General features: G+C 35.7%; 2 protein-coding genes and 3 long non-coding RNA genes across 13 annotated transcripts; 2 read left to right on the plus strand and 3 right to left on the minus strand.

Moving 5' to 3' along the window:
- Positions 1–4503: 4503 nt before the first annotated feature.
- Positions 4504–6044, plus strand: LOC122636049. 2 transcript variants are annotated; one of them, XR_006328850.1, is made up of 3 exons: positions 4504–4587; positions 5039–5404; positions 5617–6044. It is a non-coding gene; the product is annotated as an uncharacterized LOC122636049 (long non-coding RNA). The 2 variants fall into 2 exon arrangements; XR_006328851.1 differs by having other exon boundaries at positions 4514–4582.
- A 9737-nt stretch (positions 6045–15781) lies between these two features.
- Positions 15782–32761, minus strand: LOC122636004. 3 transcript variants are annotated; one of them, XM_043826789.1, is made up of 8 exons: positions 32589–32761; positions 28312–28575; positions 27022–27922; positions 26720–26871; positions 25857–26106; positions 23845–24066; positions 23296–23491; positions 15782–21814 (listed from the first exon to the last, which is right to left on the minus strand). In XM_043826789.1, exons 2-8 carry the CDS (start codon positions 28546–28548, stop codon positions 21805–21807), a joined length of 1968 nt encoding a protein of 655 aa, XP_043682724.1. In that variant the 5' UTR covers positions 28549–28575; positions 32589–32761; the 3' UTR covers positions 15782–21804. The 3 variants fall into 3 exon arrangements, with proteins under 3 accessions (XP_043682724.1, XP_043682723.1, XP_043682722.1); XM_043826788.1 differs by lacking the exon at positions 32589–32761 and adding an exon at positions 32311–32582 and having other exon boundaries at positions 28312–28569; XM_043826787.1 differs by lacking the exon at positions 32589–32761 and adding an exon at positions 32311–32582.
- Positions 32762–34301: 1540 nt separating this feature from the next.
- LOC122636042 lies at positions 34302–37476 on the minus strand. The gene is made up of 4 exons (XR_006328848.1): positions 37270–37476; positions 36906–37166; positions 36745–36832; positions 34302–36625 (listed from the first exon to the last, which is right to left on the minus strand). It is a non-coding gene; the product is annotated as an uncharacterized LOC122636042 (long non-coding RNA).
- A 99-nt stretch (positions 37477–37575) lies between these two features.
- LOC122636039 lies at positions 37576–44431 on the plus strand. Of its 5 annotated transcripts, none has more exons than XR_006328845.1 (4): positions 37576–37685; positions 38085–38345; positions 39650–40121; positions 43461–44431. It is a non-coding gene; the product is annotated as an uncharacterized LOC122636039 (long non-coding RNA). The 5 variants fall into 5 exon arrangements; XR_006328844.1 differs by lacking the exon at positions 43461–44431 and adding an exon at positions 40208–43132; XR_006328842.1 differs by lacking the exon at positions 43461–44431 and having other exon boundaries at positions 39650–43132.
- Positions 44432–49339: 4908 nt separating this feature from the next.
- LOC122636000 (4-coumarate--CoA ligase 1-like) lies at positions 49340–59472 on the minus strand. 2 transcript variants are annotated; one of them, XM_043826777.1, is made up of 7 exons: positions 59372–59472; positions 51938–52075; positions 51656–51863; positions 51183–51516; positions 50811–51105; positions 49711–50257; positions 49340–49493 (listed from the first exon to the last, which is right to left on the minus strand). In XM_043826777.1, the coding sequence occupies exons 2-7, from the start codon at positions 52052–52054 to the stop codon at positions 49375–49377; spliced, it is 1620 nt and encodes a 539-aa protein (XP_043682712.1). In that variant the 5' UTR covers positions 52055–52075; positions 59372–59472; the 3' UTR covers positions 49340–49374. The 2 variants fall into 2 exon arrangements, with proteins under 2 accessions (XP_043682712.1, XP_043682711.1); XM_043826776.1 differs by lacking the exon at positions 59372–59472 and adding an exon at positions 52979–53129.
- Positions 59473–63063: the final 3591 nt, after the last annotated feature.

Consider the following 63063-nt stretch of genomic DNA (forward strand, 5'->3'; position numbering starts at 1 on the left):
TGAAGAGTGGGGTAGGAGGAATGATATACTTAAACCTCGACATCGAGTCCTCGTGCTTTACGTCCATCGACTGCGCGCGTGCTCGTGCTTCCAACGACGAAGCACCTTACGTTTATCCACGCTAATGGAGAGTCATCTGTTAAACGATCTCAACTTACTCAAAGAACGAAGACTATATACTGAGATTCTGAAAGAATTAAATACTTCGATTATCTGTTTAACTTTTTAACTTTTTATTCATTTATACTTTTTTTCTTTTTCTCTCTCAATTTCTCTTGATAAAAACTTAGACAAAGAGATCGTTAAAAAATTATATATATATATATATATATATATATATATATATATATACGTATATGTATGATGATTCTATACATTTATTCTTCGTTTCTTTATCATCATTTTCCCTCTTTCTGTTTCGATATCGTCGCTTTAACCACTTGCACTTTGGAATGACGTGTTATGCACGTAGATAGTTTACTGTCGTAAATATGTAAACGATGTGCATATCACGTCTCCTGAAAGTCATATATATATATATAAAGGAGGTGCAAAGTGTCTGTCATGGAAAAAGAATTGCGAACTGAAATTACATGGGAGTGTAAAAAATGTCTTGCTGCTTTGAACATTCTAAATTGTTTTTGAAATTTATTATTGCTTAAAGAATTATAGATTTTATTAATAAAACGTTTTATACATTTTCACAAGCTCTTTTTTTTAATACATTATTATCTAATACATTATTTAATACATTATTATACATACATTAATCATATCTATATTTATTCAAATTTATTTACATACATTGTTTGCACGCAATCGGCCTAAATATTTTATGAAAATGATTTCGATTACCGCAGTTCGCTGTAAATTTATTTCGACGTGATTTTCATGCGCGCCCTTTAACAAATAGACGGCGCAAGTGGTTAACTGATGTTTTATTTTTTTTTTACTTGTCCCTTTTATACTTTTGAAATATGTCGTGTGAAAAGATCGAGATCGAGGCGATGATTTCTAAAGATACTACGAACGACCTACCTTTTATTCACCCTCCGCGAAACCGCATTCTCGATTGTTTTTTTCTGTCTGTCTCTCTTTCTCCTTTTCTCTTTCTCATATACATGCACACACTTTATCCCTTGGGGACGTTGCTTATTAAATGAGGACGAAAGGGAACAGGAGGATAAATTCGAATACCTCGAGTACAACGGGATGCAAAGAATCCGTAATGTACAACGAAGGGAGATCTGTAACGTCGAAGAACGAGAATGCGAGGCATTTATTATCTCGTGACAACTGTTCGCCGTCCTCCTACTCTAACACGTTCTTCGAATATGTGAATTCGCTCGAGAAAAGAATACAGCAGAATTTTTCGTAAACTGCAATAAATAAAACTTGATTTATCTCGATGGTAAGTAATATCTATGTATAACATCGAAAAGACTTGTTTTTATATTACAATCTAATCAACCAATATTCAATTTACATTACAATTCAAGAAACTTATCATACGTGCATCCAATTTTAAGTTGTTTACTACAGAAGCTTCGTCAGTAATTCGATATATGTTTGTACAGGAGAATTCTAGAGTAACAGACAAAGGTATCGGTATAGAATGATGCGAGAGATTCATTGCATGACAAAATTGCGGTTTCACGGACTACGATAGTAGATCGTTACATATTCATTGTAAGTCACGAAGTAATAATTCCACGTGATTATTATACTAGGATAACAGGGTGTATACGCGTGCAACGAAGCGAATGAGAAAGATAGAGAGAGAGAGAGAGAGAAAGAAAGAGAGAGAGAGAGAGAGAGAGATTGAGGGAGAGAAAGAGAGAAAGATGACCGCATTAATCTTCCTCGCAGCCCTTAATGAAACAGTGAAACGACAGTTCCTTTTTCACAAAGCGAATCTGTTATATCTAGCGTGTATCTGCATACGTATGTAACTAATCCGTTTTTGGTTTTCGTTTTTTTTTTGTTTATTTTTTAATATGTTCAGAACCATTTTAATTTGTCGTATTTTTAAAAATATCGGTTATTTTACTATAGAATTTTTTTTCAAAACAAAGAGATGACGAGCCTATAAAGCAAGTAAAATGAATAGACTGTATAAAGAAGATATCGATCAATCTATCGCATATATCGTCTTGCGACACAAAAACGGTAGAAACGTTGCCAAAAAAGTAAAGTAATAAATGTCGATTGAGTATGGAGTGTGACGGTATATCTATGAATGCGTACATACATAGATAGTTACATAGATGGTAGCTTTATCGACATTATTGGAAAAGGGAAAAACTTGAAACGATGAGATGCTTTTCTCTTGTATATTTTTCTCGGTAGATTCGGTAGAACGTCAGGTTTGTGTATCGATGAGCCTTGAAGTAACAAATTCGGGTAAACGTATAACTTCAGTAGCGATTGACCGCGAGACTATTAACTCGCCAAGAGTATTGCTAAGCTGCTTTTGACAGATTCATTTAGTTTCTGATATACGTGAATAAGAGTCACAACGGTGGAAAATAAAATGAAACGGAAAAGGAAAAAAAAAGTGGAAGCGTCTGTTACGTTAATGCGTGAGTTATTTCGTTAATCGATCTTAGCGATAAACTTTATATTTATCACTTTGTGATCCGATCGAACTATATGATCGTTCACGTTGTCCAACGAGTCAAAATAAAAAACACGAAAGGTTCCAATTGCGAGCAGCTGACTGAGAAAACGTACTTACATTTTCTCTGATGCGTGATACATCATAATTTTATGTAGCTGATTCTATAACGAGAGAGAGAGAGAGAAAGAGGAGGGGGGGAGAGAAAAAGACAGAATATGTTTCATGTATTCATAAGTCAACAATAGACACTTGAACCTGCCTTGTTAGACGAGAGCAGTGAAGCGAAAAACTGGGTGGAGCTAGTACCTATAGATTGCTACGGAACATGGTCCGAGTTATTGATGATCCATAGGATGAGAATTTTGCCTTTGGAAAAGAATGGAGCGACGAGTATGCCTCGTAATAATAAGTTGTATTTAGGTGAGAAAAAAAAAATATTATACGATGGAGGTGAATATTTGATCAGGAATAAAAATACAGCGTCGAGAGTTTGAATTATCAAAAGAGATAAGATTTAAACGGAGCTCCAATTAGGGAAAGCAAACACGAGAAAGTTAAAACGAGCACGATGATATCGATCGACGCGCGTAGAAGGGTAGCACCGATGTTCCTTCTCCTCCTCTTCCTTCTTCAAAACTTCATTCTTAATCAAAGCTTACACAGAGGGAGAGAGACAGAGGGAGAGAGACAGAGGGAGGGAGAGAGAGAGAGAGAGAGAGAAATGGAAAGTCTAATTTGTAACGCGACCAATTCTCTTCGCTTCCATCGAAGGATGCACCTGTGCATGCTTCGCGAGAGTTTGGCATCTCCTAATATCGCATTTATCGTACGGAGCTCTCGAAAATGGAATCCGTAGAAGAACATTAAAGTCCGTGAAGAAGCAGGCAAAACGAATATACGTTGTTCCTATACGCGGGAGGGTCTCTTTCTCAATGGATAAACGCAATATGCTTGTCCTCCACCCTAAACTGTCGTTGCTGATTTGGTCACAGAAAGAGAGAGATGGGTCGATGCGAGAGAGAAGGATAGCGCGCATACCAAATTCATTGCGACGATCGAATCGCGCACAGGCGTCGAAAGCGAAATTTTACAATCGACTTCACGTTACTCAGCATTGCGTTGAACTGACAATAACGTGATCTTTTATATCTTTTAACGGGGAATAAATAGATCTTTTCTTTATTTTTTTCTGTTTTCCTAGTCTACAAATTTTTTTTATTTATATTCTTTTCCCTTTTTTTAATATTGGAAAGGTGCCAGTGCTGTTTAAACAAACGATATAATGTACGCGAATCTTTATAAACGTTAAAAAGGAGAAAGAAAATATAATAGAATTGCTAAGAATCGAGCTAAACTTTCGAAACTTTTTTCTTCGCCTTTTGCATTTTATATGTAAGTAATTGTAAATAAAAGAATATTTAAAATCCTTTCTAAGAACGTGATGTATAGCATGACGGTATTATAAAACTATTTACTAACTCAAGAAATGTCCGGACATTTTTTAAATGAATTAAATTTTCCTCTTTCTCTCTGGCTCGCTTGAAATTGAAAACATCGTTTGACAAGTTCGTTCACTCGAATGAAATTCTGCGTTGAAGAGATTAATCGATTAATTTTTGAAATACTGCGAGCGAATGTTCTCTTTCTCTCTCTCTTTGATTTTCTAAAATAGGAAGCAGAGAGAGAGAGAAAGAGAACGTCAATCACGATTATCACGACAGTGACACGCCGCAATATTCTGTGGTATATGTCGCTCGATGTCGACGCCACTGAAATTGGAGCACGCAGCCTTGTTCGCACCCTTCGTTTTGCGTTGTGCACGTGTACAGTACCCTGGTCCCGCTACGTTCTCTTCGTCATGCTCTCTCCTTCCTCTTGCTAGTGTCCGAATGACGCGTATTAGCAGCGATGATATTACATGTCAATATTACGTTGCCAGTCAGAACCGCGAAATTACTACCGGTGAGGTAATCAACTTTTAAAACACACGTTTAATTTCCGTGAAAAATCGTAGGAGGAGTGATCGCATGCGATTGCAGATTTTAGGATTGAGTTATTCGAGTTATCCGGTTTAATTTGAGTTAGTAATCACCAGTAGTTTGTACGATGGATTAAAAAACCATTCGCGTAGGAATTTTAACTTTTTAAAGTTTGAACAAGTAGTTTAGCATTTTTTAATAGATATAAAGAAATTAATATGGTGTGTGTTTGTGTGTGTATATATATATATATATATATATATATATATATATATGTATGTATGTATGTATATATATAAAGTGGATGTTAATAATGAAATATAAATAGTTTTTCTTCTACAATACAAAATAATCTTCTTAGGAATTTTCTATCAAGTGTTCTTATAAGAAATTGATATAATGTGTTTTGATAGTATTTTGATATAAATGTATTTTGTAGATTTGGTTGCCGATAAAAGCAACTATTCGTTCTCATATCAGGACAAGCTAGACAAACAAGTAGAAAAAAAAGACAAAACACAGTTTGTACTAGCGACGATCGATGAGTCTAATAGATGAGATAGCTACGATTGAGAACGTCCATTGTGCGTCATTGTACTCTACTGTCCTCTAAAATAGGAAAAAAGATAGAAAAGCTAGACGTTAAGCGAACATAGGATTAACGATCCATCGAGACAGGAAGCTAAATTTTTGATAATGTCCTCCTAAGCGACGAACGATAATAGTCGACGGGAAAATGTCGATGGGCAACGTACGATGATTCTGGGAGTTATTCGTTGATTCAGTAACCGGCGAGGAATGCAAGGTGAGCATCGTTGAAAACGATATCGATTCCATTCGAGGACGAATGGGCTATACGACAAATTCGTATTAATGACAAAGCACGTTTTCGTTTTACTTTTTCTGCATGCTCATCCTAAGCACAATGTGACGTAACAGTTGGGACTGATGCCAGTCTGCTGGAGTTTCTATCATTGTCGAAGTTCGAATTAACTGTAGATCATATGTCCGTGGTAGGAACATTTGGACCCTCGTCATGCAGATTCTTTCCTCTAATGAAAAAGTTAGAAGATGGTGGCAAACGCGACGACAGAAGGTAACGTAAGAGAGAAGTTTACGAGAAACGCGTAGTTGCTTTACGAACGAAAGTCACATTTCGTTTTTCTCGCGTTAACTTTCGCGCCTCATGGGAATACATTAACCTGTATGACTTGCGCTACTTCCTCGAAGAAAAAGGGAAGAGGGTCATTTTTAATAGACTCGTATCGACGTGCCATCCTGACAAAGTTATTAATGACATCGAAATAGTCCAATGAGGAAATTTTAAATGTATCCCTTGACGTCTTTTTTTAATAAAGTTATCTCGTATATATTTGCATATATATTTCGATTTAATAGTTACATCAAAAATTACGAATTCTTTTGAGAACAAAAATTCCAGATAATCGTCGAATATTCTTTCGTTTGCATTTGATATGAAAAATTGATCGGACATTCCTTGCTCTTTCGCTTTATACATGATTTGTACAAAGTTTACTTATACGTAACAAATTGTTGCGCAAGAAAATCGATAAAAAGAGAAGGAACATGAGAAGCTGAACGAGAAGGAGGTGGAAGAAGAGTTTGAAGCTACGGTTCCCTTGGGATAAAAAAGTCCGCGTGGACCGAACGAAAGCTTTTCAAAGACCATAGAGATATAGATATGATGAGAAAGAGAGAGAGAGAGAGAGAGAGAGAGAGAGAGAAGAAAGAAAGAAAGAAAGAAAGAAAAATGTAAGCACAGGGTGTAGTAGTTGGTCTCTGCACGCGTGTCTTCGGCTTTGATGCATAATCGAGTGTTTTCTCGTTACTTACAGTGGTTATTTGCCTGGGCAGGCAGTCAATGAGAAGCGATTTAGCAAATAAGTAGCATATTGCCGATGGCCGTTCATTCGACCGTATGATTCGTGATTTACGTTTCACGATACGCCGACGGTATATACGCCGTAGAGACGGCGTATCGATCTTCCTACCTCTTCTGTGTGTTTGTGTGTGTATATGTGTGTATACATCTTCTCTTTCTCTCTTTTCCTCCCTCTCTTTCTCTACTTCCCTTTTTGTTGTGGTGGGAAAGTTCGAGTAGACTACTACAAGGATTTTTAATTCGAGTGTCCGGATAAACAAACAGCATCGTGGTTCATTAAACTTTCTGGGCATTCGACGAGTCGAATTATATATGTTTAGTTAACTTTCGAGACCCAAATCAACTCGAAATCGCCGGTTAGATCGAAATTCATTTTTAGTCTTACAACGTAATTTTAATATCGACGCGATATCGTATACGGAAATAAAAATTAAGAAGTACCATATTCGATTCGACGTGTTCACCTTTTGAAAATATTATATTTCGCGTAAATATATCGCGTTTTATATTCGTTGTTAAAAATTATTCGCACAATTTATTGATTTCCATTCGGCTTATCGTAACCACGGAAAAAACTTGGCCACGCATGCACATTACGAGAAGTTGGCAGTTACGTTCGCGTGTCCCTGGAGATTAATGGGCCGTCGTGAAAACGGGGTCGAGCCAACGGAAGAACGACGAAGATGGACGGATAAAGGAAGCAAGGTGGAAAAAGAAGAGAGAGAGAGAGAGAGAAAGAAAAGGAGAATATGTATGCGCTGAAGCGCGAAAGAAAAACGTGCGATCATGTCGAAGTCGTGCATCTCTAGTTTTTCTTTGAAAGCGGCATAAGTAACCTGACAATTTTCCATAACATTGATTCATAACAATTCTAAAGTTCTTCGAAGGTGTCCCGTAAAGTCGAGTCGACATAACATTTATCTGTAACAACGGTATATAAAAAGGGGCTAGCAGTTGACCACTACTCATAACTTAAATACTACTATTGCAAACAATTCTTCGTAAGATATCCCATTGGTCTACCTTCTTGCACTACGCTTCGGGAACATATGTTTGCTTTTTTGTATATATATTGCATTACGAAGAAAAGTCCTTTCTAGTCTCCTCATTTTTTTTCTCTCTCTTTTTCTTGACTCGGCGTTCGTGCCCTTTTCCGAAGGGACTACTGGCGCGTGGTCAATTTTATTAATGATCCGGTCTAGCTAGATTCGCGGACAATTGAATGAATGTTTCGCCTTTTCTATTTACCTCTAAAAGTCGTCATTATTAGGATCAAATAAAAAATTTTATTCCACGTTTTTTCTTTTTCCTTTTTTTTTTTTGTACGAGAAAAAGTAGTTAGGCGTAAAAATATTTTTTAGGATCATTAAGGGGAAATAAAAAAAATGTGTACACACATGTGTTTATATTCGTATGCATTATCGATCAACGAACGAACGAACGAAATAAATAAAATTGAGTAGGTACTTACTTGTCCCGTTGCATTTCTTGTTCTTTTTTCTTTTTCGAAGCTCTTTCTATCTTTTACAAGCGCTCGTTTTTATTCTAACGATAAGTAGATACCTAAATACATACCGGTCGTTATCTACGCTATGTAAACTTTCACCTACTTTAAACCGCAATGCAAACATCAATGTATCCTCGAACGACCGCGCAATACAACGAGAGATCCTTTAACAAGCGTATTTCGATCGTACCTATGCGTAACGTTCATGCGTACGCACACATGTGTACGTTCGTAAACGTATGGGCTAATAAAACGAAGTGTGTACGAGAAAGAGAGATAGGGATAGACAAGGGTAGTCTTTCGTGCTCGCCTACCTGAATTACGTAAAAGAGAAGTGAAGCTGATCTCTCACGCACGTGCTGTATATTCTGCCTATCTGTTCCTTTCTCTCTCTCTCTCTCTCTCTCTCTCTCTCTCTCTCTCTCTCTCTCTCTCTCTTTCTCTCTTTCTTTCTATTCCCCACCCTTTTGTCGATCGTTCTTTTCTTCACCAATCTCTTTTGTATCGTCGTGTTCATTGTATCGTCACGCGGTCGAACTTACATTGACGATAATCGAACGCGTACCTCTTCTGTGTGCAATTGTGTCAAATGTGTATTGTGCGATACGATCGATACGAATTATCAATCTATGAGAAAGAATCTATCTAAATTTATAGCACTTCGAAAGAGCCTTTATATACGAGAAAAGGGTACGAATGCTTATTTCGAAGTTGGATGTAATAAAGTTCGATGTAATAAAGTCGGAAAAAAAGAAGGAAAGAAGAAATTAAAAAGAAAAAAAAATCATTTTACTTCGAGGAACTTTAAGGAAGTACCTTGCGAGAAACTTCAGGAACGAGTGAGTGTTAAGAGATTTATCATTAAAATAAACATGGTATATATCTACGATGATGAAGTTTCGTAAAGTACAGAGGTAAGAGGATAGTTGTAGAATTGATTCGCTCGGAAACTTTTCTTCAATTTTGTAGGCGGATATTCCTTACGAAATCGGAAAAGTGTAGACTGGCACGAAATTGCCGCTTTGAAATGCAGGGCTTCATGAAAGACGAAGTTAATCGACTCTATGATTTGTTGTGATATTAAACATTATATCTATTATTACGTACGGGATCACGAACGTGTCTCTGGAGAAATCGGCTTTATTTGCGTCCAAGAGAGTAACTAAAAAATATATAGAGCTTCGTTTTCTTAAAGAAAAAAAAAAAACTGAGAGAAAAAAGCATCGTATTGTCTTTAAAGCTCTTTGGAATTGTACGAATACTCATGAAGTTAATCAACGTTATATCATTGAATTACTGGTGCTGAAAACAGGGATATTAAAATTGGTAGAACGAATGATCCATTAAATAAATTAAAGAGCTAAGTAGAGAGATTTATCGTTACAAGGAACTAATGTTCCCCTCTCTCTTTAAAACAGCGTCGTAATCTTTTATCTCCTTCATGATTTCTCAGATCCAAGATCTTTCGCATTGAGATAATTGCTTTCAGTTCTTCACCGAGCATAATTTCCAAAAGAGAGAAAGGGAGAGAGAAACAGGAAATGCGTCGATGTACGAGTTCACATCTGTACTCTGGATCCTCGTTGCATTTAATAAGTATCTATCTTATAGAAATGAAAAAGAAAAAGAAAATAAAAATACAAAGTGATATCCCATAAAAATATCGTTATTTCTCGTTGGAAAATTAGAAAAAAATTTCTTCTTTCCTTTCGATATAGATATATTTTTTCTTGATTTTTCTCGATTCTACATTTACTTTGACTTGACAGAATATCTTACAAACTAGAATAGTGAAATGCGAAGAGCGAGAGATCACGATACACAACTCGTAAACATGAACGTGCACGCGATTCCTGGGAAGCAATTCGAGCAACGATCTCTCTCAACTAGGTATCGGGGGTGAAAGTACCTCCCACGCGTTAGAGATAGCGGTTCGCCCATCGCAAGGAGGATATCAGAAGACTCCTCGACTTGGCAATCATCTCTACTACTACTCTCTCTCTCTCTCTCTCTCTCTCTCTCTCTCTCTCTCTCTCTCTTTCTTTATCTCCCTCTCTCTCTCTCTCTCTCTATCTCTCTCTCTTTCTCTCTCCCTCTCTGTCTCCCACGTCCTTCCACCTCCCGTTATCCCCACCAAGCGTCGACATCGAGAGCCAAGAAAGGGAACTAATGCCCAATGATAGCTACCCTCTGACTGCGAGAGAGCGAAATCAATAAAGCCAGGGCACGTCCTGCCGCGGCCGTTACTCTCGCTCGTACCCTCAACACGTTCAAATATACACATACGCAGAAGTACAATAGAAAATAGAAACTCTGATAGATCGTAGACAGTATCTCATATTTTGTTTATAAATCAACGTTTTATAACTGTTATCGAAAAACATTACGTAAACGTTACGTACTCGCAACAACGAGCTATCTCCGAAGCGTTTGTTTATCAATTTGTATCCATCTTATCTTACACGATAGGTAATGTTATAAGAAGGAAGAAAGATGTCAAAACTTTTTTCAAAAAATCTTGTTGTAACGAAGATATTATATATATTATTTTAATTACTTTGCTTGATAGTCAACTCTAAATAAGTTGATTCTAAATTGACGTATTTTAAAGTTTGAACTTGCAGTAGTATAAGAGTTCGAGTTAAAGATAACTTTTACATCTAAACAAAAACCATACTTTTTTTCTTTCTTTCTTCTTTTTTTTTTTTAATCAACGTTCGAAATATGTCATTTGATCGTAATGGCGTACATGCGACGTCGGTTTTAAAAGATCGTAACATAGTCTATGGGGTTACGGAATGTATGATGATAGAGGGAGAGTATTGCGGTAAAAAGGCAAACCCCAAAACGCGTGAGAAAGAGAAAAAGGGACAGAGAAAGCTTGTCTGGAATCCGGTTTTTTGATTGTACAGGACTTCGGAACGTGCGTTTCCTTTGCGGTAGGCGTGGCGACAAGAATGGGTCAACCTTTCTGGTACACATATGTTCTAAGAATTCTAAGAATGGGAAGGTAAGAAATATAGGTGTCTTCTACGGAAGAAATATATTGTTTATTCGAATGATTTTTTTATTCGTCTACTATCTTTACATCGCACGAAGGTTATCGTCAAAATTTCAATTAGGTTTATAATTTATCAATGCGTAACCGGCAAGGTTAAGTGCATTAGAATTTCAGTAGATAGAAAGGACGAATACAGAATTCATTGATTTTTATCTTTTCTTCGATCGGGTAAGGTTAAAAAAAAATGCGCTTGTGTTTAACGAACCCAGACTATCGTGCGCGATTCCATTCTGTTCTACCGACAATACATGTTACCTATACATAATAAAAAGGAAGGAAAATCTAGCGTGGAATCGGTTAAGGATCGTAAGGGCCCTACAATAGAAAGATTCCGCATAATGGATGTAAGCATTATTATCGACGTCACAAGACTTACTTTTACGACGTTCTCAACAATACGTGTTTTCTTTCCTTTTTTTTTTCTTTTTCGTTTTCCTTTTCACAAGAGTTTAATCGATCGATCGTTCGATAATCTTCCGAACGTTCTACGCGTAAAGTATAACGCACGTATCGCGTCCATCGATCGTCGAAGGATCTTTCTCGTTCGTTCACCGAATGCTCTATTACAGGAAATTTAATTCGTTTCGACAGCATATCTAATCTAACCCCCTTCGTACGACAAGACCTCACGAACTAGGGAACAGCTCCTCCATTATTTCCATCAACGACGAATTATAGTTATAGCGACGTTGTACACTTCAGCAGATGCAGATCTCTAGATAAGCCACGAGACTTGGTTATGACCGTCTCGAGAATTACTAACATAAATTCATGATATAGAAGCTCGAAATAATCGCAATATGTCGAAGAATACTGTACATAAATATATTATCCACAGGATGGATCGATCCATCTCTTTCCGACATAAAGAATTGATCGTTTAAAACATACTACCTTAACTCGGACTGATTATAAATTGAATTTTTGATTCCGCTATTTATTTGAAATTTTAGTCAACTTTAAACGAGTTAAAGCTTATTTAAAGGAAAAAAAAAAGAAAATTGGATGATCGCTGGTATTTTACGGTTAGTTTCCTACGTAAACTTTGCAATTAAACTTACATATATGGCAATCGAGCGTAAAATTAAACTTGTCCCTTTTCATTCGTGAAAGTTCTTTATCCCGTTCACTTATCTCTTTTCAGCACTCGCAGTTTACAGACGCAGTTTATAAAAAATTTCTTCTTTTCACTCGCACAATTTTGCTCGTCAAGGAACAAAATGTTTAAAGTACGATGTAGGTCACCTACTGCTCGTCCGTTCGATTGCGTTCATAAAAAAATAAGTTTCGAGCGGCGATTGCATTTCGAAGAGAAACGAATCTGATCTTAAAGAAGTCGAGCCATTCCGGTCGTTTGTTCGGTATATTTTTTGTCGTAGCTCAAGAAAAAAATTGTTTTCATTGTAAAACGTCAAGTGCGAAAAAAAGAATCGTCGAATCGAAACCGACGCCTTTTGATAGGAAATTGAATACATAAGGTACTTATTTGTGCTTACGAATTAGTAGGGCACCGTGAGTTTACGTTGATAACGCTATATTGGCTTTATCGCCGAGACGACACGCGAATCTCACTTTTGCTTGAATAAATTACACGAATCGGTCGCTCGTGAGCCATCTCTCACGAGCGATAAATTAACATGACGCGAGGTTAACTTCCTTCAAGTGACACGACCTGATTTTGATATAACTTACGAATGTGTCCCGTCGCACGGTGCCGGAAGAAGAACGAATACAAGAAGAAGCAAGAGAACTCCGGGAGGTAGTTAGAACGTTCCCGAAATAGAATTTTATAAGAGATCGTTCGGGCTCCGGCTTGATAAAATGAAACTCGTTATTAATTATTAACGGATTTTTAATGAAATCATTGGTATAGCGTTTCACCGTGTGAAAAGTTCGAATGTCAAGATTTTATCTCGATGCCCGTCTCACGTGTAGCGATAAACGCGCATACGTTGCTAGAGGATCGGCATCTATCGCCCTTTAATCGTAAAGTCTAACGTATGTAATTTCTTGGGCGCGGCACCGTCGACAAAGCCATTAACCTTTTTACGCATCGAATGCCATTGACGATCATAAGAGAGAAAATTGCATGGAGCGGAGCACTTATTTCGATTATTATCAACTTATTACTCCTTGATGATCCTTGGTGGACGTTTAATTTCTCGTTGACGTAGAGTACCACCGGCGAATACTATCGATTTTTTACTTTTTCTTTTCTTTTTTTTTTGTTTCTTTTTTTCTTTAACATATGTCCCACGATCGACTTACTTTGTTAATGTATACTATGGTAAAAATAATGTCTATGCATATTAAAAAATATTTTGCTCTTTATCGTCTCGTAACACAATAACGAAAAGTCCTTCTCATGGGTCAACGTGAATTATCATCATTCCGGATTAATTAACAGAAACCATGGAGTCTGACTAAATTAATCATTTCCAATTTAATTAACGTAATAGCATTACTTCAATACGAACTACTAATTTCTGGTTTAATTAATTTCGAACAATTTCTATCATTTTAGTCAAGCAATCTATAGAATATATCTGGAAAAGCGGACGTAGAAAAGAGAGAAAAAAAAAAGGAAGAAGAGAAGATATTATCGAATACCAATATCAAAAAATTATTCAATGGAGAAAGTGTATTCTTTCGATTCGAGTGAACCAAAGCCAACTGGAAATCTTCAATGAAAAGAATTTATTGGAGTTACGCTGACTACAGGCCGGCATTGAAATTCGAGAGCATGTAAATTCTATGGTGCGCGTCGATGTGTTCTTCGCTACCATATTTATTATCGACCGGTTAAAACGCCAACAAAAGGAAGAAAAAAAAATAGAAGAAGAAACACGAATGTATGCGCACGAACATCCAATGACTCGAGTTCGTCTCCTGTCACAACAGAGTGAAAATCCCTTCTATACTGAATCTTTTTAACCGCTCTATATATGTGTCCCGTAAGACGATACTAGACAGCCGCAGGCCAAAGAGAATCGTTTCGTCGTCAAATGTCAAGCCTAAGGTGTAGTAGAACAGTCACTCGGGTTACCCGAATGGGAAGAAATAGGAGTCGGTAAAGAATGCAAATGATGAACCCCTCGTAGACTTCGTTATTTTTATATTCAGCGATGACCTCGGAAGATAGAGCTATCTCGTTAAGATAAAAAGGAAAAAAATAGAAAAAGAGAATGGAAATCTCGTGAAAAAAGAGTTATTTTCCTGGAGTTCCCGTAAATACTCTCTAAATACTCCCTTTTGTTCGTTTTACCTTATTTGGAAATTTCGTATACCAGTTAGTTACGTAGGTAGTTAGGTAAGCGGTGGGTAGGTTGTTACGTTTTATTTCGTAACAAGACGAGTTTTCCCAAAAGAGAGAAATTTTACGAAAATCTCCGAACTACGACAAATTACTCACGCTTAAAGGAACTTAAAATTATATGACATAGCTTTTCAGCTGGAGAACTTGACCGAATAATAGACATAGTATATATATATATATATATATATATATATATATATATATATGTTGGCAATGTCGCATCGTACGTTTTTATTGCAGAGAAAAAAAAGAAGAAAACTACGAATCAGGGAAAAAAAAGAAAAACGTTCATGATACCAATTTCTTTTCTTCGTGCGCTATATCTATACGTATGATATAAGAATTTATTTGTAGGAAAAAGTATTACGTTCTCTTACGATTGAAAATAATAGAAAAAGAATGTTTTCTTTTGAACGCGAAAGAGAAAAGCACGAAGACTTCTTGCAAAATGCATTCGAATGAGAACTAGTCGACCTCGTTTTTAAGTCGGACGTGGACGCAATAACAGAAAATATTCGGTGTATGCGAGGATACGCTTCTGGTAGCATCTTAAAAAACTACGAGCTTATGTTACTGAAACACAACAATGCATGTGTATGAACTTCCTGAGCGAACTTCCATTCCGAAACATCCACTTCTTTTGTACATTCTCGTGAATTTGAACATTGAGATCATCATGAAAATTGAACATAGTTTGTTGCTACGTCCAAATTCTCTTTATTTTTACAACGCTTTTGAATTTTATGTATGTACGTGATATACATGAATGTAAGCCATTAAATTTGATCAATGAATTTATCAACTTTTTTATCCGATCGAAAAACATCAGCAAAACTACGTCAAGCGATTGAGGTCTCTTGAGTCGTACGTTTTTCGTAAGTCTTACCCTTTTTTTATAAATTAAATAGATTACCACGGTGGTCATTTACATTTAGATCGAATTCCATATTTTTTGGCCTTGATCCACCTTGGCCTCTGGAGCCTGGATTTGATTATTTTTATTTGCTTAACAAATCGACCAGATCTTCTCGCTATATCATCTTTACATATCAAGAATTATCTAACTTTGTAATAAACCATAAACTCCTAGGTCGTAATGATACGTGTATGTATATACATGTATAGACATGATATGCATTAAGAGAAATGGAATGGTTCGATCCTCATATTGTTCTCAGATGCTGTCTTTGGTCGATTAGTTCGTCTATCAATAGGACACCGCGAGCTTTGTCTATGGATGAATAGGAAATCCGATAACCAGAATGGTGCAATTCAAACGAAAGGTAATGGTAGACATCCACGCGGCAACTCGAAACGTGCATAATTAAGGTAGGACAAAGTATCTCGTTGCTTTGAGATACGGGTAAAAGGTAAATAAGTTCGTGTATGAGTAAGTTGCGAATAAATAAAATTTATAATTAAACGAGAATTAAAATACGGCAGATCTGCGGATTTCACGTAGACATTTTTCTATTTCTGCAATTTTTTTTGTAGAGTTAGTGTTACAAATAACTTTTTGTATTGTTATTGTTGCTACAGTATTATTATTATTATTATTATTATTATTATTATTATTATTTTTATTTTTATTTTTATTATTTTTATTTTTATTGTTGTTATATATTTACTGTATCGTTTACAATCAATTCGTTAGATCGTACACACCATATACGTATAAAGAGATACACGATACAGTTAATAAATCTAATTTATGATTTTCATATACCTATGGGAATATCATATTCGTTTACATCATATATGTGTATAGTTTATTATCAAGTAGATATGCAAGATATTTGTAAGCCTGCATCGCTCGATTCGTCTCTTTTATAAATGATCCTCTTACTATCGGATATCATTTCCATTCCTGATTCGAACGTTATGTGATTTATCTATGCGGATTTCCATCTTCGACGAAGTTTAGGTATACGAAAAGAACTTTGATAACATAGAAATCGAATAATATAATAACGCGATTTAAAAGAAGCTTTCGCTCTGTCAGCTCAACTTTCAACATAAAAAGTCACGATTGTTAACGATTTTCACTATTCTTACACAATTTTCCCATATCGATAAAAACGTTTCAATCGATCGAATACTTTTTAAAAGGAAAATACGTTCTCTTCGTATACACAAAGAAGACTAGCTTATCCGAATAAACGCGTTTTTGTGAACCCACAATTCCATGCGTGCAAAAGATCTAATCTTTCACTTATCGTCGACGTCCTTTCATCGACGAAAACTATGCTAAATTCAATTTAGCATGAAAACGAGATAAGCTTTTACGTTGCTCGGCTCTCTTTCTCTTTTTCTCCTACACAACCACACACATACATACACGCGCACATGTACATTGAACATTATTGAAGCACTCGACACAAATACATTTTTATTCTTGATCTTTAAGTCATCTTGACGATATGATTGAATTAACGGCAACGTTAAGATCGATATAAAAGCTTTTAAATATTAATGGTTTTTTCTGTTTCGACATATCTTTCAAAGAAATTCATTTATGTATATTGTGAAAAAAAAAGAATTTAAGGAATCCGGTTCGCGTATTTTCTTAACCTTGATTTCTTCTCTTCCTTCGATATGGTCAATGATTACAAATTTCATCATTAAACGTATGAAATAATCTTCGATGGAATCTTGAATCATTAAAGCGATATGTTAAAGTGATATGATGCTATCCGATTTGATCTAAAAAATCGAAAATCGCGATCGAGATATTATCTATATAAAACATTCGTAGTTGCGTTTAAACACGTTCGTTGAATCCGAAATATTGGACATGAATTTTTTATAACCGCATGCACAAGATCTCAATAAAAGTGACGAAAGGAGCTCGTTCGCATCTCCATAAAAAATGCTGACCGTGATTCAGAGCAATGATTGGACCCTTTAAGTCGTCAACGTGGACACGTGTGTTACGAAATTACGATTCGATATGCTTCGAGTGATAAAAATCGAGTCTGCCTGCTGTCTACACATATGTAGTAGGAAAGTTAGATTTTTATTCGAATGACAAATCGTTGCTTCGGTAATTTATGCTAGTCTAAACAAATGCGAGAAGGATGTTCGTCCGATCTGCGCCGCGTTCGTTAAATACTTCGTTAAATATTTCCAATTTGTCTCTAACTTTAATATACATATACATCTCTAATCTATATGAATAAATAAAAATATAAATATACTCTCTATATATTAACAGCCACGATTATGTAGAACAAATAATTTTACATTAATATACAATCGTTTAATACGATTATTACACATCCTCCCGCGACGACGGGATTTATTATACAACCGAGCGAACACCCATCGATCTTGTTAACATTGAATAATAAATTTTATCGACCGGACGTATCTGGCATATATTTCTAACGATAAGCTGACAGTAGATAGATTATCTAACGAAATACGTTTAACACGTGACTTAAAATTTTATGAATCGGAGGAAACTCGAATATGTTTACGCATATTCGATCTTCTCTCGTTCGTGTTTCGATAGACACTCGCATGCCATATAAAAGCCAAAAATTGACGAATTCGTCCCAGGACGCAGTTAAGTATCCTTGATTCGATGAATTTGCACCTCGAAAAATAGCGTTGGAGAATAGGAAAACATTATAAAAAATCTATTCGCAAATCCTGAGAATAATAACGCGACGGTAATTCGCTATGTTCTTTTGTCCTTTTGTTTCTAAACTACCGAGGAACATTAAAAAATAATAATTATAAAACACGACGTGTTTCTTCGGGCCGCATCCTAGGACGACAGTATCGTATTCTAACGACGTTGATTTTATTATCCGCTTTAGGTTTCATCGTCGGCCTCGTTGCAAGTACAATAATATTACATAGCTAATTCGTTATTACATAGATATCTCTTACACACAAATCGACAAAGTTCTTCAGCGTGTTACGCGGAGGGTGAGTTTTCTACGTTAAAGCCTGGACCACGATACGCGACTGTGCGCGATTATAGAATGATATCGAGTAATTACACGCATGTATCGCATGTACCATCGACACGCGTAATAAAACTTTACGTTCATTTTAAAACGTCCGTCATTCCTTTCGAACAATCACACACGTAAAATTATTTACGCGTCCGCGTACGTACATCAAATTCAAGTCTCTTTGACGAAAATCGACGATCGACCGATCATAAAATTAACAACGATTTACGAACGATTTTTTAGACTCTGAAGGAACCAAAACAATTAACGCTCTTTTAATCGCGGATTAACGATCGAATTATAATCGGGTGCTATCGAACTATTCGGTATAAAAATAAATAAACTCTCTATTCTAAGAATAATGCAAATCGATTGCGAAAACATCTTATATTCTCTTACATCTAAGGGGATAGATCCTTATCCTCTTTCTTATTCTCTTTGTGCGCTCGCCATCGAAAGGATTGCGTGGATATTTTATTACATTTCGAGTCTCTTGGATGGTTAGAAAATTGTTCTATATAAAACCAGGATAAAGTTCTTCTTTGCGTATGTAATATGTGTAAAGGTATGTGTAAATGTAGGTAATGTATATATATATATATTTATATATGTATATGTGTGTGTATATATATATATATTTATTTGTATATCTATATTATATGTATATCCAGGTATATCGTAAGTTTGCCATCGCATGAGCAGTCGATATATAATACATATAACATGCCAATGCTCGTGCCGATGTACATTTATTTGACCATCGTATTTATTCGTTTCTTTTCTTACCTTTTATCTATCGATTCGTTGAAAGATAACGAGATAACCTTTGGTCTTTCTTGTAAGAAAAGATTTTCTCGTATCATTTGTTTGCCAATAAAGGCAACCATTGATGAATTTCACCGATGATATATAGTTGACACTCTGCTAATGGAAAGAAAAACATTTTACATTGCAGCAAGATCGTACAAAGCTTGAATAATTATTATATATATATATATATATATATATATATATACTCTACGATATATAGGTAATTACTCGTACAAACAATGAAATATATGGACCCGTTGTCGAACCACTGCATAGTCGTGATATAAAAGAAATACGAAAAAAAAGGAAAAAGACATATGCTTTATCGTATGATTATTGTGCAAATTTGCACAAAGAGAAGAGTATAATACTGGTATAATAATGCTCCATTACGTACGTATTTAGCTACGTGAGCATAGGAGAAGCAACGCTTTTAGCCGGACGCTTACCGATTGTACACATACATATATATGTACTTAGATAGATAGATATATATATATATATATATATATATATATATATATATATATTTACGCTTATGTCATTCGCGAATATCAAGCTCGTCTCCCCTATTCTTGAACTAAAACATTACACAACGCATAAATGCATCGGGTGTGCATGTGTAAGTAAGTACATAAGTTCTTTACATTGCTGAAAGCATTAATATAAATTTTAATTGACGTTGATTCTTCAGCATAACGAGTTCGTGCAGAGAACCGCTAAAGACTTTGTAGATAAGGGGAGAGCGATGTTTGCCGGATTGGATCCTTGCCAAAATGAATCCTTGACTGTGCATAGGTATATACAATATATATGTATGTATATATGTATGCATAATTACCTACTCTTTCGATTTCCATAAATTAAAATATATCTGCGTTTGATGACATATAAAGTTTAAATACACGCATGTATATAGGTTATCACTTACGTTGATACTTCAGATTCGTCCATGCGAGAGAGAAAAAGAGAAAGTAAGAAAAGAAGAAATAGAGAGAGAGAGAGAAAGAGAGAGAGAGAGAGAGAGAGAGAGAGAGAGAGAGAGAGAGAGAGAGAGAGAGTACGATATAAATGCACACAGAAACAAGGAAAAAGAAAGACGAAGAAACGAGTCTCCATCTTTTCCAGAGAGACCTTAGAAAGACGTAGAAAAATAAAGATGTTCATTGCTTGATTTCCTTTCCTTCTTTCTCACTCTTTCTAAAAGTTGAATCGAGCACGTATGTATGTACTCAAAGTGTTTCACTTACTTACGACCTTCGATGGTTGCCAAGAGAAATCGAGAAACTATACTCCTATCGCACTTACATCCACGACGCAATGACGGGAACGATCGATACTTGTCCGGTGTTAAAGAAAGATACGAATATCGCGTCGAAAAGTTGAAATCAAATTTCGAAGGAACGACCGTAACCATTCCAGTTCGTGATATCTAAAGTGCAACGTTCGAATCTTTTCGTCTACGAAAGAATCTTTTCGATAAATCAAGCAACGAATTTTAGGGTCTACCGTACTCGATTGAACGTTCTCATAGAAAATGTTATATATCACGGTCGTAAAGAAAAATTTGTAAGGGTCGAACGAGATCGGGAATTTTCTTGCGATGTTGTTTCGTGCTTCGTACTTTTTTTGTTTTGTATTGGTCCATGGAACATCGCGCGTTCAACGCGCATCGATTGAAAAAAGAAAAAGAGGAACATTCGTTACTATCGTAAAAACGATTCCTTTTCACAAAAATCCATTCTCCAACAACTAGATACAGAATGGACAAATACGTGGCCCGTTGACATTTATCGATCCATCGACTTTAAGCTTCTCTCTCTCTTTATTTTGCGATCATAATTTTGGGAAATTCTTTGACGAATTTCGAAAAGAAAAATTTTCATTGCTTTGTCCGTCTTCTAATAAAGCTTGCGCAGCTGGTTCGTCGGATAAACGGATCATTTGTTTTCTATCTTTAATGAAAGCGTTAGAACAGTCCGGCTATAATGGATCTTTTCTACTTAACGATACGTTACCTGCGCAAGCCTCTTCGTTCGTCTCCCATTTATCCGTTCTACCATCTCCATCATATATTTCTTCTTTCTCTAAGCTTTTCCCAATTAATATCATACGATTACTCGAAAATCATCACGTACGATCTCTCTTACGATATCGACATGCAATGAATTCGAAAATTTATCGAAAGATCGAAAGATCGCTTATTATACTCGTCATATATTTTTTTTCGAAGCAGCAATGATCTTTTTTTGTAAAGAGCGAACTTTATTTTTGTTAGTTTGACCGATAGTTTGGAATTCAACGAGCAAGGTACTACTTTTTTTTTCTCTTGTCCTAACTCAACCCCCACCACTCCACCCGCCCCAACTCGTTAGGATCGACCAGGAAGGAGTCGATTTATCTTCCGTCTATTTTCCTAGTTCCTCACAACTCTATGATATCAGGCGCACGAAACTGTACTTTGCTGCTATACTTCACCTCCTGGACGACCTCATTACCTCGCTCGTTCAAGCCCTCTCCCTCCTCGTCTTCCTCTACCTCCACCACCTTAAGCATTTTTCCTCCGAGGAAATCTCTATCTTGGTACCTCTTACTGGCCGTTGACTTCTCTCGAATGATTCTCGATCGAACAGAACGCCGTGGTTATTTGTATCTGAAAATAGTCAAGCGCGTTTTATTAGCCAGCGCGGAGTTCGAATATATTTAAGTACGTAGACGTTTTTATTATTTTATTAGCCATTACGATCAGTCAAATCGTAAAGAGAAAAACTGCTTAATAAATCCAAATTTACCACGTAAGATTATTGGCTTGGAAGATTGATGAACGGATTTTAAGTGAACTCGTGATAAACTGTGTTACGTAAAACGGAGAGAAGGAGAAAGAGAGAGGCAAAAAAATGAAAAAACAAGAGGGCTATTTTTCCCCGATAGAAAACAAGTAAAATGTGACATAAACGAGAAAGACGAAAAAAACGGCGACGCACCAGTTCGTGTAAATCGGCGTTCTCGTTTCGTGTATTTGTTTTACGTGTTCGTAGTTGGCCTCCTTTCTTCACCGACTTTAGTACGAAAAGTAGAGAGATAGAATAGCGCCGCATACCGAAGTTAAATACAATAGCATTTGTAAATAAGAGAAAACTCGACGCGAGATAAAAAAAGAAAAGGTAACGAAAAAGAAATAAAGATAAAAGAGGAAAAAAGAGAAAGGAAAAAAAATGGATCAGAAATTTCTTTGGCGAAGATTCAACTCGCCAATTTCCTCTCTGTGTTACGTTCATCGCAATTTTCTACGTAGGATTTATTTCCCAACCCTTCTTCGATCGTGCTTACCCTCGAAACATTATCGAGCGTACGCGATAGCACCACGACAAACGCGAGAAGGGGAAACGAGAGCAAGCTAGGAAATACAGGCATTTATCTCACACGCAACCAAGTCAATGAGAAGGGTGAAATGAGTGGGAGGAAAGGGTGGTGGATGAGAGCGATTCGAATACGATTCAGACATGTCGTGTCCTTTATCAATATCGCAAACTTTTCCTTATTTATGAAAACTTTTAACATTGACGAATGACGGAACACATCGACCTGCCATAGTTCTAGTTAGGCCAATGCATTCTTCGAACTAACGAATATTTTTTTTTTTTTTTTCGATTAACACCACAGAAAAAATGATCTTCTTGTAAACATACAAACGTTTGTAGAGTATCTATGCGATGCAGAAAATGATCTATGTAATTATGCATATGTAGACGTACATTATACATGTATGTATTCGGTTGAACGACGTCAATTAAACCTCTGACGATCGATGTGAATGCATAAAATGCACGTGGAAAAGCATAAAAGCGGACAAAGCTGGAATATCGATCGGCCGAGACAAGCTACGTCCGATCAATTTCCTTAGTACTTTCAACAGCTTGCTTCTTTAAAAAGGATCGGCAAAAGAAGCAAAGAAAATTGTTCGATCGATGTAACGTATAACGTATAATACAATTTTGATTTTGAAAATTATATAGATCGACGAGTTTTTGACTTTTTTTCTGATATCATTTCCGATTGGTTTCTCCTTGTTGATGTTTATTTGATGAATGAGAAATGAAATCGATAGGATTTAATAGCGAGGAATAGACTTACCTTTCGGGCCAAGGACACGCACAAATTCTACAAAATGCTAGGCCAAGAGAGAGCAAAAGACTCGCCGCTATCGCCACGTAGACAACGCAGAGGTGAACCAAGGAGAATATGTAGAGGGTTTTGTGGCACCATCGGTCGGGATCATAAAGCATGGGTGCATATTCCGGCCATTCGATGCTGAGTATCCAATAATTTCCTGAAGCAAAAGAATGTTCTACCACGTGATGGGAAGGAAGCAGTCGGGTCTTTTAAATATTCCTCGTCGACAATTTGAAAATTTGAAACGTATTCTCCTTTCTTACGATTCTCGGTCATCGAGGCAAAGGAGAATTTCATAAAGCATTATAAATTCCGTCTACGTCGTCTATTGAAATTCGAACGACATTATCATATCACGCAGCCGAATGGATTTCAAAAATTTCGAAAAACTTTACCAATAAGAAAACTATTTCGAATATCAAATAAGTCGTTTCTAAGTTAATATTTGGCGTTATCTCGTTAAGAAGTTTCTTTTTTTAGTCTATTAAGAAATGTCTTAGCATAATTTACCTAAAGCGAACCAACCGACGAGGAAGCACGAGAGAGCTATCGAAGCCAACTTCATAGGTGAAACGTAAGATCTGGTATTAGGAACGGTAAGAGCTTCCGGTCTTCTGGAACGTATCTGAGAGTAAAGTGACCAAAACATTCTAACGGTGCCCAAAGTACCACCGACCACCATGTAGAGAGGAATATGTGGTTCCCTCGGGCAGTCTTTGATGAATTGTATACCTGAAGTATAAACAAACTTAACAAATTAATGTACGGGCATGTGGAAATATGAAAATCAGTGAATGAGAAAGTTTGCAAAGCTTATATATTTTCGAGCGATCTTTTCATAAAAACATTTCCTCTCGACCCAATTTTTTCTTTAACTATTCCTTTTCGAAGGAATTAACGCAACGTGGTTGCTATTGTTATTGAAAATTTTTATAAGATAAATTTGCTGCGCATGCTTTCTGCAGGGAATCTACTCGAGCGTTTTTTTATCCGAATAGAAAATATAATATATCGTTTAATCGTGACAGCATATCCTGAGAAATTTAACCTTTCTCAAGCAGACTGCAGAGTCAGCGTTCGGAGCTGTTTGCATACGGCATATTCGTACTGATTCTAAGAAAAGCTACGATTCCTAGTAGCTCTATTGAAGACGCATCTTGCTCTTAATAAATCAGATCAAGAATCTATGCCCACGCGACTATGAGATACGATTATGAAACTTCACAAATAAGTTCGTCCGTTGTAGGCGTGTCACGATATCGGATCGCGTGCTTTAAACCCAAGAGAGCCAATTAACTTGGCAATGATGCCGAATGTCCTCCATAATTTAATCCTTTTGATCCTATGCTCCTAGAAGATTTCCCGAGTGTCGGCGAAGTCGGATAAACTACGTCGAACTTGGTTGAAAATAGAAAAACGACGTTGGATTAGAATAGGACCCGACGTCGAATGTCTTCAACCCTTTCTCTATCACGGGTTTCACCGCAAATTCTAAGACGTTAATTTGACGCTTTGTTCCATTAAGCGAATTATCGATTTGTTATTAAAATTATATCAAATTAATATAAAACGAGTTATAAGTGAAAAGGGTGAGGATAAAGGGCGTTGATTTAAAGACATGGAATAATCAAGATATGCTACGTTTACTTGAAATACTTAATTCAAGCAGAACTTTATCTGGGTGACTATAATCACCCTTAGTATACAGCAAACGTACAACGTTGAATGACTACCTTAGTCACCTTTGGTACATGCAACGTACGTGCAACGTTGGGTGACTATAGTCACCTTTGGTATACAGCGAACGTTCAACATTGGGTGAACATAATCGCCTTTGGTAAAGAAAGGGGTAATGGTGTTCCTAATTAATAGCAGTTCTTCGTACAGAAAATGGCTGTTGACAGGTTCGAACCTTTCGCTTCGTTCCGATTTCTTTTTTTTCTCTTTAACGATAGAAAATATTCCGGCACCATCACGAGTGAATCGATGAGAGATATTTCGCTTTCACGGGGGTACAAAGGAACTCTGGCATTCAATACGAAGGACCACGGAAGCTGTCGCTTAACACGCAGAACGTCGTCGATTTAATGACTAAAGTATTGGACTATTGGAAGTTCTTAATAGACTTTAGAGGATCATCAAACGTCGGAGCATCAAAAACAATTTTAGCGAGCCGTAATTGAAAGCTTGGGTGGATCGAAGGAAATAATGGAAGTACTTAATAAATAATAATAAAAAGTAAATAACTATTTTACATCGTCTATCGAACTAATCGTCGAATTCTATAAAACGTTCGTGATGACGTATAAAGACGTACGTAAGTTACACCGGCTATAGATATTCCTTAGCGAGCTTTTCTTTTTTTAAAGCTGGATAGTCTTATATCTAGGTGTAATAATATTGGTGCCGACGAAATCCATAGATTTTTATGAATGGGATTTAGAGAATAAACCTTTTTCAAGGGTTATCGATTACAATATTTTTTTGTCGAAGCAAACAATTTTAGAACCATTTCCACTTACCTAAAATAAACATCAGAATAGGCATAGTAGAAAGGACAGCAAGACATATGGTAACTATCATCGTTTTGCTAATGACCCTCAGAGCACGGAAAACGAAGTCGCACGTGCCGTTGGCCTCGAGATGGGCGTCCTTCAGTTGAAAGACCACGGAACCGTAGGTCGCCACTCCGAGGTTTGCGGTTTCCGAAGTACCCTTCTCTGGTATTTTGATAATTCCGGCGCACAATCGACGTGACTCGTCGCCTGAAAACTACAATTCGATTCGATGCATTCGAATTCTCCAATTTTCATTTCAACAGAACACTTATTGACCTATCGAGCTGACATTAAACATTTTCAATTTTTTATTCCGCCAACGTGAAATGACGTAGAGAGAAGAGAAAAAAGTAGATAAATTGAAAGAGTATGGGAGAGAGCACTAAGGAACAGTTCAGAGCGTAACCGAGCGAGAGTCTTTTTCCAGGCGAGAAAATGCATTTTGTAAACAGCGTTACTATCTGGCGCTTGTCGTATAACGAAATTCTTGCGAAGGCATACGAAGGACTAACCTATTTACAGTTTGCACATAACACGCGGTCCTGCACCTAGCAGGATATGGAAAAAAAAAAAGAAAAAAGAGAGAGAGAAAAAAAAAAGAAAAGAAAAGAAAATAAAAGAATGAACTCAACGTTATTCTGTCCTTACGATGTCTTTCAAACGCTCAACGTAGAATCATCGATTCTTATATCTCAAAATTTAATATCTTGCCGTTAGGAATCTTAATACTTCCCCTTCAACTTATTATATCGCGATACAAGAACCGCGTTAAATTTGACTGGAAATATTCCTGTGCTTTTCTAGGCGGAAGATAAATAATTACGTACCTGAGAAACAGAACTGCTTGCTCGCCTGGATTCCGTCCAAGAATTCCCACCGTGTGCGAGATTAATTTGAGCACCGTTCCCTGCTGATCTTACGCTACTAGAATTCATATCCTTTTGACGATAGGGCGAGGAACTACGGCTTCTCACAGTTCCTACGACAAATAAAATAATTCGAAGGCGAAGTCTTGATGTTTATATTCTTTGAATTTTCTCTCTCTCTCTCTCTCTCTCTCTCTCTCTCTCGCTTTCTCCATATTTAATCGACTATCTCGAGAGGTACGAGAAGATAAGCATAGATTCACCTTGATCGGCGGAAGCTCTTCTCGGATCCTGTAATGTCAAATTGCCTTTGGTAATTCTTCTATCCAGTCCTCCACCGAGACTACCCCTGGGACTTCTGTCGATACTCTCCGGAGCTATACTTCCCCTAGGACTTCTGTTTCCCTCGTCGTTGTGACCAGCGATACCTCTGGAATGCTTTTCCAAATCGTTAACGATGATGCTGCCACGAGGAGATCTATTCGTTTGTTCGTGGGTAACTATCGAGCCACGTGGACTGCGATTTCCCTCGGGACAAATAGACCCTCTCGGAGAACGATTCGGATCTGGCACGATCGAACCCCTCGGAGATCGATTAGGATCCGGTGCTATCGAACCTCGCGGACTCTGATTCGCGCATTCGGAACTTAAAGATCCACGTGGACTTCTATCCATTTCTAACGGCGTCGTGGCACCCGCTCTTCCGGTTCTAACCATTTCAGGACAAATGGATCCACGTGGACTACGATCAAACTCCAGGTTCGCTATGCTCCCACGTGGACTTCTGCTCGAGTCTGGTATCAAAGAGTGCCTGGGACTACGATTGCCAGTTACATTTCCATTTTCTGCCATCAGAGACGTCCTTGAACCACAGAGAGGTATCAGACTGTTTCGTGGACTGCGATTGTAGGCCACGTCAGGGACCAACGAATGTCTTGGACTGTGAGGAGTGTCCGGAGTCAAACTGTTTCTTGCCGATCTACTTATCTCTGGTACCAGACTATTGCGTGGACTTCGACCAGGATCGGGTATCAAAGAACCACGAGGACTTCTGCAGTAATCCTCCGGTATCAAGGAGTTACGCGGACTTCGAGCAATGTCTGCTGTTAGATTGTTGCGGGATCCACCATAATCCAGATCCGGTAAAATCCTTCGACCGCTGCCCTGCAATATACATAAGGAAAGATTTTCCTTTATATCTATTGGATTTCGATATCTGAAAGTTTTTATTATAATACGAAGAGACTGAGGATCTTATATATCGTTATTTTTATGGTATATAATCTCTCTTTTTTTCCATAAGTGCATTACATAGCGTTCATATATTTTTTCTCTTTTTTCTGTTTCTTCTTTTTTTTTAATTAAAACTATCTTCCAGTTTTAAGAAAAGCAAGTATTACGTGGGCAATGTCGTTCCGTGGGAAACCGTAAAAAAACTTTTTCGAACAAGCTGGAGCTACTTTCGTAAAACTTTGGAAAGACAATTTTTCTGAAAATCAGGTCGCGAGGCATGCATGTACATTTTATAAAGTGAAATATAAGTTTACAGAAACCTCTTCCGGTAAATCATTTTCAACGTCGAGTGCTATATTCGGTACGACGCTTCCTCTCGGTGATTTCTGTCTTTCCATCGTGCCGCAGGGACTGATCTGAGTCAAAAGATCAGGTTTTTCCGTAGCAACGCTTGCTCGCCGTCCTCTCGTAGCAGATGAAGTTCCAGCAGGATGACTCGAGTTTGCAACGCTTCGTGACGCCCTGCGGCGTCGCGACGACGCACTTCGATGTAACATCACGGCGACATCGTTTCAATCCTAAAACTTGACAAAGTTCTTTATATCAAAATTCGTAGATTGGTATCGCATTAATTTATTATGTCTACCTACTATTTGCATATGTTAACTCTTAATTGCCAACGTATTCTATATTTATTATAACATTAACGATGACAAAAAAAACCCCTACGAAGCATAAACACGTCGAATCATTTTTATTGACAGGATATAATTACAGCACCATCTTCGTTTCGTACAAGAGTGCTTTCGACTCGTTCACTATGATTAACAAAATTATAAGCGAACTTTTTCCTGACATTAAATATGATATCGCGTTGACAGGAATATCGAGTGTCGTTTAAAAAAAAAATGAAATATCTAGAGAAGTAAATAAATTTGTTGAAATTTTATAAATAAACTTGACACAAAATCGAAAGCTGATACGTCCGTGTTATAATCTCTAGTTGGATAACATTCAAACTCGAGAGACTTTGCAAGTGGGAGTAAGGACAACGATATCTTTGTACAAAGCATTCTTGTATGACATATTGCTGGTTCACGAGATAAGCCCTTGGTAACATATATTCTCATGTTCAACCCTCCACATGTAACTCCATGAGCTATACTACACTCTCTATTCTGGCATTCGGCTTCCACCTTGCAGGAACTTGTTATTCTACTATCGACGCACCGACCTCGGTACGTGAGAATAATCTTAGTAACCCGGGGAGCTTAGCAATGAGACGATCGTCATAAGTCCCTCGGTCTCATCCAACAATTTATAGCGTGAATCTACTAACCGATATATTAAAAATTTCAAGTATATCTCTAACGATTTTTTTTTCTTTTTTTTCTTCTACGTTTTTCATCCTCATCCATTATATTAAATACTATGTACTCTCGTAAGTACGAATATGCAGAATGTGTACGCACGATCTTTTGGGATAACGATCCGAAACGTCATAATGCTTTTATTGTGATTACTCCCAATGGTAATTGATAAATATATTGTTGAATTTTGCCAGAGAAATATCGTATTTATTGACTCGATCATTAATCGGTTTTTAATTTTTATCGGATGAATGTAAGAAGAAAAACAAAAAAGAGACAAATTAATCAATTGTTGGAAAATGATCGAACGTGTTTGTGATTCGCTTTACAAAATTCAAAAACAAAGGCATGAGATGTTCCATTATTCTCATAAAGCATTTAAATCGAGCCACTCTACATAACATTGGATTTCAATCAAACGGTCAACAATATGATTAAAATAAAATGTGGTTGTCGCGTCGCGATGAGACGGCTCGTCGGCCAAACAAAGACTTCGGTGGGCGTTCGTCGAGCGACCAAAATACTCTCTGTGGTTTACAGACAAAGATTCCATTAACCCGAGTATGGATCAATGACCGTATTTTCAGCTTTCTGTTCTTCAAGACCATCCTCTTTCCATGAGATTACCTTTTCTTTTACCATATCCTTTACAATTACCGAAATCCATTTGTTTCTTACGAACTTCTCAACTAAAAAAAAGAGAAGAGAGAAAAAGAGAGAAAGAGAGAGAGAGGGAGAGAGAATGATGGCCAATGGCGAGGGAAAAGAAGAAGTCGATTTAACGGGGCAAAATAAAAGCCAATTTCGAGAAGAACCTGTTCCAACCCTACTCTACTGTTTCCTTTCAATCTTTATCGCCGTCGAATTGTCTTAAGCAGAATGAAAATTCTATTTCTTTTCCTTCTTTTTCAATTACCATCTTCAAAATCGAAATCTTCGAATCGACTGGAACAACGTTACCTTACACAGCTTGGCGATATAAATATTCAATAATTGTTTTCATGCGATTTTATGAAAACGTGAAAATCGTAGATACAAGATAAATCAACCGATAAACTCGATGTCATTGTTAAGTTTTCGCGATATGAGCGTATTGTATATGCGTTTATCAATCTAATACAGATATGTCTTGTAAAGTATAATTAATTTCTGAAACGAGAGAAGTCAGTGACCTACATCCAACTATAAATATGGTATTGCTTTATGAGTATGAAGCTGCGATCTAGTGGAAGAAGCCAGAATGTCAGACACATCTTTGTTGGGTAATAAAAGGTTAGAGAAATTTTAAGGAGCTTTTAGTGTAACTTATCGTTCATCAGATTTCCTGATTTACGATATTGATTTATTGCATAGACAAAATATCGTTAGTTATGTTAATAAATATTGTTGTATCAAATAGAGAAAATATCGATCGGCGATGTTTTAATGTATACATACATACTTCCTCATATTTATCGTTGACTTCGTAATATTTAATTAAAAGAAAATCTATTTTTATGATAAACGCGTGTTCTTCCTTTTTTTTCGTTTTTTTTTTTCTTTCATTTTCTCCATTTTTCTCTCTTTCTATCTCTTTTTGGATCATTATCGCGAAATGTATAATAATTAACGTAAATGATAGGAAATTATCATGGAAAAGTTAGGTCATTTGCGACATTGCATTGGAGAGAAAAATGTTTGAACGCCCGTTTAAAATGAAGCGTACTTCAAAGCCAATCAATTAAAATGATTTTATCTTTGCAAAAGTGGACACGGTAAAGTGGCATATAGGGAAAAACGTTAAATTTACTGAAGCATTGCGTGCCGCGCTTTCACCTGCGCACGCAACAATCACTACCACCTACTATCGTAAACATTAACTCGATTCTTTCGTAGGAATGATTTTATCAAAAAAATTGAATTAAGTAATCCCTTTATTTTTTTTCTATATATTTAAGTAAAATAAATATACTCGAAAGAAATAATGTCTGGTGTTAGTCGTATCTAGCTTATAGTAATCAATATCATTGTTTGACTGCGATACTTCTATGTATTCTAAGCAGAATTTTAAAGTGAGAACTACTGGTAAGTAGAATTAGTTTAAATTTAAACATAGATAATAATTATTGTTTTTTTTTCCAGTGATCTACAACAAATTAAATATTATTAATATTGTTAATCATGAACACCTGTATAACACGTAAGTATATCGAGAGGTAGTATTTATAATTTGTGTAAGTAAATGCAACGCGCAAGCATATGTCCGATTAAATTCTGTGTATCAATAAGAATGGTTTATGATTATATACAAAATAATTGATTACGATTTAACCAGTTGAAAAACATTTACTCGATAAAAGCTTTTTCTGATTTAATTGCAGTACGAAAACATATCAAGAAATAAAAAAGATTCGAATTGTTTATTCGTTTATTTAACTAAATTAACAAGCGACAAACATCTGTAACGATTTATTCACTGTTTTTCTGTCACAATTAATAAAAGGTACGAATGAAATCTGATTTAAAGCTTTGTCTCAAAAATATCGGTTATTTTATTTTCTATACTTTCATTTTTCTACTATTTTTTTTTTTTTTTTTTAATGTATTTGTTAATTACACAATTCTAGCTAAAGCATCGAAGCGTCGGAAAATGTAATCGCAAAGTAGATAACATCAGCGTTAATGGAAACGCGTTAACGTCCATTCACGTGACGATATTAGATGATCTATTAACTAGATTATTTTTATCGTTACCACATAAACATAGAATTTGTTCATTCCATTAGCTTTCTTCTAATGTACATCAACGTAATGTACAACGTTAACATACGACACCGATGACGGCGCTGATTGTTGCGACGCTAAAATTTTTGACAGTAAGTTATTACACGTAAGCAATTTGATATTTGTCATGCATGCACCAAAAATTCAATTTACATGATAGAAAAAAAAAAAGACTCGGAAGCTCACCTCCGAGTAAAAAGATGAATGAAGTTTTGGATTCATGTTCCTCGGGACGGACTCGCTACCGTGTGTTTACAATGTCACTGAGGAACTCACAAAGCTGGTATAGAGATATTTCACTATGAGCAACGATAATATCTTTCAACGTTCATCAGCGGATATCAGCGAAAAAAAGGACAATAAAAAATATATGGAGGCATATGGATGTCAAAATGAAAAATCTTTCGAGAAGGTAGGCTTAGTCGTGTTAAGGGGTTTGTAAGTTATCTCACGGCACAAGTTACCTCGTTCGCGGCTTGAATCCAACTGAACGGCCCGTTCGAAGGAGCGCGAGCATATAATGCGGGGCGTATCATGGAACGTACAGACCCTCCCTCTAGCTCATTCTCACCCCCGAATCATCTTTATCCATCCTCACTGTCCTTTTTCCTTTACCTTACGGGATCCCTTCGATTCTTCTACCTACGTATCTTTGTAAGAGTATATGTGTGTATGTGTGTGTGTGTGTGTGTATGTATGTATATATAGAGCTATGGGTATATCGAAACAAGAATGTGTCCAATGATAGTGTTATTTTCGTTGTGGAAAAAGCACGTCATCGACCGTTCGTACTCGACGGTTCCTACATGGTTTACACTCGAGTTATTGAAAGATAGCTGATATATATGCATTTAGAAAATATGATCCATCGCGCGCCAATACTCAGCCTTTTTCCATACTTTGCTAAGAATCCTTTCGCAGTCTATTTATAAAAATTGATTTTTATTGAAGGGCGAGAAGAAGGCCGAGCGGTGCCTCCCTCGACGAAATTCCGATTTTGCGCAGATTCAATGCCACCAACGTTCTTCTATCTTTGTTGATTTCTCTCTTTTCTCTTCTTTTTGATCCTACATCCGTATTAAAAAAAAAGTCTTTTCAATCACGTTACGACATATCGTATCGTAAAGGTACTCAAACGATGTAAATAAAACGATCGATTTTGGGAATAATCTTTGGATCGCGTCTTGAGTGCTTGAATTAACATTTCAAATTTCTTATATGATATTCGACCATATTAATTATTTATGATATATCGTTACGGTATATGTATTATGTATTTATATTTAAAAATCGTATAGCATGATAAAATTATAATAGAATTTTGAAATACACTTTAAAAGTCTTTTTACTAGATAAAGATAAAGGAATGAAAACAATGTAGGACATCATCGTTACACACTATAATATTACACATTGAATTATCAAATTATCATCTCATGATCAATAATCCTACATAAATAAAAACTGTAATTTTCAGATAAAATAAAATATTGGTTTAAAACAGATTACATTCAGTATTATATTAGTAGTATCGTTTATATGTCGTTATATCGTATTAATTAATGTTTTAATAACGATAAATTAAAATATTTAATAATTATAATGGGAGTTTTATGTAATCGAATTTAATAAAAGCGTCGCATTTAACTCACGAAATTAATTTCGTTTCAATATTCATAGCAAAGTATTTGTAGATGTATTTACGAATCAAATTAAAATGCACAAGAGAGCGTGTAAACGAAATAAAAATCCATTGTACGTCTGTCGACGACCTTGAACCGAGATGACACTATCAGTTTTTTCAAACGTAGTACTCGATATTTTAAACTGCTAAACGTACGAATAGTCGGGCCTTTTACTATTTTTCTCTTTTTCTGTGTTATCTTCTTCTTATTAAAACAAGTTATAATGTTTTCGTTAAATGTATTATTGTTAAATTTACTTGCTGAATTTAACGTATAAAAAATAAATAAAAAAATAAATCTCCTCGCGATGAATAAATTTTAGAATACAAAAAAATAGAGTCATAGTGTCCTTTCATTATAACGGCCACTTGTTGGACGGAGTCGTTTGATTTTTCTCTCTCTTTTTTTTTTTTTTGAGAAGAGTAATTACATATTAACGCATTCATCATCAAGATATGGTCTTTCTAACGATAAATTAATAATAATGTCAACTTATCTATAATCAATATATTTTCATCATCTTTCTTCTTGATATTAAATTTCTTTTTTTTTTCAAATTAATCTTTCTCTAACTTAGAATGTTCATCGCTAATCTTCAGTATTAATCCCATTTATCTCTCTCCCTCAATACTTTCTGCGTTTCCATCTATGACCATTATTTTCTTTTTTCTTGAGTAGAATTGACAGTAGCGCTTATTTTATTATAGATTGTCTGTTGAAATAGTTAGTTTATATACTGGTTGTAGTTTTATTGATCCAGGATATTGATTTCAAATTTTATTTTATTTTTTATTTTAGTTGTTCGTTCTGGTCGTTAATTTTAATATTTAACTTCAGTCTAATTAGTGGTCTTGATTCCATTGATTAATTAAATTGTTAACTCTTCCGCCGAATTACTTTAACAACTCGATGAACAAATTGTTTCGATAAAACTATAAAATGAATATTTGCATCGATTTGCTAACGTGACTGAACAAAAAATATTCAGTGTATAGCAGTGACTATATTTCGAAATTCATTTTATTTTTTTACAGTTCAAAAAATAATATAAGGTTTCGCGCAAACACTGACTCTTCTGATTGCATTCCGCGTGATCACAACTGAAGAATTGTACAAATAAAAATTGAAAAGAGAAAAATAACAAAGGAAATGTATACAATAAATGTTCACTAAAATAAACTTTGACGTGTACACGCACTTTCTTAAATTATTTTATCAAAGAATCTATTACAATATTAAAATCATTGTCATAGTTATTATATGTATATATATATATATTATATATATATATATATATATATATATATAATATTCATAATGAAATAAAGTTGTATTGTATTTCTATATTGTATTGTATCGGAAACTTAATAAGAAAATAAGTAAACAAAACAAGAGGCGAGTGCATTCTCGACCCTGATCAGAGGTCAATGTTCGCTACAATTTCATTCAAGCGAAGTACTCGTTACTATAAAGCGTTTTACCGAACATTCTTAAAGTTTGCTGCATATCTCATTTTTGAGTATAAGAATAATTATTCTTATTTTAAAACATTTATCATGAAAAGAATAAAACATAGCAGATAGTTTCCTTTTGCATAACGAGTAAATATCGAAATTTTTTCTTTCTAATAATAATTGCGGACTATAATAAATTAATATTTTATTCGGAACAGGCGTTAAATATAAAATAATTTTTTTTAACATTTGGAGATCATTAAATTTTGAAGGCGAAATCATTGTCTTCATCTAACATCAACAAAAACGATGTTATTATAACGATGTTATTAAACAACTAATATCAACGATCACTCGAATATTTGTATTGCCAAAATGAAAACTAAAAAGTTGCGAAGTAGGAACAGTATTTGTTCGTTTGCGTTTGGCGATTTAAACAACAAATGAATTTGCATCGACTGCATCGAAGAACCATTATAGAACTTCTTAAAGTGAATAAGCACATTTCAATATAATTGTATTCTTTACTTTCACATTTTTCATGTTCGATAGAAGTAATCTAATACAAGTTAGAGAATATATTAAGTTAAGGATATATGATAATTAAATTTACAGAAACGATAATGAAATTTATAGTTATAAGAAATAGATTTTTGTATAGAAGTCCATAAATGGATCTTCAAATGCAGTAATCTCCACGTAGTTGGTACTACTTGTAATATAAGGAATCTAATATGATTACTATCGAGCGTATGGCTGTACATAATAGTTTCAACAATTATTCTAGATTAATTATTCTAATTTCTCCTGGGTGGGGCCTTTGGCGGATCTTTTCTTTCAGTACTATACTTTCTTTTTTATTTATGTTCGTCATCATATCTACATATTTCAGATTTTCTTTCTACTATTGTTGCTATGATTTTTTCATGTTATATTTTACGTTATATCTTACGTATTTCATTGCAAATAATATGCAATTAAAAATTGATAAGTAATAAATAGCTAAAATTTCAATCACAAATATATTATATTTTAATTAGTTTAAATTATGTTCCGATTTTGTTAATTTTTTCTTCTATTATATTTTAAGATCATCTACGAACGATATCTTTAACAAGTACTCTCAACAAAGTGTATGTTTCACCTTGTTTTTTAAACGATTTTTTAAATTATAACCATGTACTTCTTAAAATTTAATCTATGATCTATTTATAGTACTATTCTAGTCACAATTTATAATTGTGATGATTCTATTGGTAAATATTAAAAATTCCATTTTTATAAAAGATTGATGCTGTCACAAACTTCACAGATTTTTTTCTTATTAATTCTATTCATGTCTCAGTATTTCCTTTGGCATCTCTGAAAGAATAAGACTTTGTGTACATTGTAATATCATCTCTATATTAAGCTATCTTTGTCATCTCAGGAAGATCACTAAGAATATTCCTAACATACGAATTGTACAATAACGTACATACCAGTTTGTCAGCATCAAAAATGTCCCTTTGTCCTGTAATTCACCGAGAAAATTTTCTAATATCCAGATCATCAGAGAATGTTGGAATCCTATAGTAAATAGTTATAATCATTTTATTTCTTAAGATTAATCAGTTCGTAAATATAAACATTTCTACATTACCAGTTTATATTGCATATTAGGAATTTTATTTCGTTTGCAGGATATTTTTCTTTAAAGCATTGCCAACTTGCAGTTTATTTTAAATCGTATTTTTCGTTTCATACACGGTGCAGTTATTAATTTCCTTGTTATAAAGTAGTATTTTCTGTCTAACGCTATATGTTCTTCTTGGCAATATCTACGAATAAGATTAATGGCTCTTGAACAGACTTCTTTATTTCCATAGAGCGTTCCATCTTTCTTCTTTCTTGCAAAATTTTTCTCCATGGCCAAATTCAAGAAGTTAAAACATTTCAGTAAGCTTCATATATAAGAGTTAAAAAATACCTTAATATTATATATAAAGTAGAAACCATATACTTACATAAATCTTCTTTGGAAGAATAAAATTTTGATAGGTTATCATCGATCCACTCAGAACCCACACTATCTTTTTGACCGACTTGGCTTAGAGATGATAATTATACTCAATAATATATATATATCACTTTTTTCCTAAATTTTTTTATATCACCACTGCTTTTATACTATATTTATTATATTTTTTGTTTCCAATTTTTCCCGTACAAGAAAATATTATTTCCATCACTGCCATGATAAATTTAAAAGATGCCGGGTATCCTTGATGAACTTCGTAGTTTGGTCACTAGAGAGAGCGATTGTCGCAGGAGTTCATACCGCCATCTACTTCTCTATTTTCATAGTTATAATTTTCATTAGTCAAAGAATGTCGAGTTAGTTGCTGAATGGGTTATTATATTGGAAATGCAGATATATTATGTAAGTACATTATTTATATAATATATTTATATAAAAATGTAACATATAATCAGAATTTATAATGTATGTTTAATTTAATTACTGATTTTCATCTATAAAATCGATTATTATAATGCACGAAATTCTTGATGCTATTGTGTCATTATTATTTGTACATGTAGGGACGATTCATTATTTAAATTCAATTATTTAATATGAATATTGTTTCTGCAATGTGTAGCGATTTATTAGTGTCATTAAATTATGTGTTTCACATACTTTCATATGCGATTATATCTTTCAATTTACAATTTTAATGTAAGGTTAGGTTATTTCCGATTTTCTTTTTTTATCATATTTGTTTGTTCATATACTATTTATTCAAAATTTTTATAACGATTTGTATATTTCTCTTTGCAGATCTCATATAAAACCATAATAGTATAATGGAAGAAACATCTTCGCAGGATAAAATTTGTAAACTTAGATATTTGCAGAGGAAAAAGACGATATGGTGTGAAAAACAAATGGTTGTTATATATTTATTACATATAGCTATGATATAGTAACATGCATAAATGCTTATCATTAATCTTTATTTGTTCTAGGGAAAATGTGTAAATATAAGGAGATAGGTTAGAATTAAATTCAGTTTAAAACAAAAAAATTGGAAAAGAGAAAGTACGTTATTTTTAAGTAATTGTTTAGTATTGATATTTTACTTTATATTTACATATATACTTTTAGCAAATTGGAAGAAGAATTAATTACATATAAGATTGAAAAAATATTATAAAGTAAATTATAAAATATTTGAAATACTAGATTTACAAAAACGTGTAATACGTATAGATGAGAGCAACCAGATTATAAAACATAGAAACATAGAAGAAATTATATAAAAAGATTAAATGCAGATGCATTATAAAAGATGTAAAAAATTATTAGAAGAGAACAATAAATCTCTCAATGAAGGTTCCAAAATACATTTTTATTTTATATATTCTGTGCACTATATTTTTATAGTATAGTGTGTTATAGTATTATTTATTATCTATTTTATTTTTAGTAATGATAAAAGTAAGACATTGTTATAGGATAGTGAAATAAATTCTCCTAACGTTTCTATTGGATTACAAGGCATTTTAGAACTTTAAAGGAATAATATATTCTATAATAAGTTATGAAATTTGTTTTTTATTTTAATAAAAAAATCTTGGCTCTCTCAAAATTATGTTGGAAGTATAATGATAATTCTTAATTATGATAGTTATGTTATTTGTATATAATCATTGCAAATGTATTATTTTTATTTAATTATTACATCTTATAGGAATCTATAAAAAGTGATATGGTGTTAGAGATAATTTAAAATATAACAAATTTCCTAGCCTTCTTCCAACTGCTAAATTACAAAAAAAGAAAGATTGTTTGTTTATGCCTAAGAAACTCAAATTTGATACAGGAAACACCAAAATTTAGTGAAATATAATTATAAATACATTATAATATTGAAATTATTATGATGGTCTACTTTTTATGATTTATATTTTATAATAATTTACAAGTATGTATCTGTAGTATACTATTCTTCTAATTTTCTAACACAGACTACATCAGTTCTATTCGATATTATTTATTAAAAAGTCATAGAATAAATGAAAGAAAGTAAAAATATTATTAACGAAATTGAATATGGTTATAATTTATATAAATATGTTTTTGATGTTTTTATTTATATGCTTTATTTAATATATATTTCGTATATAATAATGCATCGAGAAAGAATTAATTTTATAAATATGAAAATGTTGACTATATTGGCTATATTATAGACAACTCACACGTAGTATAGATTTGTTCATATGACAATATTTTATTAGAAAATTAGTCACATTTGTTGTATTTTCCTTTAAGTTTTTTATTCGTTATAAGAGTTGCATTTATTATTTGTTTGTTAATATTTATTTTCTGTTTGTAAAAAGGCGGGACATATACATCGTGATTAATACAAGGATCACTCGGGAAATCTTCGTGCATTAGAGTTTTTCTATGACGGACAAGTACAAATATCAGTGTGCACCATCGTTGATACCGTCGTATTTCATCAAGCATCCGACATCCTACATGAAATACAAAATACCTTCAATCCTTTTACAGATTTACAAAAAGATAAATAGGAGGAATAACACCTTTACATACTCGACTTTATATTTTTTGCAATTGTTCAAATTTACACACACACAAAGAAACTTATACATATATTTATAAGCGATATCTTATATAAAAATATTACATACATCGATATCATCTCAAGTCTTACGAACGATCAGTATCTAAATCGAAAAGAGTGAGCAGTCTAATATCCTCGCAACGAATCGTTCAAATTCTTGAGGCGAAATGCTTCGATCTACGGAGAAATCCATTTCAGATATCCTCTACGGAATTGAACACAGGGTGAGTATCTTTCTCAACGAGAAACTTTAGAGTACCGTTCGATCATGGTTTAAATTTTCTATTAACTTAAATGAAACTTTATACAGAATATTTTACGATTGTAAAAAAGTAAAACAAAAGAGGTTCAAATAATACGAACCAACGCCTATTCAATGAATTTCGAAGCTAATATAGCATTCTATTACTGTCACCGAAATTCTCATACGAGTCCTGAAACCGGATTGTTTAACACACTGTATCAAGCAAGGATTCATCGACATTTACTATATCTGCCAGTAGTACAGGACGTTTGCGATCAATCCCATTCTTGATCTGTCAATTTTCGTTAAGGCCTGTCAATCTTTGGACGGCCTCAATTAAATCGGCGAACGGGCGAGTTGATCGTCGTCGTCGAAATCTGAAAACGAATATGTTAAACGAGTCAAGCTTGTTTATAATCGATATAACGTTTGACTCGTGCGTCGTTATAAGTTTCTCGACGTAGTGCGTCGTATAGGTGTAAATGGAACGTTCCGTGAGACGGAAGTACATCGAACTTATCTAAATTGAGTCCTCGTAGTACCACCGCAGTTAGATTAGTCTCTCCTGCATATAGATCTGTCCGTCTGTCCGTACATTCATCCTGTCTGTCTGTTCGTTCATCCGTCCGTCCGTTCGTCCACTCGTCCGTCCGTCCGTCCGTCTATCTGTCCATTCTTCGGTCCGTCGGTCCGTCCGTCCGTCGTCCGTCCGTCGTCCGTCCTCACTATTCACTACTGTTACCGTAGGAACTAACGTGTCACTGCATGCACCGTGAAATTAAATGATCTCGATTAACAGAATCGGTCGGAGTACGCGTTCATCGCCGCTGGTGAACAAAAGTGGATTTTCGACAATCTCTTGGGAAAATATTCCTCCCCTTTTTTTTGCAATCCATGCAATTATTTAACGTTTCGATCTCTCGAAAATATCCGTGCTTGCAATCTCTCAAACGAACGAACGGTCAAAGTATACAAAAGAATAAGGACGCACACAAACGAAATTTTAACGATGTATACTGTAGATGCAAAGAAAAAAGAAAAGAATGACGAACAAATGAGAACGCGTTAGGTGTTTCAGTCTTCTTTGACAAATATCAGCAAATTGAGTAAATCTTCGGAGCATGATTATATATGAAAGCGGAGTCACGTATTCTTCAAGTTCAAGCATTCGTTATACTCTAAATAAAACACCCGATATATCGAATAGGATGAAGGATCGTGGTGAAAATGCGACGGAACTTCTAAATCATTATTACATTTACCACTGGTTGGCACTTTACCTTTCTTGTATATATAGGAAATATACAAACATGTACTATATATAGTATATATACTCACACACACGATTTAAAGCTACTTCCTTCATGGTCTATTTTATTTTTGATACCGATAAATCGTCTGGCAGTACACGCACATGAAGTTTCACTTAAAGCAAGTCGGTACGGTCACGATTCCAGACATATGTAATATCGTTAAATCTACGATCTATCGTTAGATGTCTTGAAACTACGTGGAAGTCCCAAACGACTTTTCAAATATTAGAATTCTTTCTTTTCTTTATTTTGTGAATGATCGATCGTATAACGAAGATTTATTCGTTTTAAGCTTTTCATTATCGATGTCCATTCAACAATACGCGTCGCTATTTTTTTTTGTCGAGCATACGTTGAAACAGCAATATCGTTGCGACTCTCAGAGCTTTATATTGTTCGTAATGAAAAAAAAATATATAATAGTTCTTATATGTATATATATATATATTTTTTTTTTAATCGAACAGAATCTACATATATCGCCATTCGACAGAGATACGAGCGTTGTTATATCGTCAAGCTGACAATCATGAATATGTCCAGTGATTGACGCCAACCGAGTTAAATAAACTAGATGTTATATAGATAAATTTTACATTTATCTTCGATTTAGCCTGTCAGAAAATTTATTGGTTTTTAAAAATCAAATAGGTCATATATCTGTGATAAATCGTACGAATTTGCGGCAATATTTGATCCGTTTATTTGTTTCTTCATAATGCTATAATACGAATTCTCGTGCAAGATTTCTGGCGTCGGATCGCGATCGTAAACGCACGACTGGATCGTCTTTCATTATCTCATATATTTTAAGTACGTATAAGACTACAGTCATCAATCTTCATCTGCCCGCGAGTAATTTAATTAGTTCACGTTTTCCGCCGTATAAATATTCTCGTATGTAGGAAGGTATATATCTTAGAGGTTCATTGCTTCGGCCACCCTCTAAAATAAATGCATATTCATGATACGCATAAACAAGGGAAGACTAACGGATGTATAAATACATTCAACTTACGTATTTGTATATCCACATTCGAGGCACATCTACTGATACACAAAGACAATTGAAACTTTTAAGAGATTCATTTTGCAGTTAAGTACCGTACAACGTGGCACGTAAATGATTAAGTCGATTATACGAGGAATGCCTGGAATTTCGGTGCGAGGTTTAATTAGATCATCAATGAGTACGATCGGCGATTGGAAAACGATCGGTGCCCGGAGGGAAGTGCCTTTATCGAGGGATGATAAACTGTATTCGAGTATATTCTCAAATTGATTTTTATCCAATCCCAAATTCGATAAACGTTTCGCGAATATTGTTAAAAATAGTAACATCGTGGATTAGTGCGTGCCAAAGTAAAAAACTGGTTAATATTTAATGAACGTGGATTTATGAGTTTCGATTAATCGTGTTAATATTAAAATATAATATTACAACTTTCCGGTTGTACCAATCGTAAACGTGGATATCCCATCGTAGTTGCTCGAAATTATTTTCCCTCGCTGAATTTTACACTTCCTAAGGACATTAAAAGAGTTTATTGAAGAATAATAAATAAAAAATTGTATACGACATGAAATATCCGAACAACATGGTACGAATTAATATATCTGTCACGATACTCGGCGGATTACGGATTGCGATCACCATAAATATATAAATTTGAAAGGATATGAACGTGTTGCCGTATTACATGATATCGCCGTGGTTATTCTATATAATTTAGAGTATCTTTTGTAGTAAAATCAAGTTCGTAGCGAAAGCTGATTCGCTTTAAAGTAATTAGGAATATAGAAATACGTACCATGTCGCTTATTGAAATAATATGAATCAACCTGTGTGACCTCACGTTATTACCGTGACGGGATTAGCTAACAATTCTCTGTACTAATTACTTCATAATTTGTAGTTGTAATAAGATTAATTTTAATACTATGAAATATGATAGCGCGAAGCTTGTAAATTTCTAAAATACATGAAATTCTTTTCATATTTTCAGGTATGCAGGGAGTACGCTCGATAGGTTCGAGCTGACCGTTACGACTAATTTCGCATGTCGTGCCATGAAATGTAGAAGCCAGTTTTATTGGCTTTAGACAGACGTGTACGATATCCGTGGTAATTTTTCACGAAAGCTTTCCAAAATTTGCAGTAGCCTGCAGTCTCGCGAAACAAGTAATGAGCAGTTACGAACGCTTACAATGCGACTATTTCCTCCCTGTGTACACGTATATGTACATATATCGGGAGTCCATTTCAAAGTTGCGCGGTCAGTGAATTTGTAACGATGCGCCTAACAATGTTTTGCGCGAATCGTTGAAAAAACATAAAGAACAATAATAATGATGATGATAGTAATAGTAATAATAATAATAATAATAATAATAATAATAATAATAATAATAACAATAATAATAATAACGATAACGATGATAAGCTATCGAAAGAAAGTCCCAAGCTTGGGGGCGAGCTACGCGTATGTGTTGATCTATGGGGACGGGGGTTGAAACGAAACATAACCGTAATAGCCATATACTGGATTTATGACTCGGCTGTGAAATCTTCGAATCGAAATAATATAAGGATGATATACGATTAAACGTCACTCTCGCTTTTGTGTAATAGTTCTCGCTTTTGTTCTTCGCAAGCGAGACGAAAAGACACGGTTACCGTCGGCATCGTAGTAGCTAATTAACTTACAACTTGGAGTTTGTACGCTCGTAGAGTCGTTCTTGCTTTCGTTTTAATTCCGGATGTATATGTACCTTAGGGAGGAGGGCGAACGAGTTTCCACGTCGCATAAATCGACGAAGAAGGGCGCGGTTAGTAGCGTGCGATTGCTAAAGAATTATGGGAAGCGTAGTTCCGTTTCCAGAATGCTAATTTCAATAATAGTTTCACGCGCTACTCTTTCTGTGGTCGTAGAAAATGAACAAAAGAAAGAAAGATAGATAGAGATAGAGAGAGAGAGAGAGAGAGAGAGAGAGAGAGAGAGAGAGAGAAAGGAGAGGAGAATAAGCGACGTTTATATAACACAAAACAACACAACGTAACGTGACACAACAAGGGGAAAGAGAGTCGAGTTCGCTCATGCGCGCGTGCACGCGAGCGCACGTTTAGTGTCGAGCTATTATTCGGCAGTTAACGAGGCAAAATGCTCGTGACGATAACGCCGCGGGGGTAGCTCCCAAAGCCAGCCAATAATTATTACACGACTCCACGAAGCGGTTATTGTCCCAATTCGGGGGTCGCTTTGCGGATAATGGCTGCGCTCGAGAGGTCATGTGAGCCTGACGTTCCAGCATGTCAACAGCAACTATGCATCATCGGATGTCTGGCGCACGTAAACGCGTCCTCCACCCCACCTCCTAACTCCACCTCCTCATCTGTTCGCCCTCCGCATGCTAGCGATTTCCTCCACCTCGTATCTGCTATCCGCTTCTCCACCATATCACTCGACGCTTGCATCCTCCGTCGGATATACAGGCGAGCTCGTTCATTATAATAAACAGACGATCGGTCCCAGGTGATATATCGATTCGATTTTACGTCCTGTAAGACTTTGATTTTCCATTCGGTCGACGACGACGACAACGACGATGACGATGGCCTTGGTACGTTTACCGACGCTATCATTTATTCAAAACAATATAAACGACGATATATGTATAATGTAAATATATTTTGTATGTAGATGGGAAAGTTTCAAGATGATGATCGTTCCAAGTAGATCAACGTGTACATAATTTCTCTTTTTCTCTCTATCTTTTTGTCTCTATGGATATTTTAAAAAAAAAAATGAGATTGCGCTCGCTCGAAACGATTTGTTTTTTGTTAATTTTAATCCGAAAGAATGAAAGGAAACGTATCGATTGACATTACTTTTTTATTGAAAAAAAAAAAAAATTAAATTAGAGTGCAGTATAAACGAAGAAGTAGTATTCGATTTAATATCGAAATTCGTAATTGCACGAGTTCGAATTTTCCCGCGTACACTTTCGTGGTCTTCGCACACGTGACAAATTCCGGCAATTTGAATGGGCGCTAGTTCCGCTCAATGAACGCTATTAACAACAAGTTTTTATGAAATTTACGATGTCGTCATAATCACGGGTGATTAATATATTTTGTGTATGTTCCAGGAAATTCGCTTTCACTCGAAAACGTAAACAAAACATAAACAAAAAAAACGAAGCGATCGACCTTGTTGTAGTGGATAGGTAGAATAGTACTTCTCTCAATATAACACGAAGTCTGCACGCGACAACATACTCCGCTCTTCTGCGCGATCATCTTCTTGTAGATCATTATCGAATAAAAATTATTAACATAATTAATTACATTACGACGAACGCTGCCGACGAATCGTAGGATGTATAATTTTGTTTAACAAATTGTTTGAGAGTATTTAAGAGTTTTGCATTTTTTGAGAAATATTTGATAAAAGTTTCCTCTCATAGATGGGAAAGGGCAAAGCTGTGGTTGATAGATTTTCGATCGACTTTGACCAAGTCGAAGGAAGGCTCATTAAACGCGACATGTAATCTATAACATGTAATCTGACACATGTAATCTTAAACCATGGTTCTCTATATGCAGCAACCTCCATATGGCGAGACATAGGAAATCGGTATTACTTGCGATTTATCATTATCTATATCACGTAACGTAAGTACTATCGAGCTAACGAGTAACACTTCGCCAAGTTTCTAAACTTAATTTTTCAAAAATGTTTTCTTGCAAATACGTGTTATTTTTATTACACTACATAGTAATTTAAACCTATGGAAAAATTCTAAAATATTTCTAAGGGATATGAATTAATTTCTATAGAAATATTTTTTTAATACAACTTTGATCATTTTTTATATTATTAAGAAATTTTTTTACGTACTACTAGTAAAGGTTAAAACTAAAACATATTTTATTTTGAACGAAATCCGGAAAGTTACTCTAAAAAGTGATCGATTTCACATGGAATGACCCTTTTGAAATACCGATATGACAAGGTCCGGTACGTGATCGTACTACGTACGTTTCTTTAACGCGAAGGAAACGAAGCTAACGCGGCACAAGTCTGTGAAATTGCGTGAAGTTATAGAAAATGGATGAAAGGGATTAGGAGGTGTGGCACGTTTCTTGGAGGCTGCGAAGTGTTCGGGAGAGAAAATAAGAATGAGAGGTGAGTTAATACGAGCACCATTCTATCTCTCTTTCTCTCTTTCCTCTTTTAGCTCCACTTTGTCTTGCCTTACCCCATACATATCTTCTATCTCTCTCTCCTTCTCTCTCTATCTTTCTCATGCTCTCTCATTCTTCTCACCTTTCTACTCTAGGCAGCACTTGGTCTCTCTCTCTCTCTCTCTCTCTCTCTCTCTCTCACACACACCGAAACTTGAGCAAATGTGTGCGCTGGTATACACGTTTAAGCGCCGTACAAAGTGCAGGCTCGAGCCTGGCTGCATATCTCTACCCTAGGAATTGGAGTGGATGGCGAACGTGGGTACAATAGTTCGCATTGTATTGGATCTCCAGTCGAGCGATAGGCTGTCCTTCTCTTTCTCTTTCTCTCTCTCCTCTCTCTCTCTCTCTCTCTCTCTCTCTGTTTCTCTCTCTCTCTCTTTCGATCTTTTGCTTTCTCCTCTCTACCCTTCGCAGGTTCTCTTTTACCGTTTGGTATCCATCCTGTAACGATTCCTTCCCCGCTTTCACGGTATCTCATTTTACGAAGGCTTCGCTAGCACGTTATTATGCGCGTTATGCCCGATAGTCTTGGCTATCTACGGTCCACCTACTACACATAGCTACATACATACATATGTTCATACGTCACTACCCCATTACGAATGCACTAGTACTAACACGTATCTCATAGCAGCCCCGTTTTGTATCCCTCTAAATCGGTAGTCGATCGAGCGCCGGTTTAAGTGGCCGTCCTCGATGCGTGTCACGAATGGTTAGGTGGGAGTAGATCGTTCCGATCTACCAAACAAATGGACGGATCGATGGATCGATCGATCGTTCTCGTAATCGTCGTTGCTTTCGTTGTCTCGATCGTTACACATTCGCGAACCGGCGTTAATGTTGATTTTGAGCCACGCATCGACGTCGTTTCCGCGTCTGCTTCGAATTAATTCCTCGAATATTCCCTTCTCTTCTCGACCACTCACCTTCTCTATCTCTTCCTCTCTATCCTTCTCTCTCTCTCTCTCTCTCTCTCTCTCTCTCTATCTATCTATTTCTCTCTTCCCCTTTTAATACCCCTTCCCTCTCGCCCATTCATCCCTGCCAGATAGGAGCGTAGTGGACGTATGGCTAATTGTAATTTAATTTTGCGTTTAATTGTACCGTACGCTGATCGTGCTTCCGCTTCTACACGTTCCTACACGTTGAAGTCTTTTCGTAGGACATTGTGACGAAATAAAAGTATTTATTAGACGATCTCATTAATTTCGAAATATTTTCTGTATATAATAATTAAATCGATCGATTCAGATATGTAGATTTTGTAATAGCAAACCTACAACGCACGGTAGTTTTCCTAATTGAATTAAAATTGTGTCTATTGTATTCGATCGTGATGTATATTAATTAGATTCTATTTAATCTGATCTGACGTACAAGATATAGTCTCATCAGATGTACGAAGCTATTCCGTTAATTGAATTAATACCGAGTCAACCGTGTACAATCGTGATAGAGAGAATAGCACAGAGACAAATGTAATTGGTTCCCCTTAACGCTTTGGTATAATTAGAAAGACGAGGTATTTTATTTATTCTTGTTACGTCTAACCTGTTACTTTGCGAGAGAATCGTCGAAAATGTAGAGATGCCTATTTCCATAATCACCGTGGAAGTTCGTTAGGAAAGCACCATGAAAAATGGAATTATCGTGAAACCGCGGTCACTGCCAAGTTGTAAAGGGAGTTAAACGGCCTTCGTTCGCCAAATAATTGATGCACGTCAATTAGATTTGTCAGAGGGCTATCGTTGTAATTAAATCAACAGGAACGCGAAGCACGAATGCAGAGACGATGAACGTATGTATTGTATGTTCATACGCGTATATAAGTACACCTATGGGTGTGCTCGTAGCTCAGTCTCTCCTGTGAAATTTAAATTTCTCCGATAGTGGACAATGTTAATTTCGTTTGAATCGATGTTGCAATTTGCTTCTCATCTTTTTGTTAACGAAGGTAATAAGATCCTCCTTTGACTTCGCAAAGTTGAAAAATCATTATCGACGAATTTGTTCCGTAAGTTTTTCCTAGGATAAAAATATAGCGTTGTTAAAATTGTGAAGAATATATATCTGGTTGGAACGAAAGCGGCTCGTACGTCGCTTATTGGAATACGAATTTTTCTTCCAACGTAATATATATTTATTTTTCAATGATAAATTTATCTTTAATAATAACATAACGTATATATAGAATTTCTATGGATGTTATCGATTCGAAGGGATCATAATGAGATGTGGAACAACATCCAATTATATGCCATCTTTTTCTTTAATTAACTTCAAACAAGAAATATTTTTTCCGAGTTAATAACATTCTGTGCTCATGATCGTGTTTCTCTCCTATTGTTAATCATATATATATAGATTATAAACATAGATCTAATAATATTGCAGTATGTTTATGGCATATATATATATATATATATATATATATATATATATATACACACATATATATGTAATTGCATTTTGAGTGACGTATTTGTGTCGAACGATGCAACAGGTATCGCCATTTTATTTCATATTGCATGAAACTGTAACATTATCATTAGTGATTATTGCATTTTTTATATTAGAGATAGTAGAAATAACATAAGAAAATTAAAGATTAAATAGAATAAATTCACGATCGAGTAGAAAAAAAAATTTCCCACGGCGAAGTTTATTCTTTACAAATTAGACGCCAAATTTCGAAGTTCGCGTCGCATGATCTTTCCAGTCGAATTCCTAGGAATGGCATCGATAAAACGTACGCCACCTCTCAGCCACTTTTGCGGCGACATTTGTCCTGTAAATCATATTTAACAGCTCGATCAAGACGAAAACGAAGAAAATTTAAGAAATAAATCGATACGATAACTTATTGCTAAATAATACAAATTATATCGATCCTTTAAATATAGAATACTTGTAAGATAAGCAGTAATCATTAACATTTTTTTTAATAACATAAATTGAAAAGATAATTAACGAAGTAAAAATTGATAAAAAAGTGAGGAACGTACCTTTAACGTAGTCTACAATATCTTCAGCGGTGATTTTCGAATTAGGTTGCTTCACGATGAAAGCCATTGGTAGTTCACCGGAATTTTCGTCAGGTTTACCAGCGACAGCAGCATCCTTAACAGCAGGATGAGAAAGTAAGAGAACTTCGATCTCGACCGGCGAGACTTGATAACCTTTATACTTAATGAGTTCCTTTAGTCGATCGACGATGAACAACTTGCCAGACTCGTCGTAAAGACAGACGTCACCCGTATGAAGCCAACCATCCTTATCGATTGTTTCGTCGGTCGCCTTGCGATTACCGTAGTATCCTAACATTAGGATATGCTCGCCTTTGATGCACAACTCGCCCGGTTGCATCGGTCCTAAAGTCTCGAATGTCTCGGGGTTGATTATCTTACACTGTACACCGGGCATAAGCTTACTGATAGCATTGTCGTTCTCTCCGGACTTGTCGCTAAGTCCGATCACTATCGAAACCTCTGTCATGCCATAACCATTAATAATAGACTTTACGTGCAGCCTTTTCTTTGCTTCCACCAGCAACTAAAAATATATCGAGATCGAGTTTGTATCATTTTAAAAGGACTTTCTAGGATGTCTTAAAAGTAGGTCAATTTTATAAAGTGTTTTATAATAATTTTTTGTAATAATTTTGTAGTAAATTGGATAAAAAGAAAATATTGTAACTACATAGCTACGTATACTCATAGTACTTATCGATATAAAGAGTACAGAGATGAGATTGTATAAAACTAGAAAATTTTACTAGAAATTAAGAAACGTTTGATATACGAATATACGATCAATCTACAGATGTAATCGTGAGACACGGTAAACGTCTTTTCCCATTGGGTGCCATTTTATTTCCTCCTTTTCGCTCGTGAAAACGAGAAACGGTGTTCTTTGTTCACTTTTCCGCGTCTCGACTTCGACTCCCTTCGTGGAGCAAAGTAAAAGACCGACTTTGGCACTTAGCACTCAAGTTCCTACCCTTTCCCCTCCCTCCCTCTCTCTCTTTCTCGCTCCCTTTTTATTTTATTTTTCGTATCGATAACTTATCGGACCTAACGCGAGTTACTCGGAAAACGTAACTTACCTCCTTTGGTAACGGTGCTGCTCCACACAAGACTTTATTCACGCTTCGAAAATCGTAGCTAGGAACCGCCGGGTGTTTTGCAAGAATAATCAGCACCGGCGGCACGATAGGTAGAAAAGTGATGCGATATCTTTCGATCGAAGTGAACAAAAGTTCTACTGAGAAATTGGTAATCCGGACTAGCGAACATCCAAATACTATTGCAATTGATAACATACCAAAGGCATAACCGTGATAGAATGGGAGGAACAATAACATCCTGTCGTCTTGCGTTATATCTAGATAATCGGATTTACTGAAATTGACAACGATTATTCAAACTTATTCATTTTGTAGTTTTTTTTTTTATTTTACAATAAATTGTATATTTACCTTCCATTCCATGCGAAGTTTAACAGATTCTGATGAGATAACATTACGCCTTTTGGCAAGCCCGTAGTACCGCTTGAGCACAAAATGAGAATTGGTCGTTTCTTATTATCACCGATATCAACAGGAGTGTATCGATAAGGATCTGTGTAACAGTCTGTCGTTTCCAACAAACTTTTTAGCGTAGGCATGTTACTCGTAAGTGCTTCATCGTCTAATTCGATCAATTCTATCTCCCAAGATAGATTAGCTATTACTTCACTATACAGTTTTTCGCTTCGTCGTGATACGAAGATAATTCGCGGCTTTGAAATGTTCAGTATGTGTTTCATCTCAACTAGATAACAAATTATACAAAGACGCTTTTTGTAGATAGTTTGTTCGTAATAAATTACTTCAGTTATATGTGAATGTGTAAAAAGAATTATCATTGTTAAAGAAAAAAATAATATCGCTATAGGAAATTTGCTACGAACATTCCGTATACGAAGGATTCAAAGGTGCTATCACCGCCCCGACATATATGCCTGCCAATGCTGCTACAAACCAATTGCGATGATTTTCCGCAGCAATAGATATCTTGTCTTCCACTTTTATGTTACGTCTCTTTAAAATCTCGGCGAGTTTGACACTTTTTTCCAATATGTCCCCATTCGTTTGAAATTGTCCAGTTTCGGCGTCAATCTGTAAGACGTAATTAAACACAAAATTCCTTTAGACTCATTCATCCAATCAATTAATAAAATTTTCTTGCATACCTCAAAAATACGATTAGAATGTTTTCGCAAGCATTCTAAGAAATATTGTCCTACTGAACAGTCTAGCACTACCTTTTCGGCAGGTGGGCCTTTGATTATTCTCGCTTTATTAGACATTTCTTTCGAATTATTGTTACTCTGCAACAATTAATCGATAAAATTAATTTTGTGGAGTTAATAAAATCCCGAAATCATTCGTAGAAGCATTTAAATAGACAAGGTAATCATTATCACATAGTTTTCAAAAGTGTAGCTTAGTAATGGTAGTAACGCTGTCACTGTCAGCTGGGTTCGCGTACAAACCCTATCTGTTGATTAATCGATACTAATGACAGTAACCTTGTGATAACGTTTCCACAGCTGTTCAAATACACTGAAGTTCGGTCAAATAAATGAATCAATTTGATTTTCAGAATATCTATCAAAATTCGCATAATTATTTTTGGCTTTAATCAATTGCTTTCTATTTTTAGGAATTACAATATTAATGAGATTTTTTTTTGTCATGTCGAATGATATATATTCTTTAATAATACGAATGCCAATATAATTTTGTTAAATCATTAATTTAATAACTTCTACGAATAAGAATTTAAAACTTTTTTCAAAACTTAAAAAGCTATAACATTTTTAAAGACTTTAAATTTTGTAAGAGCCAAACAATATTCAAGAACTCTTATATTTCTGCAGTAGAACATTGTTCAATGGTTTACGATCACAGAAACCAATTGTTTCAAAGGATCAAATCCAGCATGAGGAGCCTATAGAATTTAACAATGCCTTCGGGTCTATTGGTATCTATCTGAATAACTAAAGACATTAGTGAGTAACGATGCTATTACCGATAAGATATGCAACAACACATTTCTAGGAGTCGTTACAACGTTTTGATTTCGTTTCAGGATTCCAAGGTAGAGGAAACTTGAAAGCTTTTGTCAATCCGATTTGGAAATTCACGGTTCATGCTGGCGTATGTTCTTACAATGTATATATATACACACACATATAGATAGACGCATATATACATAAATACATACATACGTGTACTCTAATGAAAGATATCTGTGGATTGAATGTTCCTTTGGGCCCACGATTAGTCAATTCTATAATGATCGTATATTTGAAAATAAAGTGAAGTCTGTATTTAAATCTTACTTTGTAGATCGTAAGAAATTCTAACGAGCCTGTTCAATACGACAGCTGTGGGAATTGACTGACGAATAGTTAAGTATCTAATTCTATAGATAGATATTCCTTTTCTTTGCACAGACGCGTATCTCCCACCATATCTACGAGTCAGAAAAAGTAAATAAAAAAATACTTTGTATAAATATAACTTATATAAATCGGTTACCATAGATGACGAGAGAGCTGAATTTTATGATTCGTGATTCGTATACAATGAATCGTATCCACTGATCTCTATACCCACAACAAAAGCATCGATCGTTCCTAAGTTCTTATCCCTTTAGAAATTCGTACAAACGTTCATAAATAAATAAGAAAGTATATTTTCAAGTATATTTTATCAAACGTCAATTTCAAGCGTATATAAATAATTTACCGATCAGAATCTTCATGGAATTTCATGAACATGCTTGAGTCTTCCATGTTGGATCATAGCTGATAGAATGTATATCAGAGTGTTTCAAGGATATCCGAGACGAACATCCGCGTAGATGTCGTCACGATGTAGTCAGGGAGGAAGTAAGGAAGGAAGGAAGGAAGGAAGGAAGGAAGGAAGGAAGGAAGGAAGGAAGGAAGGAAGGAAGGAAGGAAGGATGGATGGATGGATGGATGGATGGATGGATGGATGGATGGATGGATGGATGGAAGGAAGGAAGGAAGGAAGGAAGAAAGGGGATGGGAATGCATTGGAGGGAATCACTGAAGTGCTGGAGATTCGCTCTTCTAGAGCTGGCTTCTAGTCTCGACGTGTACGCGGAAGTGGCCCCGTACGGATAGAAGGGTTGACCAGAGTCGTCCGGGGATGGAACCGCGTGCCACTCTGATTGTAGCCGGCCATACTGGGACACGCGAATCGCATACCGGCGATTCTTGGTTTCATGCGACGTGCCTAGACACCCCTGGAATACTTATGACCGAATAGACCGAGCTACCGAGCTGGCTGACTGCGGAGGTATAAGGGAGGGTGAAGAGAGGATGAAGAGAAGTGGATGGGGTTGAGAAGGTGTCAGAGTCTCGGCTTTAGTCGTAGAACTAGAGTGAGAGAGAGAGAGAGAGAGAGAGGGAGAGGGAGAGAGAGGAGAGGGGAAGAGACAAGGCTCCTTTTTATATAAAGCTTCCACGGTACCTTTCAGCTCAGCAGTTGGATTTTGTCTCTGCATAAATGATAAAAGTCTCGCCGAACCATTACTCGTATTCTGGTGAAAGAGTTTAAACGCTGTCTCTTTTCTTTTTTTTCGCAGTGGGATATAAAGACTATTTGTAACAGTCGTTTTAGACCTTTTCCTCGCCATCGCGATAGACAATGCGTATTATGAAATATATTGTGACATCGTACGGTGGCTCCGGGAAAATTAATTGGATACTATTGTGGCATAATTCCTATTGTCACTTCTATCGAAATTATTACATTTAATTATCGTATTCATTCGCGATTAATCTTATATAAACGAATTTTGTTTTCCTATTAAACTTAACTCGTGTTGATAATAAAAATCAATTAATCGATTTTGTAAAGCGTTCTATTGGAAGAACGGGAGAGAGAAAAAGAAAAGAAAGATTTAGCATATATTGGGAAAAGCAGATAAATGAGTCGCACGTTGTTTAGTTAATTACTCATACGAAAGTGAAATAAGTACGGACCGTGCGCGCTTGTATCTTAATCGTTTCCAGAACAGATTCTGAGCTATATCTCAGAGTCTTCAGGCATATCCGTCAGAGCCGCAGCTGGTATACGATCCGCGTTCTTCACCGGTATCATCATCCGCGTTCGCAGAATCGAGCGATTTCGTAACTTCTCCTCTTCGTTGCGTATTAATGCGCGGCTACGACTTAACGGAATTAACGATGGCCTCTTTCCCTCTCTCTCTCTCTCTCTCTCTCTCTCTATAAAGGATGCTTCGATGATATGAAAGAGAGAGAGAGAAAGACAGAGACAAACAGAGAGAGAGAGAGGTTCAAAATTTTGATAACATGTGACTTTATCTGGAATTCTCGAGCGCGCAGGTAGTCTGTTTACTTAAGATAATGGCGAAAGCGGAGTGCTTGGGCGTGGATGGAAGGGTGAAAGAGAGAATGAAATAGAGAGAGAGAGAGAGAGAGAGAGAGAGAGAGAGAGAGAGACAGAGAGGGGCGAAAGGATATTTCAGCAGGCTATGTTGAGTTCTGCGTGAGGAGCGACGGAGAAGTCGCCGAGGTGGAGATGGAAACGAAGGTGGAGCTTCGGAGTGAGGGGCTTTTCGAGGTATCAAGGAGAAGGGGAAGTGAGTTGAAGGTTGGAAGCGAAGGGGCTAAACGGGAGAAGGAGAGAGAGAGAGAGAGAGAGAGAGAGAGAGTGTGAGAGGGGGTGGTTTACCGGAGGAAGAGGGCGAAAGGGTCGGAGGATGAGAGAGAAAGAGAGTGGGAAAGGGAGGCGAGATTCTCTCTCGGCAGGCTACAAGAACTTCATTTTCCGAGCCATTACGCCCCGTCCCACTCCAACCTTCTCCCTCTTTCTCTTTCTCTCTCTCTCTCTCTCTCTCTCTCTCTCTCTCTCTTTCTTTCTCACGCCCGTGGAAACCCCTTTGCCCCTTAAATTAATTTATATCGAAATTTTAAATGACACTCATCGGCCCGAGCAATAAATAACACCGACGACGTCGCCCTCGGCGATGCTTTTTCAAGCGTGGACGAACGTTGCCTCGCCGATTGGTATTGTTTAGGAAATTCCTACCTTAGCGAGTGCTTTAATTCTCCTTTCAATCTATCCACCTTTCTTTCTCTCTCTCTCTCTTTCTCTCTCTGTTCAGGTGTTACTCTCATCTAAAGGTATTTACTTACAAATACGAGGAAAATATCACCATATTTTATCTATCGTTCGTGCATGAATATTAAAGAATCCGTAGCATGATTTATAACTTTTTCGATAATATAGATAAGATTAATCAAATAAATAGATTAGATAAACACGTTTTTGGTGAAATATCAATGAATTTCTTATTATAGTACGAAGATTGTAGTATATTGATGTTAAAAAATATTGAATGAAACCGAGTAGATTAGATGCATTTGGTCCGCATAATGGTCCTAGTTACGATAATTGGCAGGATGTTTCGAGAAACGGGTCGTACGATTTTCTCGTACTCGTCAGTTTTCACATTTCCGTCTGAGCTTTTCCTACCTTTCTCAATAAACGCAATCCCATATTTTCGCTAACGTAGAAATTCGTCAGCATCGTTATTTCAACATAACCACGTTCCGGATTATTACGGGTCAAAAACTACCCATCAAATATATTTAAGCTTTTGTGATTGATGGAAAATTTAATGAAAATTCGTTTTATTCAAAAATCGCTAAAACTTGAATTTAAAGCATTCGTAGTCTCTTTTTCTTTTTTTCCCCTCTCTCTCTCTCTCTCTCTCTCTCTCTCTTTCTTATCATTATTTGCCGAGACTGTTTATCTATTTTATTTCTGTTCTAGTTCTTACAACTTCTGTTTAATTTCATTCAGCCTTCGTAAACGTTCTTCAACGGTAATGCAACTCGCTCGTGGAATGTACGAATCTTCATCAAGGAAAAATCGCATTAAAGTTATATGCTTATCGTCGGTGACCATCAAGGAGGATTATAAAATATAGTTTCAGAATGATTAAAACTCTATAAAATATAAATTCGCGTTTTTATTTAGAACGAAAATATTGTGGGACGGCAACGATGCTAATAAAAAAAAAAATAAAAACTATTCCAATTCCATCGGATACTTTAAACGAACGAATTTAAGAATCGTCTCTTCTTTACACAGTTTCTTTGTCATATTTTATTTGTCAACGATAGTGAGATATATTAGAGCGACTTATTAGACTTATCAGACTTATGCGATTTATTAGACGAATCGAGATGCATCGTCGTTCCTTCGTTCTCTCTTCTTTTTTTCTTTTTCGTTTTCGCGAGTAAAGTAATTACATAAATTTTAGAATTACTTTCTTTTCTTCCGTAAGGAAAATAAATAAAAAAAAGCGGAATAGAATTAGCGTAAACGGGTATGCTTGAAAAGAGAAAGAAAAATGCGCAGGCTCTTGTCTTGTCGGATAACGCATTTTTTTTCAAAGGAATGACGTGTGGCCGAAACTGTAACAAGTCACAAAGCAACGGAGCCGGCATTCTGGTTGAAATAGTAGAATTCCTGTCACTCGGAATTCTGTAATAGTATTATACGAAGCTCCCTTCGCTGAAGGCATATTAGTATTATACTATGCGTTACCATTCTCGTGCCATCAAGCATTAAGTGACTTTTTTAAGCCGCTTGTTCCTGCACGACGTTTTGTGATTCGGTAATTAGATTCTTGGCATTATTACTAGGTACGTAGGATTGTCAGTCACGAGAGATAAAGAGGGAACGATGCTAGGTAGACCGAGAAATAAGATAATGAAGAGAAGGTGGAAATAGAAGAGGAATGGTCGAAGAGAAAATTCATTGAGTTCGGCATACCTTCGTCGTTAATTTAATGAATAACTGAACTATAATATATATATATATATATATATATATATATATATATTATATTCTTTACTATAATATAGTTCTTGTTAACTCGTTAATAATTCAAACAATAAATGGACCGATGGCTCCATACGTTTAAAATAGCCTTGATAATAATTCATCTCATCAATTACTTTATCATTTTCACGAACAAAACGAACGAATTAATCCTCATCAAATGCAATTCTCATAATCGCTAGTGCGATCTATACTTCGTGTCCCTTTTAAACAACGTACCTCTTCGGTAACGGAGTAATTAAGCCGAATATTAATGAAGTCCGTGCTGTACGAGAAAGCGTGGTGATGAGATGAGCTGAGAGGAGGAGCTGGGATAGGGAAGGAAGGGAAATTGGTGAAAGAAGATTCGATGGAGGGGAGACAATGAGCGAATGCTGTGTAAAGCGGTGCAATTGTCCTATCGAGCGTAGTCTCCTGAGAGAAAGAGAAGAAACGAAAGATAGTAAAAGATAGAGAGATCAAGAGGTAAAGCAAGAGAGAGAAACAAAGAGAGAGAGAGAGAGAGAGAGAGAGAGAGAGAGAGAAGAGAATGCAGCGAATGGATGAATGCATAAATCGGAGAAAGAGATTTCGTACCTACCTATACGTATGTATATCATAAAAAGCAACGTAGAAAAGAGCACACAAGTTCGCGTATACATAGGCATATAGAGAGATAGAGAAAGAGAATGAGAAAGACGTATATATTACCGTGCACATGAGGCGACAAAGTGGAGAAGGTAGGGGCGTACTCGCGCGAGCACCAGAAACGGCTGTTGCATTGTACGCGTGGTGCGAATGGCAGAGAGGGGCCGTTGTCGGCTAAAGTATGCAGAGAAATTGTTTTGCCCCCGTAAAGGAGGGATGCCACGGCTTACCGCACCGCTGTCATCGTTCCTGCTATGTGTACATTTCTTCGTGTATGGGTACAAGTAAGTAAGTACTCGTCCGTGTAGGTATGTATGTAGGTAGATAGGTAGGTAGGTAGGTAGATAGGTAGATAGGCATGTATATAAGTGTCTATATATCCGAGTATATGTGTAAAAAGCACGCAGGTACGGTCTACTCTCTCCTTTATTGTATTTACGCGTGTACCAACCTCCTGGCACAATGTTCGATGCCACGGACAGTGGCCCTCGGACTATTTCAGGAACGAAACTACGACTTCTACGATGGTCCGAGAATTGTTCGCAAATTCTGTCAATGCTTTTTCCTACATCTTTTTTTCTATTTTTTTTTCTTTCTCTTTTGAACTTTTCTCTTTTTCTAATTCTTCTACTTTCATATTTTTTTTCTTTTCTTTTTTTTTTTTCTTTTCTTTTTCATGTCTCCGAAGAAAAATCTGCGATTAACAACAATGATCTTGTCTTTCTATTAAATGATTGTATTCCATCATTTGACTAAGCTTTTTTTTTTCTGAATTTATTATCGTCTTTTGTCGGCGATATTTAACGATTGAATTGACCGATAAATATTGTCAAAATTTTTCAGTATTTCATATCTAATTGTAAATAAACAATAGTAATACTTTTTACTGAAAATTCTGACATTACTTATCGACCAATCCGATATTATACGTTCGGTTGACATTGATCGACGAGATTGAAAATAAAATTTGTTAAGAATAAAAATTTTTTAGAAATGAAGCAGATTTTTCTATTGTAATGCAAAATTAATTTGTCGTTAATAACGTATTAAATAAGAAAAGGTAGTATGAATCGAAAGAGAATTACCTTGTTTTTAGGATTTTCTGGTTTTACGTCTTTCTTTCGAATTTTTAAAATAATATCGATATTAACATATTCCGAGAATCATTATTGTTCGAACGTTGAAAGCAAACTAAAATGTAATTCCGTTTAAAAAGTATTGAAATCTACACAAATATTGATAAAATGTTATCAGTAGCTTTATTTCTTTCTTCTAAGTGACCTTAAAGTATACAGATAACGGTAATATTTAAAAGTTTTTTCCTTTTCTTTTTTATATGTATTCATAAAATATTATTTTATGTATTGCTGCGTATGTAAATATACACAGTATAGTTTTATGTATTGATTTTGTTGAAAATCGTTATAACCGTAATTATATTAATTAATCGACAATTTTCCTTCGAACGAATTAAATATGAAATATCGTTATCAGAAGATTAGAGAATTATCAGAAGAAACAGCGAGGTCTCGTCTCTCCGTGACGCGTTTTCGCTGTGAATGCCAAGGCTTTAACATAGATTCGATGCCCGTAGGGCTTGCTTTGTTACAGTCCACAAACCTCTGATACCGGTGGCATACTTTAGGGTAGAATATGCCGAATACTTTTGGTATGAAGTAGCTATACGCCAGCCTGAGAAGATCACATTCTCGCTTCCGAGCAAGCTTACCTCGGCTTAACTCGTTTCGCGATCCTTAAAGCTACGGAATACCTACATAAGTATGCCAGGAAACACAATTGCACATACTAGAAACGTTTAAAGTCGCTCCAGCCGGTGACTTAATTTCTACTTAAATTAAGTCAATTCTGATTTTGCTTTTCTTCTTCTTACCCGTGCTTTTCTTAATAGTGCTTACAAATCGTGGATCAATGTTACATTTCGTTATGAAATCGAAGATAACGTTTAGGTTGGTCCGCTCGGTGCAGAGATTACTCGAGCGTGGTTACGGAATAGCGAGAGCGCGATTTATATGACAGAGAAATCTAGTTAAACAGACTGGAAACGGTCTAAAGGCGAGGTCATAAATTACATCTCTATAGGTTATCGCTCAGGTTTATCGCGCGAAACCGCTGCTTTGCGTTTAAGACTTAGTCTCAATGGTAGAATTCTATATTATGCATTGTGAATCAATTAATTGCGATTCGTTAGGTACACATTCATTTTAAATTATTTGACATAAAAATTGCAAGCTCGATTAATCACTTATTACCGTATCGTTTAATAATCGATCGTACGTCTTCGCTCATTATCGATCTTCCTTCTGTCGTTGCATTCGGAGTCGCCGTTAAAATAATAACCGAGATCGAGATAAACCTTATTTCCTTCGTGTAATTACTTTCAATTCCTTGTTCCTCCGTTATTCATTGTCCGTGATCGTCTCCACGACATGGCATAATGCAGGTCATATTTTTTTTCCACGAAGGAAGATTACGAAACGATTTTTCGACGTCAAACTAAGTCGGTTTTATTTGGCAGATCGAGCGAATTTGCTTCTATATAAAATTTATCATGTTTTTTAAATTAATATTATTTTGAATCAATCATATTAAATCATATTAAATTAATATTATTTTAAATCATTCTATTTCATTGACGATAAGATAGCTCTATCCGGCCGTTTCTTGAAAAAACGAATATATGCGTACATTTTCTTGCTCTTATCATTTATTTTTGGTTTTATCAAAATATATAGCGCAACGAAAGCAGTAGAGACGGGTGCCGATTTTGGCGAGAACCAAATGTTTATCTTTGGATGCTCCATGGCAGAGAACCGAAGCGTAGTTGTCCAAGTTCGATAAGCTGCCGATGAGACGTCTTCATGGTCGAACTGGCTGCCTTCGCGAATTAAGCTCCGGACAGCAGCCAAAGTTCTCTTAGTGGCTGACCCGATCTCTAACTTCCACAACGTTACCGCTAATTCCAAACACCCTGGGTTAAGAGTCTACCCTCGTAGATACGTCTATATCCTCCGATGTTCGCTAAAACAAACTCTCCTACCTTTCCCCGACATAAATAGTGCGTATTACTTCTAACCGTATCAAATATTTCAAAACCGTTGTTTCATCCGGGAATAATCGATCGCGGTATTTCCTCGAAAATTGTTCATTCTCTCGCAGTCGAAAAAAAAAGAGAACAAAAGAGGAAGCTTTTTAAAATAATTACAAATATTTAATGAATGAATTTTTGCTAACGAATGAATTTTGTCTATTCCATTGATATGCATTCTTTCAGATTAATTCTATCGTTGAATTAAAATTTAATGATAGAAAATAATTATGAATGAAAATAACTCGATGTAAAGCTCAGTTTTTTGGTTTCTTGGTATATATTGGTTTTTTCGCTTGAACAATATTGTTTCGCTTAAAAAAGCTTTTCCTTATTTGCGGAAGAGATTCGAAAGAAAATATTTTCCGTGTCAATTCTCGCGCTTCATTATTTAATTTGCCTCTAAAATATAGTTCGGAGAAGAGTTTGGCGAAGCCGTCGGGACGCGTGCTCGTCGAAAATGCAAATGACCGGCTGCCAGTTAATCGACGTTTATCGCCGATAATTTCGCAATTTATCATCCTCTCGCGTTTAGAATACATCGTGCATGGTGACACATGCCTTGAAGATATAGCTATAATGGGTATTATGGGTATGCGTATCTATAAGCGCGTAGAAATTAAAGTCAACAGGAATACGAGTAGAAAGGATTTGATTGATTATTTTATAATCGTTTCTTAATCTCGTTAAATCGAGAAGATATCACTTCTTTGTAATTCTATATATCTTTCATAAACATTGTCGTATCGTAGAACAAGAGGCGATGAAGATGAGCATTTTTATATTGTTTTTTCTAAAATGAAAAAAAGAGAGGAAAAAATGTACATATATACATACGTATAAATAATCTTTTCGCATTATAGTTCAAATAGCAAGAGTCATCTCGATCTTCGATCAACAATATCGCTCGCGAACGATCCTTCGTAATAGAAATATCCAGACCGAAACTGTTTTAGTTTCCCGCATCTACCTTGGATCTGCATTCCAAATCCGGGTTTTCAAGTAAGATCGTGTTCGGATAAGGATCCTGGCTTGTTTGGATACGCCGAGTTATCCGAACTTAAAGTGACGGATTTGTATAATCCGGATAATCAAGGTAATTCGAGTAGCGTCAAACTTTCTTCTCCTTTCTTCGGTTTCTTTCGAAATCTCATCGTCTCTTATTCGAATTCGTTTTGTTTTTTTAAGGACGATACATTCTTTCGATCATTTATCATACACATAAAACGATAATCGAAGTAGCATAAGTCATTTTTATCTTTCGTAGTCATTATTAAACAACGAGATAATTAGATAAATATTTTACAATGATTATGGGAGTTTCTTTTTTCATTATACGATCTTTTATATATATGTGTTTGTGTGTAAAATACATAAATGCCTCTATTGTTCGATCAATTTGAAGAAAATTCAGAATTATTTCAGAAAGTTCCATTGCACAATTTTCCTAACGAATTTCCAAAGCTCGATTTAAGGTGCCATCGAAGCGTCCAAGTTGCAAAGATATCGGCGAGCTTTTCGCCGTGAGTTTAGTTGGAAAGTGGTTAATATAGAGTATGGAGGGTTGGATAGTAGCTGCTAGGGTATACGTGCATGCATTACCCAGTTTCTCTCTCTCTTCTTCCCTCTCTCTCTCTCTCTCTCTCTCTCTCTCTCTCTCTCTCTCTCTCT

This window comes from Vespula pensylvanica, chromosome 20, assembly GCF_014466175.1.
Source record: "Vespula pensylvanica isolate Volc-1 chromosome 20, ASM1446617v1, whole genome shotgun sequence".
NCBI lineage: Eukaryota > Metazoa > Arthropoda > Insecta > Hymenoptera > Vespidae > Vespula > Vespula pensylvanica.

What these genes read in the sequence shown, in the direction of transcription:
- LOC122636004 (XM_043826789.1), bottom strand. Translation starts at nt 28,548, where the DNA reads ATGTTACATCGAAGTGCGTCGTCGCGACGCCGCAGGGCGTCACGAAGC. An exon ending in TATTCTGATGTTTATTTTAG is followed by an intron (nt 24,067 to 25,856) that starts GTAAGTGGAAAT and finishes TTTATACTTCAG; the next exon opens with GTATACAATTCATCAAAGAC. An exon ending in CGTCGGTTGGTTCGCTTTAG is followed by an intron (nt 23,492 to 23,844) that starts GTAAATTATGCT and finishes CTTTTGCTTCAG; the next exon opens with GAAATTATTGGATACTCAGC.
- LOC122636000 (XM_043826777.1), bottom strand. Translation starts at nt 52,054, where the DNA reads ATGTCTAATAAAGCGAGAATAATCAAAGGCCCACCTGCCGAAAAGGTA. An exon ending in GAATCCTTCGTATACGGAAT is followed by an intron (nt 51,517 to 51,655) that starts GTTCGTAGCAAA and finishes TTTGTTATCTAG; the next exon opens with TTGAGATGAAACACATACTG. An exon ending in AACTTCGCATGGAATGGAAG is followed by an intron (nt 51,106 to 51,182) that starts GTAAATATACAA and finishes TGTCAATTTCAG; the next exon opens with TAAATCCGATTATCTAGATA.